General features: G+C 43.4%; 1 protein-coding gene across 1 annotated transcript; it reads right to left on the reverse strand.

The window, feature by feature from the left end:
- Positions 1–2,679: 2,679 nt before the first annotated feature.
- CYP24A1 (cytochrome P450 family 24 subfamily A member 1) lies at positions 2,680–36,652 on the reverse strand. Its single transcript, XM_085619261.1, has 12 exons — positions 36,161–36,652; positions 35,202–35,392; positions 32,329–32,422; positions 27,886–27,982; positions 25,957–26,048; positions 20,640–20,751; positions 14,388–14,533; positions 12,702–12,868; positions 11,787–11,865; positions 8,434–8,631; positions 6,226–6,343; positions 2,680–3,082 (listed from the first exon to the last, which is right to left on the reverse strand). Exons 1-12 carry the CDS (start codon positions 36,389–36,391, stop codon positions 3,036–3,038), a joined length of 1,572 nt encoding a protein of 523 aa, XP_085475387.1. The 5' UTR covers positions 36,392–36,652; the 3' UTR covers positions 2,680–3,035.
- Positions 36,653–72,089: the final 35,437 nt, after the last annotated feature.

Raw genomic sequence — 72,089 nt, forward strand, 5'->3', positions numbered from 1 at the left:
TCTCTTGGCGCCGCCCAGAGGGATATTTTACTTTAGCTTAATGCTTTTGGCTATTTGGAGGTATGCTTCTACCCCCGAAGGAGTGTATGCATTGCAGTGAGCTAGATACTGTATAACATCTCTCTGCCTCTCCCTCTTCTTGTTCCACAGCGCTAATCCATGCACAAATACACTTTTGTATGCCCATCTTCACATTCTTTAATACAGTAAACCCAGACTCATAGGCTTTGCCTATGCTTGTTCCTTGTTCCAGCAGTCCTCTGCCGCCTTCTGGAATGCACAGAAAGAAGCACTCTCTTTCACGAATGTCTACATTTTAAACCAAGTTTACAATTAATCACCCTGTCTACCAATAAGTGCTATTAAAGCAGAGCACATAGCACGCCGCCAGTGGCTGTACTTAGCCTGAGCCTCTGAAGAGTAGTCTATGCCCAGAGCGGTGAGACATTAGCATGGACCTTGGTACATGCTGCTTCCTTGACGCCCTGGGCTCTGTCTTCATGGAAATAGCAGACAAAGCCCTGCAGCTCCAATCTGGAGTGGAAGAAGAGGAAGTAGTGATGTCTGGTATGAAGAGAGGAACAGGTTCCTTAACAGGTGGACAGAGAAGAGAGCTCGGTTATCAAAAAGTGATGAGTATATCATCTTACTGTTGTAAACTACCCGCTGTCCATCTGGATAGAGGCAACATAGGAAGCATTTCAATTGTTCCAGACCAGCCAGGTTTAATTCCTGAAATTGTGATAGCCACATTCTGTTCTTTTCCACCACAATGACAACAATCTGGCAATTTTGTTAAGTGCCCTTTGTCTGTTTACATTGAATTCAGGATGCTTGCCTATTGCACTGTCTCAGTTGCTGTGGTCCACCTTACATCAGTGTTCTATTTGCTGAGGCTTTAAATCTCCATTCCCCATTCCCAACTGGTGAGGCTCTGGTTGCTGTTACTACCCCCCCCCCCCCCCATTTCATGGGTGTCTCTAAGTGCAAACCTTAGCTTCGACTCTCCACTTTCTCCAAGTGATTCACTGAACGTTGGTGTGCCCAGGACATACTTTGGGTGCTCCAACCTCAGCACCAGTAACAGTTGTCAGGCGAGTTTCAGTCAAGAGGCAAGTTTAGGCATCACATTTCTACCCCTGGCATTTGCCCCATGTGTGGTGTGGGTACCGACAGATAGGTCCCTGCTTGGTCCATGGAGTGAACACAGACACTTTGACAACAATCCTCTTGGCACCCTAAAACATCACTTTGGACATTAGGTGCCAGGCCTTTCAATTTCAGATGGTGGGTTTTTAGGTAAATGATCTTTTCCAAGCACCAGAATTATTTCCCATGGTGTAACGTTGCCATAGGGAACTTTAGTACTTGGTTGCAGTGCAATAATTCATAGTCACTATAATTCGTTCTGAGTTATATATAACCCCGAGAATGTGTTGCGATTATATTCTTTTTTTCTGTACAATTTTGAATTTTATCTGAGATTTGGTATATTTACTTGTGTTATACGGTTTCTGAGTTGCACACTCTTAACTATCTCCTGGAATAAGTTTGAACTGCTTGACTTGTTAACCATAGCAAATTACGCTTACAAAGGGAGTAAACTATTTAATTAGAACAGTAACCAAGACCTTTGGGCAGTTGTGGAAAATTACCCATAACCTTGATTTCCTCGGGATCCTGGGGAGCAACTAACAGGGGGTGTGGAAACGGACGGGTGAGAGTTGACTGAATAGAAAAGAAACAGCATGACAGGGGTGCACGCAGGGCCGGTCAGAAAGTGTAAAGCCACCCACGGGGGCTGAAATAAAGACAGAACAAATGAGAAGACAAAGGTATTGCAGGCAGCAATATGTAGCAAATTGCGTCATTTTTAGAATTCTCAAACAATTCCAGAAAGCTACCTTGAAAAGCGTGACAGCTGTAGTTTCCCACCAGTAGTCACGTGCATAACATATACGCTTTAAGAATTTCCGTCTCCTGAACCTTTCGACATATGGAAATGCAATTGGAATTCAAAGTTGATATTAGCCCTAGATCTGCAAGATAGAAACCCCAGCTTCATTATACAATATCCTTAGTAACAAATCATCCATTTGCAAGGATAAAATTAATCCAAACAAGATTCCCTTAATTAGAATTGATAGTTTGCTCTCACTCATTGTTTTAAACAGCTTAATTTCACTTAGATGCACACAAAGATCTTCTATATAGCCCCACCATTTAGCAGCCTGGTTCTACATGTGCATTGTATTGTATTGTAATTGGATTTATATAGTGCTTACTACCCCTGATGAGGTGTCGAAGCGCTTTTTCGGCGAGTAGCACACTACTCAGGAACCCATAAAGGATTAGTGGTGAATTAGTATAGTGAAAATATGAAAGTAATTTAAGTGGTGGATATGTTAGTCAGTTATTTGGATTGAGAAGGATAGTGGAGGGATAGAAGAAGGAAAAAGGTTTGAATTTATTTAGCACTTGCTACCCCTGATGAGGTGTTGAGGCGCTTTTTCGGTGAGTAGATCTCATTAACGCATTTACATTGACTTGAGTGGGCAATGCTGACATTTATTAAGAATAACAAATTGCCATAAGCGGGTCAAAATAAGTTATATGTGAACGTGTGTTGACTGTTCACCAAACTCTATTCTGAGATTCTCAAGGAAAACAGAAGGAAAGTTTTTTTTCACAGTTCTATTGTACTTTTTATTTCGAAACTCGTTATTTCGATAATAGACTAGAATGACAGCTATTTGGCATTACTGTACATCTGGAACAATAAATATGAATCTGAACTTATTTACATATTTACAGTAGCAGCAGCTGCAGGCAAAGAGCTCTGTTTGGCCATAGAGGATTGCCAATGCCCAGGTTGCAAAAAACCAACACACAGTTGATGACTCCACCACAACAGCCTGATGTAAACTTTAGTGGCCTTCATGTCTTGTATTCCGTGTCATCGTAGAGTTGCTTAACCGAGGTGGTTAAGTGGCATTCTTTGCTTGATTTTCACAGACTTGGCACGCGTGCTGCCCTCAAGAAACACACTGACTTGGTGAACTTTGTCCCAGTCTTTCAGGATCTAAGGGGAAAAGACATACACAAGAATGTTAGCGTTTGCACAGATGGAACAGGTATTCACAGGATGGGACTGATGAGAGAATAACGGGCTGCACCTGGTTTACGAATCCGCACTCCACCAGAATGTGGAGAACCACTTTGACAATATATAGCATGGGGAACATGAGAGGGTCTTAGTGACATGCAAATACCAGACTCATGTTTCCACTGAACACTTCTTCCTGGCGTAGATTTTGCTCTGGGTCATCATCCCTCCCTCCCCTCCAGACCTATACACCTGGGCCCTCCGAGGCACCTACAGAATTACTAGGCCTGGGTGAAATTTGCATAATTTCCTTTGCAGAAATGACAAAAAATACCCCCAAAATTACACAAAATTATGCGTTTTTATGTGAAATGCTGGTGTCGACATTTTGCACTATTTCTTAGCATAAAATGCATACATGCAATCACTTGACGCAGGAGGAACGCATTTCGTGTTTAACAAAATCACGCGTGATACAAACAGCAGCCCTTCAAATTTGCTTTATTCAAATTCTTCATGTGCTCCCATGATAGCATTTTTAACCAAACGAAGAATCAGTTACAGGGCGTGGTATGATACCTTGGGGCATATTTACCTTAAAGTGGCGAAGAGTGTCGTTATGCTAAGAAGGCTAAGGAAACGCTTTGGCACTTCAGACACGCAGGGCTGCACCACTTCAATATGGTGCAGCGCTGCATCTCCCCCTGTGCTGGTTCTAACTTTGGCTGCTTAGCACCAACGCACGCACCCTTGGACCATAGTGCTAGGGTGCCTTTGTTGAGGGGAAGATTGTTTATGTGCAGGAAGGTCTCCCTTCTTGCACATAAACAATCTTTAAATGCCGTTTTGTAACTTCTATGTGGGCTGCTTAATGCAGCAGTACAAAAGGGGTGGTGATGGACGGAGCATCAGAACCAATCAAACACTCACACCCAGTCAACAGATCTGGGTTTGATCCATCACCGTTTTCAGCCGTCTTCAGCCAGGCTTGCTTGAATCCAGTGGCAAAGTGAGCAAGGGACTCACGTCTGCAGCACACATAAAAGTTGCAAAACTGCATTTTTTTTTTTAAATGATAGTTTATGTGCAGGAAGGGTCACCTTCCTGCACATAAACAATCATTGGCATTTTGCTGTTTCCATATATGCTGCACAAGGCAGCACACATGGAAACAGCAAAAACTAGGAGAAATAATGCATTTCTCCTCATTTCACCTATTTAAGACCAGGTTTCCCTGGTCTTAATTTTGGTGCTGCTCATATCTACGCCACCCTTGTAAATATGGGGCAGCGTAAAAAATCAATGGGTGTTGCAGGGTATTGGGAGACACGTTTCTGTTCTTAAAGTGCAAACAGCAAGCCTCATATCTTTCTTGGAAGCCACAGTGAACTCGTTTACACTGAATGACTCACAGGGTACAGCCACTCTCCAGGTTCATTTCTTTCCTTGGCAGAACATCGTGCTCAGTCAAAATGAAAGTGCTGCCTGCAGGTTAGGCCGCATTACTCACTAGTCAGAGAGTTCATCTTTATATCCCTGTGTTATGAAATGATGTATCAAATTGCTCTTTCTTTGAACATGTACAAAGGCAACCTCACAAAAAGGTTCTCGCTCACTCTGCCCTACTTGGCTTTAAGAATCAAAGATGGCGCCCTCTGCGTTCTGCTTGACTGATGACGCGTGTTTGTGCAGCAGGCAGCCGGCTACTTCAGAGGTTTTACAGCGCTAATGATCTCAAGGGACACGGATGAGAGGAGAAAAATAGGAAGACGAGATGGCCAGCTCGTTTGTCAAGGGGCCGTCCCTGGAGCCCCTCGAGTCACAGGGAATTAGTTACACAGATGTGGGCTAAGCTGGTGGGCTGAAACAGGGTCTTGTGAGAGGTCAGAGGTTTCACCCTTCCCGCTCCTTGTTCCTTTATTTTTCTGTAACAGCAAACAATATGCAAAAGAAGCTGTGCTACCAAATGCAACCTTTCAGAAGTACCAAAAGTGGAAGACATAATGAAAGTATTCCTAAATATTTTAAACACATGGAAACATGCACACAATCACAAATCGCGCAGCCAGACAGGTAATGGAAAATTGGGCTTTTTGTTCATAAAAATGTACTTCATTGCATCTAAAAATCCTATATGTCCTTCTCCCTTTCAAATGTGATACAAATAAAATTGTTCTTCTGTCATTATCTGAGAGGACATTTGCTAAAGGAGCTGCATTCTCTGCCTTGTCCAAGTGCTACTTCAAGCTGCATCAGTCATTCTTCTCTTCTGTTCTCTTCTGTTCTGTTCTGTTCTGTTCTGTTCTGTTCTCTTCTGTTCTCTTCTCTTCTCTTCCCTTCTCTTCCCTTCTCCTCTCTTCTCTTCTCTTCTATGTTCTCTTCTCTTTTTGCTCCTCAAAAATGTACATGCACCAACACAACAATATCGCCTTATCTGGTGCCATGTGCTACGTTCTCTCTAATCCTATACCCTCTCATGGTGCTTCTCTTCACAAAATCCTGACAATCATCACAAATAGAACATCTATAGACATTTAGATAACTTTGGGGTAACGAATGACGTTATAGACAAATGGAGCTTTAACCTCGTCAATCTTTGATGTCACTCAGAAACCATCAATAAAAACAGCCCATTATTCACAGTTACGCATCTATAATTCCCTATATTAACTCAAATATGACTTGCTATATCAATCTGAGAAGGATGATAGACTGAGTAGCCCCTAGATTGATTCAAACCAGTGACCATGCATCATCAGGGTGTGTACCCATCTCTTGGGAGATCTTACAAACTCTCTCAGACAATGTCCTTTTCTTCCTGTGCTTCTGATACTGCGATCTAATACTGGTAAACCTCTAACTGATGCTGTCCTGACTCCAATGCAGGCAGGACAAACAATAAACTGGACCTCCCACGCCACACCCACACCACACCTCAAGGAACTCCACTGGCTCCCGAATTAACAAATGCAGCCAATTCAAACTGTTTTAAATCCAGAAGACCACATAAATAGCATTAAGAGAGATTGCAATGACAAATTGTGTCTGCTTGGTCTGCCTAATGATTTCTTTTCAGGTATTTTTCTGGTGGGTCTGAACAAGGTTAAAACGTTCCTTACCTCCACTCTCACGCTTATGAAATGCAACAGGAATTTCTCTGCTGGGCACCAAAGTTCCTGAATGTATGGTTTCTACTGGGTCCTCATCAGTTGCCACAATTCTGTATTTCCTCACAATCTAAAAATCAGAGATGAGTATCAAATAAGTGCACGTAAAAGCGTATATAATTATGTGTCAGCCAGTAATATGTTACACTACATTATCAGCATCTGAAAGCACACATCATGGCACTTGTTTTTTCGATAAACAAAAAAACCTCTATACAGTTCATAGTCTTGCAACTAGGATATTCATAGATTTAATGTTTGTTTTTTCTGGAGTTGTGAAAAAGTATGATTCGAAAGTAGTGGGCTTTATGCAATTTTCACTTTTCTCACAATTATTTCTAAAGATTGAGGCAGGCAGATAATACACCTGTTGGGGAGAGTGGATTTTACATTGCCCATAACCTCCATTTCTTTATCAACTTGCTTTATTACACTTCCCCAAAAATATGGTGGTATTTTGCGCCAGGCTTTCATGTCTCTAATGCACAGTTAGTCAGACCTTATTTTAGGTGAAATTTACATCAACATTTAGGATGTGAAATTATGTGGGGGATTCTCTTAATACTTAAAAAGTTCCAAGTTTATTTCCAGAATTTTTAATGGCTAACCTGCTGACTTTCTACTGAGATCATCCATTTTGTCACCATTAAGTTTATGGCAAGAAGAAATCTACCCAATTCGAGGACGTTCCACTGTCTGAAGTGTGAAGTGGGTGAAGTGGGTTTTGAAACTGAATTTATGGCTATAAAATTATTTGAATCCTTCTGTGAATTAGGATTCGGAAATTCCAATCATGAATTCATCTTTTTGCCATAATCAGTGATACCAGCTATGTTTTGCAAATCAGTAACCGGGTAGAATATTTTCCTGCTTCCCCATAACGTGCCGTAAAGACCTTAGACACTATACTATATTTAATTCAAAATTGCAGGGCTATTGTCACCGTCAACGGTGCGTAGTGTGCGTAATACTAGAGGACTACATGTGTGTTTGATGAGCATCCTTTAGTGATAGCTATCTCTTTAGTTGATAAATTCATATTTATTCTGACACTGCCAACAGAGATTGACAGCATTGTGGCTTTTGCTCTGGATTGCTGATGTAAACAGTTGTGCATTTCCAAAGGGTACCCACATCTTCATGTGCCTTGGTTCTGGGCTCAAATCGCTTTAGAAACGGCCACCTGGATGTGATCTGTGACGGGTAGACTGTCAGGAGGAGTGTGTCTTCTCTAAAAATGGTGTGTGTGTATGCGTGTGTGAGAGCGTGTGAGTGTGTGTGCGTGTGTGAGCGTGTGTGTGTTTTTTTGTGTGTGTATGTTGTATACAGAGAGTGATTGCTGCTTGTACTTTGTCCTGGAGAGCCCGTGGGGAGGTGGAGTTCAGAGATCAAGGAGGAAGCACAACAATCGGTCTTTGATGAGCAAGGAAGGAAGAATGGGAGAGGGGGGTGATCAATTATGCAGAATGAGTTGCATTGCTTTGTGTCTTATAACTGGGGGGAGTCTGCATGTTGGCAACTGGTGACAGAGTGTATCTAAGGGCTGGAAGTTTCCAGAGCGTTTGTTCTTGAGAATGTCATAGTGACGATGGGAGAAAGAAACTTTGGGCACATCTTATTACCTATGTGAATAGTTCAGGAAGGCAGTGTAATTGCTCTTACGCCTATTCACGTGTCACCTCATTACAACACTTTACGTTTAATAGACCACCGGATGAGGGTGGGTGCACAGGCCCTTAGTGATGATGTTTCTATAACTTTATTGTTCATATGTAAATGTGAGACATAAAGAATCAAATGCAAAATACAGAATGTTTATAAGATTTCCACTAATGGGTGCATGTATGTTTGCATGGTTAGTTTAGAAAGCTGGCAGATGTACATAAACAGCACCGCTTATATCCAATAGCGACAAGGCTGTCTTCTATAAATAAACTTATCCAAGTATAACCCATACCAAACTATGCACATATTTTCATTACTTCATGTCCTGTACATATCTTATGATTTTAGTTGTTCTACATAATTTCAAGGATGTAGAAATATTCTGTAGTTTTACAACAGATTTTCAGGATATTAATAATCCCAATGTTAGCAAACAACACTCAACTGAAAGTGCGAATTGCATATATACAGTAAAAGCGGCAAGTTCATATTTACCCAGCAAAGGGTTAACTGCAACTGTAGCTCAGCTAGGCGCCGCCCAATGCACATCCTCTTTCCAATACCAAACGGCACGTGAGCAAAAGGGTTAATGTTGCTCTTCTCCTGAAGCCAACGCTCCGGCTTAAAATGGCTCCAGTCATCGAAGCTGTCTTCATTCGAACCCAGTGCATGGCTGTTTATCGTCAGCACAGTCTGCAAAAGGGAATGGTTCATGTAATTAGCGATAGTACTGTCAACACACCACACACTGAATAGCATTAAAATATTGTACTGTCGTTTTAGGTATATATTTATATATATATATATATATATATATCGTGTTTTTTTCTTTAAATAATGACCAAATCACTCGACGCGTTTCGGGGACGACCTCCTTTCTCACGAATGTATATATATATATGTTTATATATTATAATATTATACAGTAATGGTGATACACTGCAAGATACTTTGAAAGATCAAAATGATGGATGGCTCCCTACAGTTCAATATCCCAAATGTCAACATTTGTAAGTACGCAGCTAGAGATACCTTCATTATTATGAAATACGCATATATATCCATACTTCCTGTACTAACCAAGGAAGTTGCAAATTGAATTAATTGGTTGCGTGTTCGTTATGATCTTCCTTCCTTATTAACCCTTCTCAAGCCAGTGCTTAATTTGTGCCTGCTGTTATGGTTGGATGGCACCATCACTCCTACTTGGGGACCGGGATTTATTATTTGTCATCAGAAGTTGGACTTGAGTATGACAAAAAACTAGAAAAGAGAGAAAGAGAATGATAGAGAAACGGGAAAAAGAGAAAAAGCAATAATAAAAAGAACCTGTATGACTGAAAAAGAGACAGGAAGTGTAGGGTGTGCTAGAAAGAGGCCTGGTGAGGTGGAAGAAAGACTAGCCAGTGATGAAATTCGGCAAACCTGGCATTTGGTAGCTCCAGTGGTGGACTCCAAGGAAAAACATGGGGCTCCTGTACTTCTTATTTTTATAGATTTAGCACTGTCTTAAGCCCTAATATTATAGATATATTTTTCAAATATAGTGTGCAGTGGTATTTTAGCATGGGGCACATTAAAAGTATATGCTATTTCACCTGATTGTTATTTGTCAAACAGACTCTCAAAAGGACAGGTATATTAGAAATGTCCAATCATGCTTGGATATGGAGAAAAGCACATTAACAGTTTGGAATATGTAGTAATTGAAACGCAGTAAACATTTTAGTAAATGTTCACAGTATACATTTTTGGAATGCACTAGTCTGTGGCGTTTTTTTAAACTTCATTGTACTATACGTCAGTTCTAGTACCGTTAGAATGATCGTGAATGTACTTCGGTCACACTATTATTTGCCCAATAGGGCACATGTGTAGGGCAGAAGGATGCAACCATAGCCTTTCCATTCTGTTGCTTCTTTTTGTTTTCTTTTGTCTACAAACGAAGTTTTTGTAATTAATACTTTTTGCCTTAAAAATATTGTGCTTTTCTAATAGAGATTCTGGCAGCACACTTCCGCGCTTAGAGAGTCTGAACTCTGCTGTCTTATGATTTACCACCAGGGGCCCCCAAAATAGATCCTAAATGGATTAAACCAAGCCACATTTTCCCGAAAACCACTGGCTATGAAATCAATCTCATTTAGATCATCACATCTAAATGTCTACCACATGGAAATCCTGGACCTACGTTGGACACCCCTGGTTTACAAAAAGTGATCCAAATCGTAAATAAAGATCATCAATATCAGGTCCCAGCTCTGTGAGAATAGGTGTTGATTTGGGATGTAAGCTACACATTCATCTAGGCACATGATGCCATTATGGGATGATATGCAAGGAATGCTCAGATGCTAAAAAGGTGATTTGGAGGAATTGTGGAGCCATACCTTGCTGGTGCCCACCCTACCCGGCTTTCACGCAATAAGCCCACCTCCCCATTTTGCAACCAGCACCATAGGTAATCATACGATGGAGCCATAGATTCACAGAGATTCATGATCTGCAGATTCATCTCACCGGCCCATTGCTCGCTTTCCGCAGTGGCCAATGACTGTGAAACTTTCCATACAACTGACTAACACACCTCTTCGTGGGCCACAACATTCCTCAAGACAGCACCTCCATGCTTCTAAGGTGATGCTCTAATATCTTTCATGTTCTCCTTTATGTTCTTTCCAAGCCACTACGAAATTGTCTCTCAGTGCAAACTATTTCAACTACTTGCCTCCACAAGTTCTCCTTAATATATTTTAGAATACCTCCAAACTATTCTCATGGGGCTCGGCTTGTCAGGCGTAAGTGTGTTCTAGGCTCAAAATGTAACGCAGGCCCCCCTAGAAGCTGCTTCTGCTTTGGCCACGTGCAATAAGCAGCACCATTTCCAAATAGTTAAATAAAAGTACTCAAGGGAAAGAGAAAACCTGGTGGGTCCTGATACGTAGTGGTCTGGTCGCACAAACTGCATCATCACTTAACAAAGACGCAGGATTGGTTGCAATTAAAAATCTATAAATGAATGTTGCTGAGGAAGACTAGCGCCTTGTGAAAGCCCTGCGTGGGGCTCCTCTCTGTTTTGAAAAAAGTAACATATTTTCACCCCTAAATGCTTACTTAATATGTCACTCCAAAATGTTTTCGATTCCACTGTGTAGTGTCTTCGAAACCAAATATATGAAAAGAAAATCTGACAACCAGTATTTCATTTGACATTCCATTGCTTACATTGCTCATCTCTTTATTATCTCACTCTCCTTGTCTTTCTCTCTCTCTCTCTCCCGTCTTCCTCATCTCAAGCCTCCTCTCTGCCCCAACCCTTCGTCCTTGTTCTCAAATATGTTTTCAAGCTGCCTCAGATCTTCACGATCACAAACATCTCTATACCCCCTACACTTCAGGGTTTACCCCACAAAGTAGACTGCATCATGTAGGGCTGTGAAAGTCAATCCCTCATCGCTCTCAACAGTGTGTAATGGGTGACCATCGCTGCTTCCTAAGTAAAACGACCCTTAATCTTGATATGTAGAGCTATATTTGATGCCACTGGTTTTTTAAGGGAAAGCCAATTAGCTCTCACAAGTGTTGCACAGGAAGTGAGGCAGAGGACACCATTCTGCTTTGCCTTCCAATAGCATCTTCTCTGCCTTCATGTATCACTCTATGCCAACCAATCACAGAGTTGTTAATGTGTACACTACACCACAGGGGCAGGTTATCACCAGCCAGAAGGCACACAAAAAAAATCTAAACTTGGTTCAAATCCTAGCCAGACAACCTCTGCCATGTGCTTAGGAACCCTTTGAAAAAGCCAATATTGACAATTAATGTATCAGTAAGAATATACTCACTCCTTTGGGCAGCAGGTATTCTCCCAGTCTGGTCTCTTTATCGAGAGTGCGGGTTGTAAACGGCACTGATGGACTTACCCTGAATGGGAAAAAGAAAATTGTTCCTGTTTAGATGCTGAAATCTCGTCCCAGTGCTTAGGAAGTACTCCTTGGAGGCTACCGCTCTGCCTGTGGCGTTAACCTGTAAATACCCCCACCATGCTGTGTCGGTGTTTTAACTCCAGGTAACACCAGAGATGTTCTATTAATGGGACGATGTAGACAAAATGCATGGGGGCCCAATTAACAGAAATGTTTCCAGTCCTCACCATTATTGCCATGATCTGAATCAGGTGGTATGACACATTTAAAGTGATCTTTACCTTAATGTCTACGAGGATTAACATTTATTAGTTCCCCCTTTCGCAGATACACAATCTTACTGTGCTTCCAGTTTCTGTAGCCAGTGTTGCTTCACCCATGTTATCTCTTGCTTTGGGTATGTTTGTTGCAGTAGCGGTCCGTGGAGGGAGTTTGGTGGGGCAGTGAGGCGGGGCGGGGGAGGGGCAGCGTGGGGAAATGTAAATATGCGATGCAGCGCGTCCAACGAAATTCGTTTTATTTATTTAAATGTGTACTTACCTCCGTTCATCCATATTCCGGTGTTTACATTTCCCCACGCTGCCCCTCCCCCGCCCCGTCTCACTGCCCCACCGAATTCCCTCCACGGACCGCTACTGCGTTCATCCATATTCCGGTGTTTACATTTCCCCACGCTGCCCCTCCCCCGCCCAGCCTCACTGCCCCACCGAACTCCCTCCACGGACCGCTACTGGTTTGTTGTTATTTTCATTATTTTACATTTTAGCTTACTACTGAGGTTGGAGTGCGTTGAAATATACAAATATAAGCAGTTAAACCCCTGATTTCAGTTACCTCATCGATTCTTTTAGGCAGGCTTTCAGGTAGGGCATACTTTTTAGGTCTTCTGCACTTGGAATCTGATCAGGGCACAAGACCCTGTGGATTTCTTCCAGAAGTTTATCTTGCACAAGGGGATTGCGAGAAATGTTGAATATAGCCCAGAGCAAGCTGTTGGCAGTCTGAAACAAGAATCAATATTAACTAAATAACTCTGTGCTCCAACTCGTCAAGACTGCATGAGTGGACAAACGTCCAAATACAATAATGGTTTGTGCTTTCACAGGGAACGTTGCAGTATAATTTTCATTCTCACAAAATAAAACAGGCAGCTATAACATTCAACTCTATTTTCCTGGATGGTTGTTATTTAGTCTTAACTCATACATTGACCCCCTTTTGAAGACTGCTGCCTCTTGATGACTTCCTGAAAAACAGACAAGGCCCTTCATCTAAACACCCTCCCATACCTAGTCAAAAGAACCCAACTCTCAAGAGACTCTCGAGCGCTGTGATGTAAAGATCTATGTCGCGACAGTCCAAGCATCAGATGACAACAATGTGAAATATTGATCATGCGGCCCACCAAACTGCGTTTGGCCTCGTCCAACACCATCGCCGGAAAATAATTTACAACAAGCATTGGCAAAGTTAATAGATCTGAGTTTAATGTGTTATCAAATGCAGTATTAAAATATTAGACACTCAGGGAGTCAGCAAGTGCAGACACAGAAGGGTATAGTTGTAAAGCAGCCCCTCATAGAGTTCAATGCAAGAATTGGAGAGGAGATGAAAAGATATACCAAAGCAGCCAATCACTTCATTTCACAGATGAATACTCCACTGGGCTGAGAAAAGACACGATTTCCAAGGTGTCCAGCCAGTGACTGAAAGAGACTGGTTAAAAAAGGCCAGTGGCCGAAAGGGGTAGACCCAAAAGCCCATTCTATGTGTATTATTAGGAATAGGCCTGGTGCCAGCTAGGCTGTCAAACCCCAGACTTAAAATGTAGTGGTTTAGGAATAAACATGAAGAAAACAGAAACTGTGCTTGATACCCATAGCCTAATAAATACCCTCAGGTGTAAAAGTTGTGCAATACCCTATTGCTGATAAATGTATATACTGACAAATGTCTACAAAAAGAGGATATTTCATTTGGACTTCATGTTAGATAAAGTTAATCCAGATTCTGCCCAGAAAGTCTTTCAAGTGCTTCACCTAGCATAGTAAATCTTGTCACCTGCTGCGAGCCCGTAGATGTAATTAACAAAATCTAAGGACATGTATTGAATAATAACAGTAGTATACAGAATAATAATTGTAAACATTTTCCTATCCATCAAACAACTTAAGTTGATCAGATATTCCATTCCAATATTAAGAATGGAAGAGGTGTGGCGCAGCTGCCAGGGCAACTGAAGCCGTAACCTGGGGTCTCACGGTTCGATCCTCAGTGCCGGCGGCAGTTCAGCACAGCACCATGTGACTCTGGGCAATAGCTCGCTTAATCTTCCCGAGGGCCTCCAGCGCCTTGACACCTTCTGGTAATTATTCGCGCTTTACAAATACTGGACATTTACATATTACCCAATCTATTTCTCATAAACCAGTAAAAACACCTCTAGTTCTCACGGCCCAGTACAAATGATGCCGTTCTGCACTCAGTATATCAGCCATAGTAGCAGTGGTTTGCTCATACCGTTTCCACAGCGCCAATCTGCATCTCTGTAATAGCAGCGTACATCTCCTTCTTGGATAGTTTACTGTCAGCATAAATCGCGCATAGAAAATCATCTGTGGCCTTCGCAGGATCCTTCTTCAGGCGCCGGTCTATGAGACTTTTTGCTATTAAAAAACAAAAAAACAGGAAATTGCACTATTATAAAGACACCGAATCTGAGGTCTGAAACACCTCTGTATTCCCACAGACCATTTCTTACAGCCAAAATAGGGACAACAGCAAATAATTGTATCAAGTGATTTCATGTTTGGAACTGACTGCATCCTCAAATAAAGCAACAAATATAAAGGCCCGATTACGATGTCGGGTGGACTGCAACCGACCAACTGTCAGCTGCGGTCTTCTCAACATCTGACATTGTGGTCCACACGCCGCATCACATCGGGCAGAGGGACCGTCCGCGGCGCTTCTGACGGGTGTCAGAACACACCAGAAACCCCTAATGACGGTGGAGACAAGCTGAGCTTCACTGTTGGGATTATGATGAAAGTTTCCGACAGCCCTTTCATGTCGGCCTTTTCGGGATGGAAAGGCTGTTGGAAAGTGTTTTTAGGGCCCCTAGCAGGGCCCCCTTTCTCCGTGGCCCTCTGCAGTGGACCCTGGTGGGCAACTATGGTGCCCCCCTTAACATCCTTGCACCATACCTGCTACACGGTGACGGGATGTTTAAAAACATTCTACAATGGAAGCTTGTGCTGTGGGCCTATTCCGCCTGGCCCACAAGCTTCCATTGCAGAATGGATGTTTCTGACCACTCTCCAAATCAGGCGGTCGGAACCGCCGACCTATGGTCAGACGGTTCCAAACTGATATGGTGTCCAACATCATAATCAGGGCCAAAATGTTTTTAAGATGATTTAATAAACTTTTAGTTAAAAAAATGCATTTTAATTATCTGCAGCCAATACATTTGGTTTTACTTGGTCTGCCCTCACAATTTAAAGTTTAGTTAGCCGAATCTCAGCATTGGTGAAAGCTTTCCCCACACATAATGGACCGGATGCACAGATATTCATCAAACCAGTTTTTGTGACTGCAGTTATTACAAAATGGACCTAATGGAAAATTCTTAATTATTTATTAAGAATTTTCCATTAGGTACCTGTTGTGAATAGGATTATTAGGAGTGGTACATTGAATGGCAATAATTTCTCCCTTAGAGACCCTACTGTGAGATTACATTACAAAATGGACTTCATAGCCACTCTGGTGATTTAGAATGGGCTGTTGAAATTTGGAGAGTTATATATTAATATGATTGGTTGCTGCCCTACCAGCGCTGGGCACACCTAAGCAAATCCAGAAAGGCATCTGACATCTCACATTCCCCATTCCAGAACGTGCTCAGATTGCTATGATTGCCCCTCAAAAACGCAATTTGCTGGTGGTCTATAAATTATGCTGTTTGACCACAAATTCCCAAGGTTCCTTCAGGTGGCCTCCAGAGGAGGTACAGTTATGACCTGCAGCCTTGGGAGTGTGTGGTCACTCTTCAAAGGCAGACTTGGGTTTTTCTGATGTTCGACCTAGTGATATCCCGCGTTGCACTCCCCCCACAGATCCGTGGCTTGAGGTGATAAAAAGGCATCCAAAGACAGCAGGCCCTAGTGAACGTCTAGCCACAGAAGTGTGATGCACATTGTGCAGTGCTACGCTGTGCATTTTATTGTAGCGGGAGCGGTAATATGCACAGAGCCAAAACATTGTGTCAGTATATAAATCCGGTCCAGAAGGGAAACTACGAAAAACAAGAGTGCATTTTATTTCAATTTTAATTTGAATTTTAGAAGTGGAGGCCTAAAAATGTTTTAAACAACTGAACATTCATTGTATAAGTCATTTAAGTTGTGTTTACATTCCATAAAATGTACATTTTAGTTTGTTGAAAATGTGATCTTCCACCTATCCACAAAAAAAACAAAAAAAAACAGGGAAATGAACGCACAAACTTTATCTCAATATACTGACTCAAAATACAAACCCCAATTTCGATGCATTTTTTTACCACACTATAGGGATGTCAATTACACCTTGTAGGGGTGTGCGAAATTGCATAATTTTTCAATCAACTTTCATACAAATATTTTAAGATTGAACTTTTGCTGAGAAATGTGGCTTGAAAGTAGCCTGTGTGATTTCTCACACGAAGGCATACTTCGTATGAAAAAGGTCATGCTTGAGAGCAGTAGAAGTTGGTTTGAGAACATACTGTTTCCCGACCAGACTTTTTCTGCTAGAACCTGTCTCCTGCAAGTAAAAACTATGCAAAATTGAATACTAAGCATTTTTGTTTAGAAATGTTGCATTACATGAATTTCACCACAAAATTTAACTTTCACAAAAGTATGACTGGAATTCCAGCATAACCAACTTTTTATCCATCTACTCATCTCAAGTGTCTTATGGACACTGCATGGAAATTCAGTGGCTTCTTAATTTGTAATGGTTCGTACTGTTTTGCTACCTTTTTACTTAACTTTTTATTTTTTAACTTAATTTTCTGTAGCTGTTAGTAGAATCTAATCGAAAGAATTTTTTAACATTTACAGTTGTAATACTTGTAACCAGGCTGTTTATTTATGGCCCATGCTGATCCTGCTCCATGTAAGCATCTACATATAGGCATTTAGTTCAAACCTAGTTAGAAGGCAGCTGATAGATGTACAGAGAATAGAGAACAGTTCAGAATTGTTCACATATAAGAGGGCACCAAATAGGAGAACAGGAGTTAGCAGAATGGAAGGATCCGGTCTGGTGTCTATTTACTCTAAGAACTGCATATCTTAGCAGCTATCGATAAGGTGTCCATTATTAAAGAACAGAGTTCAACTGAGCAGAAAACTATTTTCTACTTCAGTGGAATTCGAATTTTAATTTCCTGGTTCACTGATGTCACTCAGGCAACACAGTTTATGAACCAATTGCTCTGTGATCCTCCAACACAGAGTTTAAATGCATCACAGCACTATAATTACATTTCAAGAATAACCGCAGTGAGATAACACACTATAAACACCTTTACAATTTTCTTTGAACCAAAAAACATCACCAACCTCACAAGTCGTGAAACCTACATACACTGTATTAACTGGGTGAGGGTTGTGCACCACCTTTTAACCAACACAGTTCATAAATGGGAGAGGGAGTTTTGCATTCCACTTAGCAAACTGACACACTTTGTAATCTTACACCACTACGTTTGTGATATTGTATTTTATTAACTCCTAAGGCTTTACACGTGTTAGTCCTGCTTTGTTTATAAAAGCACACCTTGTCGATTTGATTAGTGCTTAGGAACTGAAGGCCTCTACACCACAGTGTTTACAAATGACCAAAAGAGAAATGCTCATCTCTCCCCACCTTTCAAGTTCCTACATTAAATATTGCATTGAAATTCAGCTAGCATCAGTCAAAATGTAAACCCCTACTCATGCCCCGCCATGTTTTCTTGAATGAGATTAATATGTGTAAACATCTGCATTTTGTCTCAATTTATATCTGCTAGAGTTCTGTATTGCAGTGTGTGTCACTTTGTAAGATAATAAAGAGAGCTGCATGTGAGGACGAGTCTGTATGTTATGATGATGGTGGCGTTAAAGCCGAATCAGCACAAAACGGGGGGCACTTAGATATTTTGAAAATGCTGCCCCCATCTGCTAAGAATTCAGCTTTAAGTATTGTATAACAGGTTCTTTTTCAAACCTTTTTTAGGCTTGCATTTGATGCTTTTCACAGCTTTGGACCCTAACTTTCTTTTGATCTTCCTCCATGTTTCAGTCCCTCTTCAAAACGATTTGCATTGATTATTTTGTTACTTATAATCAAAGAAAAATCATGATTCAGGCATTTGAAAGATGGGTGATGGGGCTTGCCTTCTTTACACTGATAACTAAGGTAACATGAACAATTGGTCCTTTTTAGGTCGAGCCTGGGCAGCGCATGCGCTGCTCTGCGAGGCATGCTGTATTCGAGTATGGACTTCAGGCTCCACCCATTTTCCGCCCATATTTTTCATTGGCTTGTGTCATTGTCCCTTGAAAATGCTGGCTTCTGATTCATTAATCGGCTTGTTAGTCCCTCCTTAGTACCGCCTTGTCTACATTTGTAACATCCAATGAGGACTGGCCCTTTTACTTCTGTTGTTACACAGTATGTCTTATTTAGTCTGTAAGCACTATTTTTTTAAGGAGTTTCTCCTACTACAGGCATGACATGCTTTCCTGCAACATTCAGAGTGCCATGCGCGCTTTCACTTTCCAAGCAGCCCAGGACAAGGGTTGCCGCTTCTTTGACGTGAAATAGGTCTCGCATTTACAAGAGTTTGAGCTATTGGCATTGTAAATGACAATGCTTTTTATATATGTGTTAATTATCAAATCAGATAAATAAAAGGCACTGTCATTTACAATGCCAATAAATTAAACTCTCACAGATGCGAGACCTATTGCATAGCAAAGGCTTGTTCCTCAATAATAGCATGCCACACCTATTGGTCTCAAGTATAGGAAGGGTACCTAGCCAATGGTCTACCTCTCCACTTTGGTTTTAAGTGATTTTGAAATAGAAGAAAAATATCATATTTGAGCATTTGGTGGTCTGAAAGAAGACCACCAAAGACAACTAAAGATTACAAGATTTTGACCCACTAACAGCTTTAAAAGTCTGCATAGTTCGGTTTATAAACACCATACCACTGAAGCACACTGCGCTTCGAAAATATAACACTGAATTGGGTAATAGCAACATCTGTTATTTACAGTGCGTAGAAATGGCTGAAAGTGTATGAGCTGCAATTTGAGAATTTGGTATTATTATTATCATTAACATTTTTATTATTATTATTATTATTATCATTATTATCATCGTTAGCACCCGAAGGATACCAGCTTTTCCCTATATTACGCCTTGATTGGTCAAACTGCCAGTTCTAGCATTCTGTATGTTAATGAGCTTTCTTTACTTCTCAGATAGTGAGGATGAAGCCTGGATTCCTCAGGGCCTAAATCCGTGTGTCAGTCTCAGCAGTTAGTAAACTCTAACCCATACAGAAGCAAGGACATTTCTGTTTCCATGAGAAGACTAGGGATTGTCCATTGATCCAATAACTGCAAGACATTGTTGACCGGCATCAATGTCAGCATTCTACCTTATCACTGCTGTAGTACTTGCAAACCTATCCGTGGATGCTCCTTTAAGATGTAACTGATGTCATGGAGATGTGGTTGGCCTGAACCTAGGATCCCTGCGCGCTACACTGGAGCTCCGGAAAAAGTTACCAAGAGGGAACAAGCTGAGAGAAGCTGTCCATCGCATCTGACAATCTAGCTTTGATAATCTGTCATCCAGTCCCACCAGATTACTTTAGCCTTTTCGACTCTGAATTCTTTCCTGAATGTGAACACCTAGTCTGAAGATCCAAACCATATGAGGTCATGTTTATGTGGAGCTTGGAGGCTCACCCCTCTGGTGAAACTTCATGTTCAGAAACCAGCTAAAGTCTAAAAGAAACAATGTTCTCTGGAAAGCACCATGTCTATCCAACTTCATGCACTGATTCTTAACCTTTATCGCAGAGCTCCAAGTGAATAGTTCCATACACACCTATCCATTGTACAATATTTTTTTCCATGGAATTGCACTGAACGTTAGAAGGGCCCCATTAACAATTGCTCTCATTGACTTTCATTGGTACAGCTGAACCCATTTTTCTCCAGTTTCACTTAATTGGTTTCCCTGAATTATTTGTGGTCTGTTGTTAATCAATGTTTTGGTTTGGACCTTGAATTCTTAGTTCTTTCACTTTATTACTTCAGTACTATCCCTGTACTCACAACACCTCAAGGGCATATAGTGTTATTTAGAGTTTGGCGGATGCAAGACAGTTGTCAAAAATTGGGAGAAGTCCCATCTGTCCTACATGGTGCATATACACATGGTGTAAACTGATGCACGCAGTAAATAGGGGGAACAGGACATCTACAATGTTTGCAGATGCCCCATATCCACCAACTGTAAAAAGCCTCCCTATATCGTGACCTCAGCCCGAGAGAAAGGATTCTTTTGTTTGCCGCTGAGACACCTTGACTAGGTTATTTTGGTCCATTATTTTTAGAACCTGAGCATAGTCCGCCCACTGAACCCCCCTCCCCCACCTCCCCAGATGCTTCCAGGAGGATTTCATGCACAGATAAAGATGGATTGCATAATTACCTGTTTCAAATATATCATCCCAGGCCTGTGTGTGGTCTTTCCAAATTTTGGTATTGAGACTTTTATGAAGTTCCACTGGTGTCACCATCATCATGCCAAATGTACTCATCATCTGTAAACAAGCAAAGGAAGTCTTGTCATGGCGATTCTGAATTACAAACTTGAATGCTAGCTATGAATCAGTATTTATAGAGGAACACGAGTCCCTATTGAGAACAGATATGGCTATATATAACGATGAAAACGTTTTACTCACATATAATCAAACAAATAATAAACAACTTTCAGCTGTTGGTGTCAGTGAGAAAAAAAGTGTTTGATGCTCAAATTTGACACATACATGAATATGCTCATATTGGTGTATCGGATATACTTTGTTGTCTTATAACTCTATATAGGATCGTAAATACCAGCTAGGGTTCATAAATCACAAAAATTGGCATTTTCTTTGTCCATGCTGCTTGCCTCAACGTTCTTGGTTTGCGAGGTTGCTACTTCCTCAAACTTTATCCTGTGGACTTTCAGGGGGAGATTTAAAAAAAAGACACGCTACGTAGCACAGCCCCCTGCGAAGGTGTGCTGCCTTGCACAACAGTAAGGGAGCAGGAGATCGCCATATCCTCAGAGATATGGCTCTCTCCTCCCCTTTTCCCTTGCACCGCTGCCGATTTCAGCAGCTGTGCACCATGCACACACATTAGCGCCATAGCGCTAGAGTGTGTGCATGAGTCTAGCATAGGTCTTGTGCAGGAAGGGTTCCCTTCTTATACAAAATACGACGCCTAGACATGATGAAATCTTTTCCCACTTTGAATGCATGCTGCACAGTACAGCATGCATGCAAAGTCAGAAAAGCACGGAGAAATGAAAACAATTCTCCTGTTTGCACCTCCCTTGAAGGGGCGTTAACTTTTGGCACAAAACCACGTCTAAAATCTTTGTAAATATGGTTGTGCGTCAAAAGTCATGGGTGGTTGCATAGGAACCCCCATGTCCTACCCATCTAACGCCCCCTCGGTACTAAGTAGCGCAAAACAGTGCTTTCGTGCTGCTTTGCGCTACTTTGAGGGTGCTTTCCAGCGCAAAATAAATAGCAAAAGAAACATTTTGCACTGGTTAGCATCACTTTTTTTTACACTAACCCAGCGCAAAATCTTTGTAAATCTCCCCCTCAGTTTCTGTTATTGGTTACACCTGTGACTAGGAAGGAATTATATCGTCCTATTAAGCTCGGCTCGCAGGGTAAGGACAGGTTATTAGCCATCCTCCATTGCTAGAAGTCATGTTGAAACCGCCAAGCCAGGTGTGAGGTAGGGGCACAGGGACTCTCACTCAGTTAAGGAGATATCTCAATATGTATTCCATGAAGCACTCAATGTGTACATGTCCGAATCCGGTGCATCATTGTTAAGTTTTGGAGATCACAAGTTGAAAGCTGACATCTCTCCTTCTGCACAATTGTGCCTGTTCTACGGTTGTCAAATAAAGACAGAAGGTTACCCATGCAAGGAGGCCATTTTGACTCCCAGGGGAAAACAGAAGGAGTCAGAAAAGTTGAGTTGGAAGTGAAACAGCGTAGTTGTGAATCTGAGCTCCGAAAAACATGCACATCTATGAAACAGGTTGCAAACTAAAATCCTTCACATTAGTGGAATAATGGCATGATTGTTGAAGTGGTCAGCTGCCAGCACTCCTAATCGAATTTGCATTAGTAAGTCTGCGAACACTGGAATAACCTCCCTCTAGGCTTTTCCTATATTAATCACCACTTTAATGTGAATCTATGTCCTGATCACACACTCAATTACTTTTGCTAGCTTTATTGGAGGACACTCTGCGTGCCTTGGCCAAAATTCAAGTAGCGTGTAGCAAATCCAAGCTCGAATTGGCCACCGGCCTCTAATTTTAGAAGTCACATGGTGGCTTTTTACACTGGGAAATAGTTTTGCTGACAAAAATGTAGTTATTGGATAGTCATGGGTGGTTACTAAAAACAGCAATTGACTGCCAATTTGGAAAGCCAATAGCCAAACTAGGCATCAATGAAAGTGCTTATTTGCCAGACCCTGACATTTGGTTTCCTTTTCAGAGGAAGCAAGAAGCGAAAGAAGAGATGTGTGCATGATTGAGTGTTGTTAATATTCATGTGTTCTACTGACGCTTTCCTGCCAAGAACGACCATCCCGCATATTAATAGTCTTATGAAACCACAGTGAGTGCCCTTCTTTGCAGCATGAACCTTCCTGTCACCCACACCACTTTCATTGTTAATTCTGCCATGCAAAAAGTATTATTTTTTTCTACCGGGCGTGACTTTACTGAGAGAGACAGATGTTTGGGTTAAGACATTGTGCATCTGTGGTCAAGCCGGTATTGAGCAGGGAGTTGGGGGGAAGTCAATACAGAGACACCAGAAGGCTGAGACTGGTATCATATTCTACAGTCACTCATGCCATGTGCCTCATCTGTTTATGACAAAAGCAAAAGGCCTGATTTATTTATTTTGAAAAGCATTTGTTAAAGCCAATTGGCCAATTTAGAAAAGTGAAATATTATGTGGTGTGGGTGAGTGCCCTGACCATACACTGTTATCACAATGCCTCAAAGATGATCCTTGGATTCACACCAATAATCCTTAGCTCAGCCCTGGTAGTGTGGCAAACAGCGGTCAGGCACAACTGGAGAAAAAATGTGTTAAGCATCTTACTGTACCATAAGGGTTCATAAGTAATTCACAAGTCTCGAGAAAATTCCAACACCAATTTACAAAAATAGAGTGTTATTTTTATATAAATTTAGACACCAAAACAAACTTTTTAGCGTACATTTATCCGGAGTAATGGACTTTAAAAGCATTAGAGAATAAAGGCATTAAAAAGTGCAGATATTTAACATTGGAATCAATAGGAAAATCTGCTAGTGGCAATCGGTCACTTAAGGATCAAGGTACGTTGTCCCTTGCATGGTAGAGGTCTTTGGGTTCCCAGGGCCCAACAGTCAGTTCAATTTACCTGGCCCGTGGAGTCCAGATGCAGAGGTTGTCCTGGCTATCAGTGGTCTTTATACTGGGGTTGCGCCCAAGCTGCTTTTACTAAAGGGACGACGCCACCAGAAAGGGGATGCAAACCCAGTAGAGTGGGGTAGTTGCTGACAATTCCCAGAATGCACTTCACGATTTACTTTTGGTGACTCCCCAGATGGCCCAATGGCCAGTGATTCTTTGTATGCAGAACTGCGTTTTACAAGAACTTTACAAGTGACTAGTCCCACCAATCCAGGTGAGTCTGGGGTGCTTTTGGCTTCTACAGGGGTCCCTCTGCCAGGGAGTGCTGAGTTTTGGCCAAGGTCGAAAGTCAATCACACAGTACCAAGCAGTGTTGCCACACATCCAGGGTATCCTTCCCTTTGTTTGTGCTAGCCTTGTTGTGGTAAAATGTTATGTTATGTTAAATGTATTTTATATAGCTCAAAATCACCTTCAGGTCTCAAAGCGCTTTTAGAGAGAGTGACCAGAATCACTGACAGCAGCTGGAAACACAGGCAGCTGGCACATGGTCTTCTTGGTGGCTTTCTTTGAAGTAAACCAATCAGAACTGAGGTTCTGATGTCAGGGGGTCCCTTAAATCTTGGATTATGGGGAGTTAGGGGTGTGGAAACTAGTAGTCAATGGGCAGCTAATCCCTTGCAGCTAATCCGCCCCTGAGGTGACCATATCCGGTGGTGTAGCTCACCTTTTCTATCCAGAGCCTTCTATTTCTGCCCTCCTGAAGATGGCAGGATTTAACTTTAGGAGTACAAAGCAGGCTGCTCACCCTGGGGGTGTGGCCAGCCTTCCTAGAGGTGTACACCTCGTGCATACCTAAGTTCCCACCTTGACAGGATTGAAGCACGCCTGTGGCAAGGGGAGGGTGGTATTCTCCACAGGGGGACAGCCCAGATGTATATCAGAGGTGATGCAGCCTTTGAAGCTCACTGCTCTGATGTGCCACTCCATTAGCCCACTTAGGAGGGGGGAGGTGTGACGTCCTTCCTACCCAAGCCTTTGTTCTGACTACAGGGAGTGCTCACGCTGCCTGGCAGGAGGTCAGAGACCTGTCTTGGTGGCTGCTGGGGAGGGAAAACTCAGGCCTGCCAACCAAAGCACATTTCAGCTAGGGTAACCAGGTGGCCAACAACTAATTAGCCTCTTCCCTTGACACCAGATTTGTGTCATGAGAGAGAAAGCGTGTTGTTTGACACCAAACTCAGCATATTTAGGTAGTAACATAATGGAGCTGGAAACCTGGTGTGCCTGGGTGCAAGTGCCATGTTATCCTTTGGACCACCTATCACTTATAATGTACTTTATTGGTAAACCTATTATAGAGACATATAAGCTTGCATTGACATGTTTACACTCTTAATATACTGCACCCTGCCTTCTGGGAACAAGAGACCTTCTTTAGACGTGATTGACATACACTTAAGAGCAGAGCGGTCACCCTGTCATATGGTGAGAACAAAGACAAAATGGAGCAGTGAGTACGGTTCCTGCAGTCTGCAAAGGCAGGCCTGCTATCATCTGTTTACTTAGGCTACTCAGGGTGGCACAATCAGTGCTGCAGGCCCTTAGTATCCCTGTACCACCCATGCCCTGGGTTCCACTTACCAAGGACATACAAGTGGGGTATGGTCTCTGTCAATTGGTGATGCCAATTACACAGGTCACTTTGAGGGAGAGAGAACTGGAGCCTAGCTAGCAGGGTTCAGTGCAGTGTCAAAGTCGGAACCCAGCATCTAGCAGTCTAAATGAGGGCAGAACGTGGTGGTGGGGGGGGGGCATCTGCAAAAATTGACATTTAGATGTGATTAAGAAGCAATGTTGATATTCATGTTGCCATTGTACAGGAACATGCTGCTTTAAGAGCTGAGCTGTAAACTTATAACGTTCAAAAGGTTTGTGCAGGCGTGTGCTTTTCTAACTGGCTTTGGTGCTACACCTCTTTAGAATTTTGAGGAAAATCAGTGACAGGGTGTCTCAAACGACCAAAGATCTTAGTGAACAACAATTTGGGATAATTTATATTTTTTAAGGCACTACCGAGATGCTATATGCCAAGGGTCTATACAGCTTTCTAAATCTGACTGTAAAATCAAATGAAACATGATTTCAATGACACCATGAATTTTCACAATACACTTTGAGGTCTATTTTTACCAGTTATGAAAATTGTAAACAAATTGTAATTATAGAATCAAGCTTGCAATATTTCATATGAAAAGATTTAAAGAACAACAAGCGGCACACTAGTGCATAGGAAACATTTTGTAGCCTTACAGTTTTTATGGCTTGAATGAAGTTCATTGCTTCATCTCCAATATTCGGCTCCAAAAGTCCAAATCTTTTATCATACAGCACCAAGCAGATACCTGGACAAACATATGAGTGTTATTGCTGCAAACACAGTGTACAGGAAAGCAGTTTTATTTTTGTACAAACGACATATATACATTTCAAGCAAACACCTATTAAAACTCTCATTGGACAGAATAGATTACTCATTTGCTAGAAATAAATAATGGCGCACATATATGATCGCTATGGTTATTGTTGCAAACAAGAGTACACTTAGATATGTAGTAAATATCTTCCCAGTATATCTGGTCTAATTCTTAGGGCTTTCATGTTGGAATATAAGTCTAGAATTTGAAATTTCTGGTCAAAACCACAGATGTTTCACTTCCTGAGGAATAGAGTTTGATGGGACAGGAGATAGGAGAGTTTGGAATTTCTGATATTTCTCTTACAATTGTGCATAACATGAACTGTGTGCGAGGGTTATCCCTCAGAAGGAACAGGTGGATATTGGAAACTTTCAACTTAATCCACATGAGTATGACCTATGCTGTGACATTTCCCGGTGAGGGTTCAAGCCTCTTTGCATGCACGTCATCTTTGTCGGCTTTAGCAGCATGACATGTTGTTGATTGATGAAGCTGTCACTGTAGAGATGGCAGATTGTCGCCCCTGGATTGGATTTTCATATGAATATATTTCACTCACATTTATATAGTGCTTTCTATCCCTAGCAAGGGGGTGGTTATCATAATTTAGTTTTACATGGTTTCTTGAACTTGGTTCTATTGAGCCCATATTTACTAACATATACGGGCTGATTCCGATTTCGGCCAGAAGGGCTCCGAACGATGGTCGGAGCCCTTCTGACCGAATCGGAACGCGTCGGCCGGATTCCTTTCCGACCGAGCCATTTCGTTTGGCTCAGTCGGAAAGGAATCCAACTTAGATTTCCGGATGGCTGACGACAGGCTCGGAGAGCCCGTCCGCCGTCCGGAACTCCCCCGACCACCTCTTTACGACCGAGGGAGTACGATGGCGGTTTTTCACTGCCTTTTCGTGTCGGTCTTTCCGGCACGAAAAGGCAGTCAGAAACTGTCTTTGGGGGCCCCCAGAAAGGCCCCCATGGGTGCGAGGTTGCCGACTGGCGACCTGGGGGCACCTATGGTGCCCCTCTGTGGATCCCTGCACCCGGTGGCAGGCACCTTGGGGTGCCGGCCACAGCGTGCAGGGATGAACTGCACCCCTGCTTTTCACAATGCAAGCATGCATTCCTCTCAGAATGCATGCTTCCATTGTGAAGTATACGAGTTCGACCGAACCCTGTTTGGTCGCATCGTACTTGCAGGGCCGTAACCGACGCCACAGGCCGGTCGGTTACAGGCTCCTGACCGATGTCGGACGGACCTGAGTCAGGACCTTTGTGTCATGGTTGCACCACATTTTGGGGCAGTCACAACACAAAATGCTAGTGAGTTTTATAAAGCCACAGAAGGGCTAACTTGCAGCACCGTATGTGGCATTGTGAAAAAAATGAAAACAATGTTGCTCTTTGTGCTGTGTTGTGTTGTGTTACACTGCATCGGCTGGGCATTACATGGCTGGAGCGTGGCCAATCCTATGTACTCACCTATGCATTTTGCCATAAGCCCAGATTTAAATGGTGTGCCTAACTGAGAAAGGGGTGTCTAAGAGAAATATCTTAATTTCTCCTGGTATCTTAATTTCTCCTGGTTACTTACTCTTTGCATCCTGCAGCACAAATGGAAACAGGTATGTGCCTCTGAGGAGGTTTGTGTGCAGGAAGGTATCCTTACAAAACAGGTCTGCAATGCCAGAATCAGTGGTTTCTTCACAGGATGTTACCCATACCTCTTCCTAAGTAGAGTATTTTAAAAAATTATATCTTACTTTCAAATGACCATTTGTTCAGTTCACAATACAGATCTTTAATCCTTCCTTTTTCATCTGAAAGAGCATCCATCCTTTGTATAAAATCTACAAGAACCTGGAAGAAAAAAAGAGATTTTTTCATAAACATCTTCTATACAAATGGTATTATTGTCACTTTTAGTATAATATGTAGGATGCTGTAGCTTATGGAGAGTGATACTGGTGTAATTAGTACAATGATGGGCGAGCACATCAGCTTTGAAGCCTTCACAGGTCCTTCTACTGAAGAAACTTACCACCTCCTTTAGAGTTTCTGAAGGAAACTTTAAATACAGAGTAGAATGTTCCAGCGGTATTTCTTCCACAATACCTCCCATTGTGGGTTAGGAATTTCAGCCAGTGGAAAGACAGCGATACAGAAAAATATTTAGCTGCTAAATACAACTGCTTGCCCTATCCTCCAAGCTTTTTTTTCTCTCCCCGGCTCTTGTAGGCTTGTATTGGTCAATTGTGCATCACTTAGAATCAGATTGTGAGTGTGGCAGATTGCGTATAGGTAATTTGCCCCACCAGGTCAATATTGATTCTTTGGGGAGGGGTATTTACTGCATATATTATATACCAGATAATCCAGATTTTACTCTGGAAAATAAGGGACTGCATGTGGGATTGGTGTTTGCAATAATGAACTCTCCATGTATATGATTTAACTGCATGCTTCTTCCAGGGTACATTTCAACAGGTTGAACCTGCAGAAATGTGTCTGAGGTAACTTGTGTAAGGTGCATACTGATAATCCTGTAGTTCCAATCTCTGCACAAGAAAAATTTGTGTGCATGGTATTTAAAAGTAGAAATGCAAAGTTAGCATGCCCTTACAGTGACTAGCCCCAAAAGCTATTTTCACTGCAGGAAAGCTACCTAACTGTAGATGAACACCAGAAGCAATATTAAATATTAATTCTGTTTTCTCAGGCTACAGACCAGCTAGAAAAAGTATGACTTTATTTCTTTAATATTTATTGAAATCCAACCTAATAGTGGAGTTAGATTTTTGAAAAATATTAAGGAAAATGTACTTTTAGAAATATTGTTTTCCTTGCTTTAAGCTCCTGGAGGCTAATTTACATTAGCATCCAACTGTCAGCCAGCTGGGGAATGGCCAAGATAAGGTGTGAAAACTGCCCCAGAGAATAGACAATGTCTTCGGGCGGAGAGGTGCTTTTGTTCCACTGGCAGAAGACCAGCTGGGCTGTGCCCAAGAACTACATTTACTTCAAAGGGTCCTCCCCTGTTACAAACAAATGTCAGAAGACACCTAGGCAGCTCCATTCTTTTGTACTCCAAGTCAGACAGGCCCCAAACATATTGTGGAAAAACTACCCCCAGAACTGGTCTGCAGTGACCACTGAGGAGGGGACTGCTCATAACCCTGGCCACACCTCTCGGTAGGCACACAGGGTCTGTACAAGGGAAGAAGTGTTCCTTCATCTGGTATTCAGTACGTGAGGGTACTGTGTGGGATTGTTTGCAGTAGGACACAGAGGAACTGCTGTAAAGGTGGCTATGGCTACCTCTGGGAACTTTTGCCCTGTTGGTTAGTGTGGGAGCAGGAGTCCCCTCTACCCACCAGCTAGTTTCAGGCATAAATGTGGCACTCCAAACCACCTTCTTCAGAAGACTACTGGACCTGAAAAAGAACAGAAGAAGTACTGCACCTGCAGATTGAGATCTGTGAGGAGACCTGAAGGGTTGGATCTGCCCCCATGTGCACAAAGGACAAAGAAGTGGACCCAGTGGTCAGCTGACCTCCTATGTAAGATACATGACCACAGCAAGCTGTAAGAGGCTTTTCCTGAAGTGTCTACCTGACCAGTACCTACTAGACCTGACCTGGTCCCTGCTGGAGGCATCGGCTGGAGTCAGCCTTGACCTTCAAGTGCAGTTCCTGAGGTACTTGGATAACTGGCTGAGACTAACTGGACTTTTCCTACCACTCCTGAAAACCTGGGACTTAGAAAATGTTTGGAATTCATGACCTCTAGAGGACTGGGAAAAATAGGCAAGTCAATCCACCCAAGACGCAACATCGCTGGGCCTAAGAGACAGGTTCCACCAGCTTGGTGCTTCTACCCAGCTGCAAATCTTATTCAGTGGGACCTCAGCGAGAAAGTATCTGATCTAATGGAGCTCTCGTGGAACACAGCCCATGGACTTGCCTAACTGGAGGATTTAGAGTTCTGAAAAAGAGACTAAACTCAAAGTTAAGAATCTCGATTGGGCGAAAGCACCAAAGTATCGTACCAGGTAGAGGACTTCCCTGAGTGCAACATTTTAATTTTCCCTCTCAAAGCTTTTCCCAACAAAACCAACCACTTCATCGAGACCTTGTGGAACAATTCTAAGATTTTTCCTGCTACCTTGCTGAAGTATTTTGACTACCAGGAAAAAAGTCCCAAGGTAAAACCATCGACCGGCTGGAACCTGGTCTGTGTATCCAACTCACACTCCATCACAGCTGGCTTGAAATTAAGACTAGATCCCGGTCTACCATTACCATAGTTGCATTGTGCTTTTTGGTGCTGTTTTACTTCAATCTTTTTTTAAAAAATCTCCAGTTCCCCTTATTGGATTTTGTCCTTTTGGTGTCATTTTGATCATTTAATTAATCAATAGTTTTATAAATCGGTGTGATATTTGTATTGTGTTATGTTTTTGACTTTATTACTGTTTTGGTATTTCTAAATACTTTACATGTTTTCCCTAAGTTCAACCTGATCTATGCTATAGCTACCAAAGGTTGAGCTCATGTATAAATTACTGAAACCTTTCTCTGGACCTAACAAGACTGTACCTTTATTACTTTTGGTTTACCTCAATTTGCCCCAACTAATAAACCACTTTCTCACATTTCGGAAAGAAGCATTTGTCTCAAAAGCTAAAATATCACACAGTGTTTGTATTCATTGTGACACGATGTACACCATGCAGAATATTGTCTCTGACTAAAATTTCAAGAAACACCTTTTTGAGTAATATTTCTGACAAAGAAGTAAACAAATCTGATATATCTGATGCAGTCTATGAATTACATTTTTGTGCTCTGAAGCTGCCATGAGGATGTGAGTAAAGTGCAACGGAAGCACACTGCACATAAAGACATGCTGTCAATGTCATAGTCATTATTGCATCCTGAATAACTGGGCATTTTGCCCTAAAGAGTTTTAATGGGAAAACTGGGCAACACTTGAAGCGTTCTGCACTTCATCCTACTGTTAAAACTGTTTGTGTTTGGATGGCTCAAATCAATCAGACAGAAATGGTGTATAAGAACACTAGTCATAAACATGCTACCTTCCATAATTTCCCCTGTGCTTCTAAATGGGTGTGCCATTCTTGCAATAGAAAGGGGTGGGAGGAGTAGAAATGTTGCTGGCATAATTAGGGGAAAAAATGGTGCATTGCATCCCTGAAATTGAAATAGTATGTTGGGTTTATGGCCATATCATTGTAATGGATGTGTGGTGGCTCTTGGTATGTCGGTCTATTGAGGTGATGGGCTGCTTAGTTGTATGGCCTGAGAGACTCTGAAGGTTTAATGTGCTCTTTATTACCCTGATCATCGGTGAAGAACTGTATCAAGAGTATCTTTATGACCCCGGTGCACAAATTCCATCATGAAAAAGCCCCCACGTATGTCTGCAATGATGTTCGGAGGTGGGGGGGGTCTTTCATCTTAAATTCTGCAGTGGTCATCTGTTGCACCCACTGCCCATTCTGAAACCCCTCTTCTCTACAAGCCAAGAGAGTGCCTTGTCTTCTATGAACTAGAGAAATACTCCCTACCAATGTAAAATGTCTTTAATATCTATGGGTTTAGTGATGATACATTGATATTTCTCTTTCAATTACACGTTGCAGGTTAGACGGCACACAGGTTTACAGAGACCCTCCTTATACCCAGACTGCAATTGCATACTTTAATATCCGACATCAGCACAACTTAAACAGAACCATGTTTGCCTCCAAAAATGGTCTTGGAAGTATTTATCCAAGAGAAACACGTGTCAGCAGGTCTATTAAAAAAATTGGATACATTTCAATGTTGCATGGAACATTTGTTTCAACATGTGATTTTTTAAAAGGACAGTGTTTTTATTGTTTACCATGTTAGCTTTTCCTTTTCATCCCTTGGTAGTAGCTTGGTCTTTAGTAAGTTTGATATATGTCCCTCATTACCCTTTCCACTAGCAGATTTCATATGTTGCATACATATCAATTTCCCTTATAGACACATACTGTAATTTATTTTTGTATTAAATACACCCCTGATGGTAAATTCTGAACTCAATTTAACTCTGCTCAAACTTTTAAATTATTTTACATCCATTAAATGTTGTACTTTTGGCCGATGTGTCTTCCATAACATGCCCTGTGCTACAAGTTTGTCGTCAATAAATACCTCGTTGATTTTTGTGTCCAGTTTCATAACTTCGGTGGGCTTCATTAATTTCTTCTGAAATGCACTTCTTACTCTCTGCCACTCTTTTCCTTCCCTAGACATTGTGATAAGGGCAAGTGTTAACACATAATATCACATTTAATTTAGTAGAGTAAGTGTAGTTGCAACAACATAGCTGCATGCTCGGTTTTGCCTTTCCTAATGAAGCAAAGTCTAAGTTTCGCCAATTCAGTAACACAGCAGTACTGCTGAGGGCTATACTGGATGTTAAATGCCCTGTACTTAATTTATAGGATCAAGCTGCAGATGAGGAAAGAGGACGAGTGAGAGAGCCTTAATGAGTGGTAAAGCCCAAGATGGAAAATCTATAAAGCCATTAGAACAATGCACCAACCAAGGGTACAACTATATGAATTCAATCTAGAGAAACAATAAGATAAACTTTGGATAACAGGAGTCAGTGGGTTTTCTCGGTGGGTTTTCTCCCAGGGAAGTTAACTAACTCCAATTGGGTCAGAATCAATCCAAGGCAGTGCAGTTTCCTCCCACTGACTGAGGATCACTTCCAAGAAAAAGGAATGTCTCTCAGGCATTCAGACCATCCAAGTGAGTCTACCTCAGTCAGAGGTCCAAGTGGGCAGGAGCAGAGGAGCACGACGTGCCCATCCCTTTTTGATTTATGAAAAAACACTCCCCTACTATCTGTAAAAAGACAACCGTCCCTAGAGAGTTCATTGAGATAGTTTAAATGCTTCAGCTGGAGTGTCATACAGTGAGTCTCGTGTGCTGTGAAACCAAAGCCGGGCAGACTAAACAAGCCTTCCTGCCAGGGTGCCTGCTTGCCTGAAAGAAATGCAAATGTGAACAACAATTTAATTCTGCAAATGTAAAGGGTAATATGCAAATGTAAGGATGCTTGGGAGCTGGTACTGGCTTTAATTGATCAAATCATTTGAAGCTTTGTGATGACAAAGATTTATTATTTCTGAGTGGAAGTGCAAAAAGGTAACAACTGAGCTGTGAAGTGTGTGTTTTTAGTTGTAATTGTATTTATAGAGTGCTTACTACCCCCGATGAGGTGTTGAAGGGAGAGTTATGCAAAAAAAATGCATTACCTACAGTTTGGGTATTACTAATATCGATATTTTTGAAGCACCATTCTATCTTAAACCTTTTTGCGCATTTTGTAGCAGTCTATCTTATACTGCGTGGAATGCAAGTTTAAAATAATGACACATATTCACAGTTCTTTCTGTCACAGGCTATGACCTTGTAGCACTAAAAATACACAAGTCACTATTCTCCACTGTGCCAACCAAGATTTAATTATGTGGCTCTCTGGTTACACATAAACACCTGCAGTCAGGCGCGCAACACCCATTGGGCTCACTGGGCTTCAGCCCCCCCCCCGTCATGTATGTCAGCCCGGCTGAGACAGCCTCGCGGGCCGGCGTCCGTCTAATTGCAGCCGGACCCGAGTACTTCACAGGTCTTTAAAAGACCATTTACTCATTAATGAGGCTTTTGTTGCGTTTTCGCCCCTTCTTACAGCCACTCTGCCTATGGCTGGAAGACTTAGCCCCCCCCCCCCCACCCGAAATCTTTTTCAGCCCCCCCCCCGAAATTTGGCTCTAGTTGCCTGCCTGCCTGCAATGCATTAACAAATAGAGGTTTGATAATGTACTAAAGTGCATTTCCCACTGAATAACATTTTTTTATTAATTTTTCATTTAAGCTGTGCGGTATTTTAAATGTAGCTTCCTGACGGTGAAAGATCAAAAAATCGTACAGAATATTTTGGGTTCTTCAGCCACACCTTTGATCTGGCCCCCACGCACACTGATCCCCTCCCCACCCCCATTGAATGCAGCATCACATTTTCCATACTTTGTTTAATGCACTTTGACCCTGATCTCAATAAATGTGATAATCTAGAAGTGAATGAGATTAACTCGTATCGAGAGAGACCTTCTACATTTACTCCTAGTGTGAGTGAGATACGCTCACGAATCACTGATTAATGGCAATTCATTGATTTGTCGAGCTGCAACGCTGTGTGTTATGTAAGATGTCAGTGCCAGGGCTTTAAGTGGGATGGAAAAAACTGGCGGGTCTCTCAAAGGGGCGTTGCCGATGTGATTTTGGGCGTGGCTTAAAAACACAAACTGAAAATCTATGCTTAGCAGAGGCGCAACTAGAGCCAAATTTCGGGGGGGGGGGGCTGAGCAAAAATTTCGTGGGGGGGGCTGAACTTTAAGCAATAGGCAGAGTGGAGCTGCAGGGGCTCTTAGAAGGGGTGAAACAACAGCGAGGCCTCATTAACATGCAAATGGTCTTTTAAAGACCTGTGAAGTGCTCGGGTGCGGCTGCTTTTTTGCCCGGGAAGGTGTCTCATCCCGGGCTGCCACACACGACGGGGGGGGGGGGGGGGGGGGGGGGCTGAAGCCCTGTGAGTCCAATGGGTGTTGCGCGCCTGATGCTTAGCATAGTGTGCCAACGGTCTGGTACTTTGCTTCTTCTGAGATTACATCAGGATATATTATCCAGCAAGTAGCATTACACTTACAACAAGCCAGTACTATTGACTTTGTCAATGGTTGTTAGATGCGTAACAGAAATAAACAGCAACCATGGCTTCGTAGTATAGCATATTGAAAATGCTTCAGTTCTGAAATGGTGAGTCTGTGAAAGAACTAAAACGAGCCTCTTTGAAGTGCAGCGGTTCTGCTGCAGAGTTGAGATTTTTTTCCCTGAGGGAGAGGGCAAAAAAGGAGAGCTCGATAGAGACCCGTCTCGGCACCTGCCTTTTAGAACTACCAGTGCTGAGCACCGGCAAGACCCGGCCCACTTAATGCCCCGCAGATTGTACTTACAGTATCAGGAGCCCGTATGCCTCGTCTCTGTAATCTCTGTAGGCTTTCCATGGCTTGATTTCCAGCCGCTGCGGGTAGCTGCTCTCTGCCCTGTACAGCGCTTCGAGGAGGCAAGGCGACCCGATGTGGACAGAATCGAAGGACCCTAGCTTCAGCCGGAATATCTTTCCAAACTGCTTGTGGTATCCGGCCTGCAGGAGGGAAAATAAAAAACACACGGTGTCAGAACACACCTTATTCTCGAGGACTGCGGTCACGTGGTCAGCATTGTACACATTCTTAAGCAGTTCTCTGAGACACCCTATGGGTGACGACACAATCTCTAGAATATGTCGGGCATAATCTGCAAATTGAGGGAGATTTCATAAAGTTTTACGCTTGAAATGTCATATCCTGTGCTTTTTTCGGGTCTCACAAAGCGCAGTGCGCTGTGCGCGTGCTACTTACATTATTTTGCAATTGCTCTAATAAAGATCTTCAAACCCTTACGAGAAGACGAAGCGCTTTCGCTGGATGGCCACAACACAAATTGGTAAGTCCCTGGCATTGATAAGGACCCTGATTTTCTGCCCAAGTCGCACGACTGGACTGGCCAGAGATGTACACTCATGCAGTTTCCCCATCTCGCCGTTTCTCTCCAAGAAAGGACACGTGGTTCGCATTAACTCAATGAAACCATGTGTCCGAGGATAGACACAAAGGCGGTTCTTGGAAATATTTCTTTGAATAAACAGAAGAAATAGAGTCTTTTAAACTACTCTCATGTCTACAACATTGTGAATAAAATGCATGTTATAGAAAATACCCTGCAAACACACATTAGCAAGATAAACAAGGCTAGCATAACTTGAAAACTTAATTCCGGTTGTATAAAATAAAAGACTCTTTTTAAATTGATGTTGTTATTTCAAAAAATGAATTTGAATGTTTTTGAAGGTATAAAGGTCGCCCACGTTTACCAGAATTTCGTGTTGCCTCTTAAGGCCGCCTTTGCATAAGATGTCCAGCAGGTTCCCCAGCAGTGGTAGCTTGGTGGGTCCGGGGACTGCAGAGAGCGAGCGTGCAGAGGGGGCCACCTGCTTGGGGTGGAAGGGGCATCCGACAGAAGCTGGCAGTATTGTTTCCTGCATGTCGACCAGCCTCTTTTTCAGGAACATCCATATCAAATCTCTTTTCACCCGAAAGCTCATGTTTATAAAAAACACTTAAGGCAGGTAGTAGCGGCGGCACTAAAAAAGCAGACACAATTTCTTGCTTTGTAAAAAAAAAATGCAGCATTTGTCACGATATTTATACTTTCTAGCAACTAGATGGGTTCGTTGGGTTTGTATCTGCGGCCAATCAGAATCCATCCTGAGCTGGTGTGGGGCCAGTGTTGACTTGGGGAAAATACAAGTAACGCACGCCACAAGTTCATGAAAGGGAGGCGTTCGTGCCAAAAATTCAGGAATGCGAGACAGTTCAAGAAGGAAAGCAATGCTGCAACCAATGACACCTTAGCTTTTGATTGGCTCCAGGCGGCTCTCGCTCTTGATTGGTCAGGCTTGTTCATGCCCACCTTGCCTGTTATTCCTGCTGTGTACGTAATGTAAGAAGGCTAATGATTTATTTTTTTTCTCACGTTTTTTTCCTTCTGACTTTTGCCGTTTGTATAATGCCTTCCTGTCGCTGTCATCGGGTGCAGTGCTTATGACGAGGTACAATGTATTGCTGAACCTGAGCACAAGTTCGTTGTTTCTCTGACGCGCTCTTTCTCTCTCCTTTACACTCTCGTTCTCCCGCCCTCTCTATCATATCTCAGACTCTTTGTGGGTCTCTGTTCCACTTTTTATCGCCCTCTCATGCAGGGGTGCAACTGCAGACCCAAACTTCGGAGGCGGGGTGGGGGCGGAGGGGGAAGGGATCTAAGAAGCAGGGCCGGCTTTAGCGCTGGCAGCGCCCTGTGCGGCAGGCTTTTTGGGCGCCCCACTTCCTTCAATAACCTCACTCTACACAGATTTGCTCTCTACCACCCTCCAACAGGGCCCCTCATCGCTACATAGCTCCTGTCTCACATGCGTTTCATTTGATTTACAGTGCTACTCATACATACCAAAGTAGAGAGCGTCAGAGCACTTTACATCAAACACACACATTCTACAGAAACAATGCGAATGGGCGTTATGGTAAATGTTACAAAAGACAATGGGAATTATATTGTGTAGGACTCGCATGACGTCGGAACCAGTAGGCAGTATATTTTAAGTATTTGGTCTTGAAAAGCACACACTCAGGATTTAAAATGTACCACAGTAGCTGGGTCGGGCTTTAGTAATAAGAATACATGTCAACCCAAACAAACGATTTTTAGCTACATTAGTATAATGAAAGAATAGGGAAAAAATTTGATTCTAACCGATATCACGCAGTGTACATGCATCTGCATTCTTGGACGACAGATCAAAGATCTCTGTGCTATACTAGAATGGAAACTTATGAGCAGCAAGTAACAAAATAATCTCTCCGACACATGCAGTGACCCACTGAGCTATGCAAGTAAAATACAGTTCTGTGATCCGCAGGGCACCCATTCTTTCCAGCAGGCACATTAACCCTCTGCGCCACTTTATGGTGAGCAAAAGCAAGTGAAAAGTCTGCTGGCTCAAACTTTGTGTGACAATAGCATCTTACATTTATTAGTAATATCTGTGCTTTCAGTCAATTTTTATGAGGGCAAGTTTGTATTCTACTGTTTGAGGATAGTAAAAATAAACTTCAGGAAGCATATTGTATTGGTGCTGTGGGAGGTCACATTTTATCAAATATTTTCTAAAGCAAGGGAGCCAAAAACTTGATGTCTCCTTTACACGTCATCCATCAAGTCAAAATGCGTTTAACTTTTTTGTACAGTTATGTAATTGCAGTCTGACTTTTTGTAGCTTAATGCACAGCTTGCATAATATCTGAAAACTGCGCCAACTAAAACATAACTTTCAAGAACGCTTTTCTCGTGCTTCCATTTTGGAATTATTGAAATGGAATTCAAAAAGATGGTGTTGATGTCACGTAAACACTCTGATTGGATTTTAGACAATTCATGCGACCAAACTGACCTTTAATGCAGTGTCGAGAGCGGATCTACCTTTGCGTGCCACTGCTAATTTTATCATGTAAAGGGGCACAGCTCCAATTACGCAGGTGCTCTGTGATCTTGAAAGGGCACAGCAATTGCGGAACGCCAGCTGGCACTAAGGCTACATCATCCATGATGGTGTGAACACTTGTGTCCGTCTTTTATTTCGTCGAGGATCAACGTTGTGGAAATCAAAGAGCCGGGGTTTTGGCGCCCCCTCCTCTTGGCACCCGGTGCAGTGGCACCAGTCGCACCGCCCTAAAGCCGGCACTGCTAAGAAGACTCAAGGCTAGTCACGACCCTTACGACGGTCTTTTTTGGCGCTCTCCTCCTTTATAACCTCCTTCTCCATGAATTCCCTTACTACCACTCTCCAACAGTGCACGCACCTCATCTTTCCATAGATTCTCTGCCGTACATTTTTTTTTTTATAGTGCTACTAATAGTTCTCTCACACTCATTGATCTGCATGGTAAACGTTCTTTGCCGCAGGCACATTAACCCTCCCTGCTACTTTACAATGAGCCAAAGCTGCCCCAAGACAAAATTCAGAACTCTTGTCAGTAGGAACATTAATCACCAGAGTTATCTTGACATTTTTATTGTTGCCTGAAAAGTGCCTGATGCACAAGGAAGCTCATGTGCTTTTGACCCAAAATTATTTTTAAACACAGCAACCCCACCAAAGTCAATGCCAGGTGCGGCTGCACTGGTCGCACCACCCTAAAGCCAGTCCTGCTCCCCGCAATGGGGCAGGACAAGCGTTTCAAGAATTGGGGTCAGAGCTAACCACCTCAGACATCATAGGAGGAAAAAGAGCTATGTAAATGATGGGGTGTGATACTTCCCCCAAGTTCCAGAAAGCACAACAAGTTAACAGAGTTCTTGTAGATGATTTAAGGGAGAGTAGATTGCTCCCCTGAGGATTTTTTGAAACTTTTGGGGTCAAATTTTCTAAAACACAGCAGACCCTTATACATTCATGAAATATTACAGTACTTTCATGGTGCACCAGGGAAGCCTAGCCTTTCCTAGGAATAGATCTCGTTTTTTTTCAAATGTCACAAGTCAGAATTTGCTTCCACAATAGCAGGGTCATCTTTTTTTTCATGGGTGAGCCCTTAAGCCAAGGAGTACATGTAATATGACAGTGCCAGAAATTTGCCATGGTTACTTCAACCACAGACATGGGTACCTCTAAAAATTCCCTCCGGTATACAAGCGTCAGCATTTTGCCACGGGAACCCCCTATAAAATGGATGCAGGAATTCTTATGACAAGAGTTACCTCAAATATCAGTTCCAGCATTTTGCTATGGATCCTTTCCTTTCTTTGTCTTTATTTCGGTCTCTTGGACCATAAAAGAATTACAATATATTAAAATTGTTATAGATGGTAAAAACAATGAATTACAAACAATTGACCAGAATATAAAACAATCATTCAGTTGATAATAACTTAATACATTGGTTACGACTGTACCACATTGCTGTTAAAAATTTTGCAACTGCAAATACAATTGGGGCCGACAAATCTCTTTTTAAAATCCTGTATGCGGGAAGATACCGCCTAAAACCCAAGTTCTTAAGCAGTGGAACAAGCCAATAATTCCTTGCTCTTCTGTATGCTGGGCAGAAGAATATTATGTGCAAGTCACACTCCCTCGGGTGGGCACAATCTGGACATTGTAATGTAGTCTCGGTACTTGTCCAGCGAGCAGTATGCACTTTAAGAGGGAGGGTACTATACCGCCACTGCATAAAAAGCTTTCTAGTACGCGGGGGGCCTATGTTATCATATACAAGCTCTAGATGGTATGAGTCTTTTGACCCCAAAAATTTTCCCGTTAAAGACTTCTCCTCAGTATTAACAATGTGAGCGCATAAGTGATACTTGTGATAGGCTTTGGAGAGACTTTCGTGAGGTTCTGGGGCAGGTGTTTTCAGGGTCCGACCATAGATTCTGTCTACCTAATGCCTCACAAGTTTGTTTGATATATCTCAGCCAAGGGATCCGTGCGGGATTACAAAGCCGCAAGATCTCCTGAAGCTCAGGTCTGTAGTTACATAGTTCAGGTGTGGACCAAAGTTTTCTCCAGTACATTAGGGGCTTAAGGCCCAACTCTTCTGTAATTGGTCTAAGGCCTAGATCGAGTCTAAGGGGTAGGAGGGGGGTGCTAGACGGGAGGCCTGTCAGTTGCCTAACAAAGTTATTCTCAGTGACCTGCATGCTCTTGGTGGCAGTATGCCCCCATAATTCGGCTCCATAGGTCACTGCCCCTTTTGTCTGTGTTCTATAGATTTGCAAGCGAGGGGAGAACGGCTGGAAAGTCAGTCCTCGGGTCATCCTTGATAATCCTCCTATCATTTGGGTCAGTTTTAAGTTCGCCCTGATACGGTGGGAGTCCCAGGTCATAGATTGGTTTAATGTTACCCCCAAATATTCAAATGTGTGGACCCTCTCCAGCCTGGAAGACCCAAGGGTAGGATTAGCGCGTGTTGTCTGTGGTGGGTTGAAGATCATATACTTGGTTTTAGAAGCATTGATCTCCAAGCCTCGGATCGCGCAAAAAATCGCGAATCCATCAAGGATCCGTTGTATACCCATGGGGGACTTGGAAAGCAACAGGGTATCATCCGCAAAAAGAATAGCGGGTACCCTCGTGCCTCCAAGCCTGGGAGCATCAGTATCTTCTAGGGCGTTCAGATGACTGATCACCCCGTTGACGAAGAGGCAGAAAAGAGTTGGTGCCAGCACACAGCCCTGTCTAACCCCCCTGTCAATGGGGAAACGGTCTGTATCCACCCTATATGCTAAGAAATAAGTATATCATGTCAGTGCATTTGGCCAAGTGTGGTGGTACATGTTCTGTGTCCCAGTCGCTGGGTATGACTGAGCTAGGGACTTTCTCAGTGAGACAGATCAAGTCCCAACAACCAATGATGGCGACTTGATAAAAGCATGTCAGGGCCTGCACTTTGCCATAGTAACACCTCCTACCCATTTTCTATTAGTGCCCTTGTCCATAAGGCAAGAATAACCTCCAATATTCCAGACCAGCAGCACACTTGCACGCATAACACATATACACTCACACACAAACACATTCTCTCAAACACACATTCTCAATATATTTCTTGAACTCTTCATTCATTTGAATTCTCATACTCACTCATAGACACACTACCACACACACTTCCATTAGTCAACTGCTTTTATTTTGTTAGAAAAGCTTGCCCTGCTGCTTCTGCTATACCTGCCTTGCCTTTTAGTGAAGCTTGATAAAAACATATTCTCTATACGCTATTCAAAAATAATAATATGTTTGTGACAAGTATGATGTGAATGAAAAGTGCATGTCCTTAAAATAGCTGTGTGGATCAAGCAGTTACAGTATTGGAAATTAATGAATCCTCGTTCTAACATACAATGTCCGAACATCTAACTGATCTCATGAAATGGGTGCCTTTTTTTGGCAACCACAGATTTTATCCAGTAACAGTTTGTATTTTGGGGTTTTTGAGACCTAACAATGTAAAAAAAAACTATGTCTCGGAATGAAGCATGGTGGTGAATGGAAAGCCAGGAATGGCTGAAGGTGTCACACGATTCTCAATCCAGCACCATATCCAAAGCCTCAGCCTTAGCCTCGTTCCTTGTGCCATCCCATATTCTCAGTCCACTCTCCACTCTTGCACCAGCCCCATTGTTGCAGATGGAATTAAGTAGGCATCTAGTAATACAGAAAGAGCAGGTATTCTGTAGGTGCCTTTGTAGAAATATGTGCATATTCATGAGAGTTGTGTAATTTTTAAATGTGCAGAGTAAGAGGTATGCTCATGTAAGTGCTGGGTGATGATGAATAGTGTGAGTGAGTGCAGCGTGAGTGGTGTAAGTGCAGCTGTCAAAGTGAATTTAAAAAAGTAAGGGAACTGTGATGCTGTGCACAATGGTGATAGCGTTGGTAAGCGTGAGAGCGGGGTCAAAGGCGTAGCTCAAAAAACAAAATATTGTGTAACATATCAGGCTTTCATCTTCAGGTATGTACCAGACTGAATCCTGGTTGTAGCAGTGGAGAATACAGAGGGGCTAATACAGGTCCCTGCGGCACAGGGGCCTGTGTTGCACCTCTTTAACAAGCATTGGCATAGCCAATAGGTCTCGCCTTTGGGACCTTATAAGTGTTTAGCCATGCAACAGTTGCATAACTAAATACTTATAAGGTCCCAAAAGCGAGACCTATGCTATGCCAAGCGGCCGTGCGGCCGCAAAAGTGAAAAAGATCGCGATCACGATCAAACATCAAAGCGGCCATGCGGCCGCAAAAGTGAAAGTAATCGTGGTAAAGCGCGGCGTGCGCGCCCGCGCACATGAACTGTAGCTCTAGGCTGGCCTGGTACCACTTTTTGGAGCCCTCTCAATAAGTCTCGCCAGACCAGCGCATGCGCTGGGTCAGGCGAGACCTAAAAAGCACACACTTCACAGCTCAGCTGGTAAATTCTTTCCAATATGAAAAAATAAATAAAGCTGTGGCATCAGGAAGTGTCAAGTGATTTCATTAATCAAAGCCAATACCGGCTTCAGAGCTTCCTTTACGTTTGTCGATTAACCCATTGTGCACATTTACATTTCTTTCAGGTAAGCTGACACCCTGGGAAAAAGTTTTGTTGAGCTGTCTGCCCACCTTTGGTTTCACAGCAGAGGAGAATCCCTGCCTTACACTTCAGCTGTAGCATGTCAGCTCTTGTAATTAACGGTCCCAAGACAGTTATCTTTTCACAGAAAGTAGGGGGACGGTTTTCCTTAAATTGAAAAGTATGGGCACAATGTGCCCCTCCGATCCCGCCCTCTTCGACCACTGTGCGGGTGTAGGGTGAAAAATGTGCTGATGTGAGTGTCAGCAGAGCTGCATGAATGCAATGTGAGAGAAGGGCCCAAGTGAGTGTCAATTGAGAAGAGTGTGTGCAGAGTGAGAGGAATGAGTGCAGGGTGGTGTGAGTGGTGTGCCTGTGTGTGGTGCAGAGTAAGCGACGAGAGTGAAGGGTGATCTGTGAGAGGGACTGGTGTGTTCATGGTGAGAAGAGTTATTGGAGAGTGAGTGGTGTGTCCCTTTGAGTTCTGGCAGACTATTATCTCTGTGTGCAGGCACGATGAACAGAGTGCCTGTATAATTGCCGGCTGAGAGGTGTGTCTGTGTGAGTGCAGGGTGAGAGGAGTAAGTGCAGGGAGAGAGGTGTGACTCCAGGGTGAGTGCTGTGATTGTTTGCGTGGTGTGAGTGCATGGTGAGTGCTTTGCCCACGTAAGTGAAGGGTGAGCTGTGTAAGTGACAGGAGTGCCTATGTGAATGCACAATGACCTTTGTGACACTGTGAAAGTAGGGTAAGAGGGGTGACTGCAGGGTGAGTTATGTGACATATGAGTTTGGGTGCGGGTGAAAGTAGAGTGGGAGGAATTAATGCATGGTGAGTGATGTGCTGGTTTGAGTGAGATTGCAGAGTGAGCTGTGAGAGTGACAGGTGAGTGAAGTGTCACATAAGTGCAGGGTGTGTAGTGTGCTCATGTAAGTGCAGGGTGAAAAGTGTGACTGCAGTGTGATCACTGCGAGTGCAGGGTGTGCTCATGTGATCACAGGGTAAGTGGAGGCAGAATGGTGTGACTTCATGGCGAGGGGCATGAGTGCAGTGTGGTCGCTGTGAGTACAGGGTGAGGGGTGTGCTCGTCTGAGCACAGGGTAAGAGGAGGATGAACGGTATAAGTGCAGAGTTACAGCGTGAATGCAGTGTGATCACTGTGAGTGTAAGGTGAGTGGTGAAAGTGACAAGTGAGTGGAGCGTCATGTCCGTTGTCCTTGCAGGGTCAGCAAGGGTGAGCCCTTTTAGCCATTTGAGTGTTGCACACCAGCTCTCATGTCTTTCAATGCTTGGATAATGTTTGATGTTGTTCGCCTCCTCCCGGTTTCTCTCTTTCACATTCTCACTATTCTCTCTCATTCGTTCTTTCAGCTGCTTTACCACTATTCCTCTTTTCTCTCTCTCTCCATATTTAATAGTTGTTTTGTGTTTTCACCTATAGTAAGTAGACTTCCTCTGACAGGCTTTATATGAATTGGCCTGTTGGTCCTTTCTCTTGAACAGCTGTCAATCTGTCCCATGTCAGAAGATGACTTTCAGCAAGTCCTATTTTTTCAGCCAACAGTACTAAACATGCAGAAGGTGGTAGGGTCATAATTAAATTAGAAACAAGAAAACACAAGTCCAAGCATGCTTAGAACTAATGAAGGAAAAACCAGGAATACATAAGAGCCACCAAATTAATATAGGTGATGTGCAACCTCATCAAGTTAACAAAAATGAATTCTGTTACAACCTAAGTTGTGCTACAGCTTTTTGTGTAATTCAATACTGGAAGTAAATACCTGACACCATCGTCACCATGTATTTTGTAGAGTACTGTGAGAAATGGGTTATTTAGGACAGGACAACCCTGCCACCTCAGTAAACCCTCTCTGGTTAGGTCAAAATACAGTTCTCAGTGCACCATGACCTGAGCTCAATTTCAGGCTCACTGCAATTGAGTGGGTATTGGATGCACCAAGGGGTTATCCTGGTCTAAGGGTTTACCTTGTGACTTAGGGTCCCGTTTATATCTTCGTGCAGAAGGTACTCAAACGCAATGACAACAGAGTTTGCTAATCGCCTAGACTACGGTCCACCCACCGGTTCAAATTTGGGCAGACCATAGTTTGGGAAAACTCCATCTCCAACATGGTTAAACACCCTGATGGAGAATGAAACGTCGGATGTTTGACTATATGTCCGCTCACCTAATTTAGATTAGTGGCCATATAGCCATTTTTCAATCCACATGAAAAACTTTGTGGGAAGCTCTCATAGCAATGGGGGGTATTTCTAATTTATTTTTGTGAAGAACATTCTGCTTTGGGATTTTGTTGAACATTTTTAAAAATGCACGTTAGGCCTATTCATGTTTGACAGAGCTGCCTGGCAAAATTACAATTCATTGGCAGGAACCACATCACAGCGTTTCCTGTCAATGCTTTAAATGTCCACTGGGCCATTGGACATTTTATAATTTGACAGGCAGCACCTCCGTCAGGGCAACAGAGTAATCTATTACGTGCCCCAGGTGAAGGATGTGCAGGCTTTTGGACACCAGATCTCTCTTCAGCCAAATATCTTGCAGAGTCTTGTATGCTAAAGTCAGCTGGGCTCTCTTGGAGTCAATAGTCCTTCTGTTTTTTGTGCCCCTGATAGGTAAATAGGAGGCCACCTATTTCACTTTTGGAGAGGAGTTTCAGTCCATGGGTGCCAGCAGGATTCAGGGCTCCTTGAGTCCTTCTGTGAACCATCTTCTACCAACTAGAGCTAGAAGTCACAAATCAGGATTCTTCTTCTTGCAGGACCTTCTTCTTCAGATGAAGTCTTCCCAGGTCTAGGAATGTTCTGAGGAGGTGGTGATGGAGGTGCAGATGTAGACTGTGCCCAAGTCAGTGACTTCAAGCATTACACCACCCAATCCTAACATTTTCTTACAGTCCCTCACCTCCATTTGCCTCGCATCCTTTTTATCTTACTGCAAAATTACCAGGGAGCTGTGTTTCACTAGGTTGGGAGCCAGCTCCCACTACCTGGCCTGTCTTCAGATTCTTGGCCACTATCCTACCCCACTGGTTCAAAAAGGTTTTTCCCTCCTACAGTGGCAGGAGCCTAACTGTGGGGTCCTGAGGATGAAGCCCTCCATGACATCTGTATGTCAAAAGAGGTAGTGCTAAAGCCACCCTTTGTTTACCAACTGTTCCTGACCCTCCCACATAGCTAATCCTTCCTAAGTGTTCAGCAGTGAACCCCCCTTGGCCTTTGATGGCCCACATTATCAAGTTTTACAGCCAAGGACGCCTATTCCAGCTCTGGAAGTGTAATGAGTGGCAGAACTAGTGATGGAGCAGGGGAAAATACAAACATTTTTGTACCCCTTCAAAGTCAATGACCTCATAACCCTAATTTACTAATTGTTTGAATGAATGTACCAATCAATCAATGCACATTTATTTACACACTACACGCGGGAAAACTAACTGGCCTATGCAAAAATCTAATTTACTTACAGATGTGCACTTAAACTAATATAGCTAGGGTCACTGTTCCAGTCTGCTGCTATCCGCCACGCAGCCTACCTGCTCTCTGTGAGGACGCCCACACCTGCACACTACAGCGTCTCCCTGCCGCCGCCGTATCTCCCACCTACACGGCCGCTGTGCGCAGGGAGACTACTGCTCCCAGCAACCCTTGCGGGAGGAACCCGCCCACGCAAGCAGAGCGCGCTGAAGGCGCATAAAGCCAGCGAGAGCCCCGGCAGAGCGGGGGTCACTGTTCCAGTCTGCTGCTATCCGCCACGCAGCCTACCTGCTCTCTGTGAGGACGCCCACACCTGCACACTACAGCGTCTCCCTGCCGCCGCCGCATCTCCCACCTACACGGCCGCTGTGCGCAGGGAGACTACTGCTCCCAGCAACCCTTGCGGGAGGAACCCGCCCACGCAAGCAGAGCGCGCTGGAGGCGCATAAAGCCAGCGAGAGCCCCGGCAGAGCGGGGGTCACTGTTCCAGTCTGCTGCTATCCGCCACGCAGCCTACCTGCTCTCTGTGAGGACGCCCACACCTGCACACTACAGCGTCTCCCTGCCGCCGCCGTATCTCCCACCTACACGGCCGCTGTGCGCAGGGAGACTACTGCTCCCAGCAACCCTTGCGGGAGGAACCCGCCCACGCAAGCAGAGCGCGCTGAAGGCGCATAAAGCCAGCGAGAGCCCCGGCAGAGCGGGGGTCACTGTTCCAGTCTGCTGCTATCCGCCACGCAGCCTACCTGCTCTCTGTGAGGACGCCCACACCTGCACACTACAGCGTCTCCCTGCCGCCGCCGTATCTCCCACCTACACGGCCGCTGTGCGCAGGGAGACTACTGCTCCCAGCAACCCTTGCGGGAGGAACCCGCCCACGCAAGCAGAGCGCGCTGAAGGCGCATAAAGCCAGCGAGAGCCCCGGCAGAGCGGGGGTCACTGTTCCAGTCTGCTGCTATCCGCCACGCAGCCTACCTGCTCTCTGTGAGGACGCCCACACCTGCACACTACAGCGTCTCCCTGCCGCCGCCGTATCTCCCACCTACACGGCCGCTGTGCGCAGGGAGACTACTGCTACCAGCAACCCTTGCGGGAGGAACCCGCCCACGCAAGCAGAGCGCGCTGAAGGCGCATAAAGCCAGCGAGAGCCCCGGCAGAGCGGGGGTCACTGTTCCAGTCTGCTGCTATCCGCCACGCAGCCTACCTGCTCTCTGTGAGGACGCCCACACCTGCACACTACAGCGTCTCCCTGCCGCCGCCGTATCTCCCACCTACACGGCCGCTGTGCGCAGGGAGACTACTGCTCCCAGCAACCCTTGCGGGAGGAACCCGCCCACGCAAGCAGAGCGCGCTGAAGGCGCATAAAGCCAGCGAGAGCCCCCGCAACGCGGGATTGCGCGCGGGTCGGCGCCGGGCTAAGCCCGGGCAAAGGGCGGGCCCTCTGAGGCCCTCAGAGGTCAACAGTGGTCGGGCGGGCCACACATCTAAGCTGCCTTCACGGGGATTACCAGGTGAGAGAAACGATAAAATGCCTATCAGTGGGAGGTGCCCTGTAAATCAAACCGGCAAATCGATAATGGCACATCCTATCATTCCTTCATCATTAGAAAGCATGCTGGATAATGCCTTTAATATGGTCGCAAATGAAATCGCGAGCACCGAGAGACGGATGTCATTGGGCCTCTTACGTACACACCCGGAGCCCGGGGACTCCAGTACAGAACACACCTTACCCCTATCTCCAACTGTGATAGTTACCAAGCCCAACACGTGTCATCCACCTACTATCACCCCCGAGGAGGAAGGTGACACTATCATCCTTGATTCTCAGCTTGACGTTACTGAATATGTCCCTATTCCCCAGGCACCTTCGAAAACTAAACCCACTGGAGGGACAAGGAAAAAAGGCCCAATAAAACAGTCAACTAACAAAAGGAAACCAGCCACATGCAACAAGGATCAACCCACACCACAGAGCATGTGGACTAGAGGGAAACAAAAAACAACAGAGGGTAGTAATGCCAGGACTGAACAAGCACACTTGGCTGAAGGACCGTTGAATACTACCCCCCCCAGAGATGGTATAAACTGTATTTGCACACAGACTGATCCAGTGAGTGAAAGTTCCACACTTAACAAGTCAAATGCTAATTTTATGGAAACCATTGTGGACACCATTTTTAAACAGCTAGAATCTCAAATGATCAAACAGTTTAATAATGTTTTTAAAAGACTAGATCGTATTGAAACTATGATCAAAAACGAAGATGCAAAAAGGAAGGGGGCTATTAGTCTTGACTTAACAAGGGGTGAGCGCTTCATTAAAGATCTAGAAGCTGCAAATAGGGGCACTCTGATTGAAAGACAAAATGCTCCTAATAAAACGACCACCCCTAGTACCATACCCAGAGGTGTTAACAAAGCTACAGAATCAACACCACATATTAGTCAGGTCAGCAATATGACAAATGATGCTTCCACTTTGTCATCTTTAGGGAGGAAGGCAGAACCAATATGCCATACCAGTCAGGCTAGTAATATGCCAAATGATGCCCCCACTCTGTTATCCACTGGGAGGAAGGCTTCTGCTCCCATTGGATTAGATAAGGGCCATACATTTACTATTAGGCCAACAACGCATCCTGGGCCTGTCCTTCATCTGCCCCCCGACGCCTGCCCCTATGTAATAATTTTGGCAGGCGTACCACAGTTAAGAGAGGGGCAGAGCGAGTCATGGATGCAACTAAACAACAAATGCACAGACTGGCTATGTAAACACAAAGGAGTAGGCCCCAACATCATGAGAGAAATTCTAACCACTAGACGGGTGAGTTGGGTTGGGCCATCACCCAAGAATATTGAAGGGGACTGTATTGTCATCAACTTCAGAAATCCTTCTATAGTTAAATATATCCTTGGCAGTACTAACATGCGCTTCCCCCTTCCGAGTGACATAATTTCTCTGCAATTGGGCTATTTTTATAGACCGCATCATAGATTACCTAGCCCTTCTTTATCACCTCTTCCCTTACACAATAGATATAGTGCATTGTCTGACTTGGGTACTCTGGACTGACCATCAACTATCTCCTTTGACCCACTGGGTAGAAATCAATCTAATATACTTGACCCAGCAGGGGATCTATCCTTGGATCCAACTAAAATGACTGCTAATGCTTCTAAGGCGGCCATGGACAGGTGTTATGTCTCCCCCTCGGTAACATCTATCAATAACTTGACAATCCTGAGCTGGAATATAGCAGGTTTAAATACTAAAGTAACAAATGGGGATTGGGTGGACTGGGTCTCTAAAATTGATATCCTGATGTTTCAGGAAACCTGGTGCACCACTCCTTTGTTTTTTGATGGATACTGCTGTTTTAACCAAACCGCACTAATTCCTGCGTTAGGTAGACCAAGTGGGGGACTATCCATATGGGTTAAAATAGGCGCAGATATTAAAATTGAACCATTGGCAACACACGACAGGAACTTCCAGGCTCTGCTCCACATCAGTAGCGTTAGAATATGTTTAATAAAAATTTTTATAACAATGATTTTAAAACACATCCCAATATGAATTTTATTAGGTTGTTTAATTTTATCGACGATATTTTAGAGGGACAAAAATTCGGGAAACTTGATGGGATATGTGTAGGAGGAGATTTTAATGCACACATTCACCGACAAACCCCTCCTTGCAAAAGAGGCAAAGAATTATCTAACCATTTGGCCACAAGGGACTTAATTAATGTTATGGAAAAGGCCAACACTATGGAAAATAAATGTCCCGTGGCCACTTATGTCGGGCATGGGAGTGCATCCACAATTGATTATGTATTCGTGACCTCCGCACTTGTGGACCTTTTATTAGAGGCCAAAGTAGTTAGGTCTGTACACAGTGACCATCACCCGATTCTATCCACTCTGAAACTCCCCCTTAAGAGGGTGAACCGGATAGAAATAGGGGCAAAAAACCTAGTCGCATCGACAGACAAACTTAGGGTGGTCTGGAAGGTGATTGACAACAAGGGGGTGTTAGCCCGAGTCATCAAATCCGAACCAAGATTAGTACTCACCTGTTTATCTTTTGAGTGCCCAGATCATGCGATCATTGAAGCATTCACGGAGCTGTGTAGGACCATAAAAAAGGAGATATCTAAGCCAGTTAAAATCAACTTTGATACTAACCCTAGATGGTTCGATAACTCCTGTTCTAGAGCAAACAGAGATTTGAGAGCTGCCCTAAAAGTCGATCCACCCAACCAAATATTGGTGAGGTCCCTGAGGATCAGTTATAAACGTACTCTAAGAAGACGATCTGAAGAGCTATTAAAAACTCATTGGGAATCACTCGTACGTACTGCAGCAACAAAGGATGCTGCTGGGTTTTGGAAAGAGGTTAAAAACCTGAAAACGTTTGGTTCCAATATTACCCCCACAAATTGCAGTATATCAGGGGACGTATGGGTGAAGCACTTCACTAACATTTATTTGTCATCGACTCCTCCCACTGAAAATCGTCAACCTTTTAAGCTTCCAAACATTTTAATAACAGAAGTGGAGGATGCAATTTCTCAGAGCACAGGAAATAAGGCGCCTGGGCCTGATGGAGTATCCATCGATTTAATAAAATCAGAGCCCGACCTATGGTCCCCATTACTGTGTAATGTTTTTAACAACTTGTCCATTACCTCATTGCCCGATACCTGGTCAAATAGTACAATTGTCCCTATTTTTAAAAAAGGCGATAGACTCGACCCTGGCTGTTATCGCCCAATATCACTGATTGATAATACATTGAAGATTTTGGGCAGGGTCATTTTTAATAAGATCAGCACTTGGGCCGAGGAAAACAAAATCTTACACCCTTGCCAGCTAGGCTTTAGAAATAACGTAGGGACGGTTGAGCAGTGCTTGAACCTAAACCTAGTTTTAGATAAATATATTAGAGCAAAAAAATCCCCACTTTATCTAGGTTTTATGGATTTAAGCTCTGCTTTCGACTTTGTCAACCGATCTCGCCTATGGACTGCTTTGCTGAGCTATGGTTTAGATGAATCTCTGGTCCAATTTCTGGCTTATCTACACAGAGATTTAAAGGCCCGTGTTCGCATCAATAATGATGGTGAGGTTTCGGACGAGATTTTAATTGGTAGGGGTGTAAGACAGGGTTGCATCCTGGCTCCCCTACTTTTTATCTTATATATAAATGAATTAAGTTCATCAATAGATAAACTAACCACTGATGTCCCGCTCGTCAATGGCTATCCTTTACCCGTACTTCTTTATGCCGACGATGCGGTACTCATAGGCCGTACACCTAATGCACTTCGCACTTTAATTTCAGGCTTTGTTTCTTTTATGGCCGACCTGGACTTATGTACAAATTTAAAAAAATCTTATATAATGTCCTGTGGGCCAAAGAAACATAAAATTCGACATATAATGGCAGGGAATAATATCCTAGACAGCACTTGCACCTTCCCTTATTTGGGCCTGTTGTTTTCTGATTTTGGATCCTGGCAACCACATGTTGCCAGAGGGAGGAACAAACTGGGTAAAGCCATTAATTCTTTAATTACTTTACGCCAACCAAGGCACGCCGAGGTCACCTTATCTTTACTACAAATCTATAAAACCCAGTGCGTCCCTACAGGAACGTACGGCGCCGAGGTGTGGGGATACTCGAGCTGCACCAATCTTCAGGTAGAAGAAAATAAGTTCTGTAGGAAGGTACTGGGGGGAGTCTTCTCGGCTCCGTCATACGTATGCCATAGAGAATTGAACCTCCCCTACATAGAGGATTTTATAAAATCAAGACCCGCTCTATTCTGGTTAAAAATCTGGCGTAACCAAGCTGCCTCATTGACCCGCGATATAATCTCAGATTGTTTAAAATGTGAGCGGGTAAATTACATCCCTTGGCTTAAAGCGGTACAGGCGAGCCTAGAAAGCGTAGAAATGGGGCATCTTTTCTCAGCACCTGACACAATAAACTCATCACACAAGCTTATAGTGAAAAGGGCCTTATTCGACTTATATCGAATAAATAGAGAAAATATTGAATTTAGAAAGCCAGCCATCCTTGGGTACCTACACATACAAGAACATTGTACTAGGCCATCTACCAAACCCCAAGGTTATTTGTGTAAGGTATTGGGCAGATGGAATAGGAGTCTGTTGTTTAGATTTAGGGACGGGAGCGTGGTAAATTTACTTTGTTTCCCCCTAGGTTATTCCCATAACTTAAGAGACTTACCCTGTCCATGTAACCAAGGTGGCAAGCAAAGTTTGATGCATTTTACACTGTTTTGTGGCTTTTATAAAAAATATACTAAATATTTTCTCATCCCTTATTTTAAAGTCAATGCCCTGACAGACTTTAAAGAGGCCTTTAGAACTTTGCGGACACTAAGCAATGAGGATGTAATTTATAGAGTCAGTCATTTTCTCCAAACTGCTGTCCGCTCCCGTGCCTCAATGAATACGATTTGAATTATGTCCATTATTTTAGATTTCTGTATAACGGCTTGTATATTATTTGTATGTTGCATTCCTGCTCTTTAGGTGTACGACAATACGTGTTGAACATATATTTTAACTTTTTAAATTATTCATTGGGATGATCTTTTTATAAATTTTAAAGATGTATTTATTGAGCTTCTGATGTGAACAAACTGGACCTGGCCTGTTAGCTTTAGAAGTATCCTTTGCACATTTACACTTTGACTTTGCACTTTTGTATGAGAATATATGAAATAATTTTTATGTACTTTTATGGATGTTTCTAACATATCCGAATAAAGATCATTTGAATTGAATTGAATTGAATAATATAGCTTTGTACTACGTGTAGAAAATAGAAGTAAAATGCATATATTTGTTGTGTAGCTAAATATTGTAGCAAAGAATGCAGATGGTAAGTAAAATGGCTTTAAATGTTGCTTACGCTAGGTAACACCTAACACAGGTCATTAGAACGGTGGGTGGTAAACAGAACGGCTTATTTTCTATGTCTAATTTCTGCTATGTTGTTTTCACATTAGTTCCGTTCGGGCCTGCTAGGCCTCGCTGAGAAAATGGCCGCTGCCGAGAAAGGATGTTCACGTGTGATCCAAATGGCCCCTGCGCATGAGCAGAATGGAAGCTACAGTCACGAGTGTCGCCTATGCCTGGAGTGAGAGATGTCAAGGTCGCACTGGCCTAGGACACAAGTGGAAGCCAAGTCTTTCTGTACAAAAGCCTGGGAACAGATGAAGAACTCGGACTGCTGAAGATGATTCCATTTATTAATAAAAGAAGTGGTTACAATTGCTGGAACCTGACAAGTCACGAGGACATGAATTAATATGCAATTTACGGAACCGGTTTAGGCTAGGAGGACAATGAGGTGACCATCACCACCCCTCCAATGGACCAATGAAAATTAATCACAGCCCCTAAAAAGTTTAAATTCTGGGTATAGTAAGTTAGTGAAAGGGTATAAAAATGTGTGCCTATGATGACGTTGTGGCACTTGCTTTTTCCTATTCAACACAACACGCTGTCTGTTGAGACGATTTATCTCCCTGATGCTGAAAAGACTTTGACAGATTCTGAACTTCGAACTTTGATGGGAGAAAGGAACGAGACCGTCGCGGGACTCAATCCTGGGAGGGAATACGTCCAAGGAGGTTAGAGGGACAGTCAGTCAGTTTGGGAACCTATCCTATGATCTGCGGTTCATGTTCTGGTGAATCATTCTCGTCATCGCCCTAAGGCCAAGGATAATGAGTATTTTTCTGTTTCTTTTGAATCTTTACTTGAAACGCTTATGAAATTAATGATTATAAATTGTTTAATAACATTTTACTTATTCAATTTATTCAAAGAATTTAGATAAAATTTCATGCTAACTCAAACTGAGTCTGTGGTCATTAAAATTAAAGTTATGAGCTATAAAGGTTAAAGGTTTAAGTGTGATTGAGCTGGACTTAATCGCTTTCAACTGATTCCTACTAGTTGGACCATAGACCCAAAATAACGGAGTACCTTGATGTTTAAACTGGAAAACTCCACTTGTATATAATGTATATAGATATTATATAGAGAATTAATAGTAATAAGGTACCCCATGTTGTCTTGCAACTCGTCAGCTTGTCACTTATCCGGAAAACTGAGTGAATGTATGTTTTCGGTGTTATGGGCCCCACCGATGAATAAGTGGTGTGTGAGTTTTCCTGGGTTGAGTGACGTTTGTAAAGGGTTTGTTTGAGTCGCGCTGCATCACTAGTTTCAAACCAGTCTGGCAGGCCCAGGTAGCCTAAAGTACAGTTTTGCTAAGTTTATTTTCTGCTTAATTTATTAAAGAAATGACTTCACCATCAAGTAAGATTAAAACAACTAAACAGAAAATACATGTGAAGCATTTTTCTAGACCTTTCTAAAGCAGAGGTGGAAAATAAAGACTGTAAACCCACCTAGGCTTAAAAAGTATATCCTGACCTACTTAATGAAATAGCTTTGAGGTTTTATTTCACTTTGAAGTTATACTAAGTTGAATATGTTGTTTTTATAGATTAACACCTTGCCATGTGGGCCTACAAAGCACCTGTTAAGTGTGACTTTTTAATATAAAAAATAGGCTTTTCCTTCATAGCAAAGACATTTTCCCTGCCATGTGTCACTGTCGTACATTTAAACTGCAGCCTCATCAGAGCACAGTGGTGCTCCTGGCAGAAACATATTTTTCATACATGTAAGTGGTCTAAATACGCACTGTAGCCCACATATGACATTTAACTTTTCATGCCATCGGTGCACTTAAGGTACAATTTACAATAGACTCTTAGGGAAGTTAAATATGCCAAATAGGGAGTGCCAATATACAACACATGATTTACTATGAAGGCATATGCACTCAGCTAATGTTTAGCAGTCAGAGTCTTAAAGCCAGCACATATAGGTTCCAGAAAATGGTCAAAAACCTTGAGTGACCATTCAGGAAAAGGCAGATTTGCTAGAAGTACATTATAAAATAATAAATATGTTAACATTTACAGGCATTACAAACAAAATACATAGAGCAGAAATGAAATTACTTGCATACAACAGAAACTAAACACTTTATTCATGAAAACAAAAAACAATCTCCTTCTAAATAGTATGTGAAGTACAAGGAGTTGGTTGCGGTGTTTTGCCAAAGGGCTCTGTGCTAGTATCTGCTTCACATGCTGTCCACATTGCAACATATACATCGTAACATATATTATATCTCAATACGTCAAGTATAGTATGAGTAAAACAAAATAACTCATGTTACTAAAAGCATTGAATGACACTTAGAAATGGAAAAATTGTCAAATATCAACATGCAGTGTCCAATGTACAAACAAGTGTTATATAAGGTGTCAGTAATGTGGTCACAACAGGTTCTCTTTTCCTACAAAGCAACCTAGACATTGTGATGCAAGTAAGAAACACTTGAAATAAATACAATGAATACTGAAAATTAGATACAGTAGCACACATTCATTATTATGCAGTCTGCAATCCCTGGATAAAAGCCAAGCATGAACTTCCTTGATACAGTTTAGGTGTAGCATTTCTAGTAACCTGTAATAAGAGCATGACATAGCTGGTTAACTATGATAACATATTGCAATTGAGTTGTGATGTCATAAAGCCTGCTGCCAGCAGCCAAGGAGAAAGGTAGATCACAGAACATGACAGCTGCAGTTTAAGCAAGGAAAACTGGCTTTTTGGTCTGATCTTTTTTCTCAAATGAACAGTGGTCAACAGAAAACAGAACTTTATGGCAACATGTTTAATTTTAGTATATTACAGGAAAGCTAGAAACTCTCTACATGTTTCTATGCATTCTGACCTGCAGCATTTTTTAAATTCTGGCTCACTTTAAACAAATACTATTTTTTTTACAACAAATTGCAAAAATGCCTTTTGGTGTGCTTAATTTGACACTACAGATTCTGTTTTTATTCTTAATGTCTTCTACCATACTATCTCTTACATATGAAAGAGCAAGACCCCAGGGTCCAGATTTGCTTTGATTTGGCATAATGCAACCCAGCAAGATAACTTGCTGCGCTGCATCAAATGGAGAGAGAAGGAGAGAGCCATATTTACTAATAGATGGCTCATTCTTCCTCTCTCTCTGTGTGCTATTGCATTATTTCCTGCCTAGTACCAATGCAGGCACCCTTGCACCATGATGCAAGGGTGCCTGCGTTACAGGCAAGATTGTTCTTGTGTAGGAAAGGAAACCTTCCTGCACAAAAAAACATTCCATAGAGGCATATTCCTCTTTCTACGCATGCTGCAGAATACAGCGTATGCAGAAAGAGGAAAAACAAGGTGAAATAAAGATATTTCTCCTCGTTACACTTCTGTTGGGGTGGCTTACCATTTTGCCGCAAACCCAGGTCTACTAGTGTTAGAAAATATGGGAATACACCAAAATTCATGGATGGATGTGTGGGAGAACCAACGCTCAACCCAAGAAAAACCGTTCCAATGCAGAGCAATGCATGGCAGTGACTTGCACTGCCTTACATTACTCCAGATTTACTGAGCCAAGTAGAACCATGCAGGTAGCTTTGCATGGTGTGGTAAATCTGACTTAAGATCTTGCGTTGACTTGTGTGACGCCTCAGTGATAGAAACCCTTAGTAAACCAGGGCCCCTGGATTTAAGCAGTTTGTTCAAAGGGTGATAATGTGATTGTGTGTTATAAGTATTAAAATACAACCAAATATTTCAAATCACCTCATAGTTCCATGTTCTTTTAAAGGAACTAGATGTTTGGTCGTACCTTGTTATGGCCATGGAACTCTTCTATGTCTTTCAATATCCTCATAATGTATAGTAGGATGTACTTTATCCCACATATATATATATGACACGAACCAACTTAATAAATAAATCCGTCAAGTGTCACCAAGTGAGCAATAAATTCACTGAGTCTCCTATTGACATAACCTTGTCACCACTCATGTACAAAGGTAGGAAATGGAGGTAATATTAACTTAGAGCCCAATGTACAAAGCATTTTTCTGGTCTCAAATGGCCTGATTGACAGAATGGGGCCATGTGCGACCGAGGAAATGCTTTTTAAAATGTGCCAAATACAAAATGCAATTCAGTAACTTGTTACCGAATCGCATTTTGCATTTGCGATTCAGTATTTGGAAGGGGCATGTTTAGGACGTGCCTTTAAAATACCACACCGGTATGATATGTATTTCTATTTTGCGACCGAATTCCGGTCGCAAAATACTAATACTTTACCACCAGTTTAAAACTGGTGGTAACCCATTCGCAAAGGGAATGGGTCCCTGAGGACCCATTACCCTTTGAGAATGTAAAAAAAATATTTTTAAGAGCTGGCATCGGTCTCACGGACCACTGCCTAAAATGAAACTGCAAAGTTTGATTTTTTCTTTTCAAGTGCAGCCTGAATGCAGGTTGAATTTAAAATAAAAAAATCGCTTTATCAAAAAGCAATTACAGACATGGTGGTCTGCTGACCTCAGCATGCCAACCTCCCTGTGACGGCTGCGATACCTTATAGGTCGCAAATTGCAACCCGCCTCATTAATATGCATGAAGTAGGTCTGTTTGCAACCCATTAAGAATCGCCAATGAAACTCAAAAGAGTTTCATACATTAGGAAAACCGATTTCCTATTTACGATTCAGAGAGAATGGCAAGTAAGAAATTGGTATTCCTAATTTGAGTACGTCTAGCCCCAAGTACCTTAACTGTTGTATTTCCTGTTTTTTGATGTTATGTGTTCTAAGCACTATTCACCCCCCACCAACATTATCACACCTTAACTAAAATTTCTTACCAGTGAATTTCATTGTGTTTGTGACTCCAAACCCATTTCTGTACCATTACTGGGATCTGAATATAATGAGGATCAATTGATCGAGTGGGATTGATTTTAATGGCCACATGCATTACTAAAAACTAATGGTCACTTGGAGCCATAAACATCAGTGGTCCCAGGCAATCAACGGAACCCAATGGACCTGGGCAGTGACAAGTGTCAATGGTCCCAGGCATTAATTGTATTGTATTGTATTGTATTGTATAAATATTTATATAGCGCAGCTATCACCCCACGGGTATCCTGGCGCTTAGAGACCCTGATGACCTAGAGCAAGACAGAGCGACTAGACCACTGATCAGGAATGTTGCTGGCTGTTTCTGGCAAATAACCAGGTCTTAAGGTTCCTCCTAAACATCAGCAGCGAGTCAGCTCGCCTGAGGCTTAGGGGAGTCTCATTCCAAAGACGAGCTGCTGCCGTACCAAAAGCTCTACCTCCCAGCTTTGTCAGTTTCACTCTGGCAACAGACGCCAGACCTTGGCTGGTGGACCGGAGGAGTCTTTTGGGCACGTACCATGTAAACCGCTCTCGTAGGGGAATCGGGCCTGTATCGTGTAATGCTCTGTAAACAAGGCATAGAGATTTGAAGCGAACTCTATCCTTGATAGGCAGCCAGTGTAGGTCCCTCAGTGCCAGCGTCGCGGATGAGCTGCGCTGTCTCTTGATGTCCAGTTTGGCTGCCATAGACTGGACTCTTTGCAACCCCTGCAAAATGTATTTGGGTGCACCCAGATACAGGGAGTTGCAGTAGTCCAGTCTACTCATAATGATGCTGCGGACCACTAGTGGTCTCACCTCGCTTGATAGTAGAGGGAGGATTTGACGAAGGGCTCTCAGTAGTGCAAAACATATGCCAATGGTTTTATTGGCCTGGGTTCGCATCTGAAGGTCTTCGTCCACCATAACCCCCAGGTTGCAAACTGTTTTAGCTACCACTATGGGAGCGTCCTCTGGTCCAAACCTAAATTCGCCCATTAGCTGTCTAGACAGTTTCGCTGCGCCACAATACAGCAACTCTGTTTTCCCAGTATTGAGCTGAAGGGAGTTAGCCCCCAGCCAGTCTGAGACCTGCCCCATGCACGCCTGAAAGGAACTCATGGACAATGCGTGCTTGCCTTCGATGGAGAGTAACAGTTAAATATCATCGGCGTAGTTGACAACATCGATCCCACAAGATTTTATGATAGGGATCAGGGGGCTAAGGTAGACATTAAAAAGAATCGGACTGATTGCCGAGCCCTGGGGTACTCCATAGCATACTGGGGACCAGGGGGAGACAAATGGCATCATGCTGACCGCCTGCTGTCGGCCTGACAGATATGATTGAAGCCACTTCAGGGCACAGCCCCTCACTCCAATGCTCTCTAATCTTGCCAGCAATACCGCATGACTAACCGTGTCGAATGCGGCCGACATGTCCAGTAAGACCAACACTGAAGAAGTCCCACTGTCGGCACGCATTCGCAACTTGTCCATTACTGTGATCAAGGCGGTCTCCGTCCCATGCCCTGGCCGGAATCCAAACTGGTCCCTGTCCAGAAGAAGATTCTCTTCCAAATAGCATGACAGGGACTTGCTGACCAGCTTTTCCAAGATCTTAATGGGAAAAGGCAACAGAGATATGGGGCGGAAACTAGCTGGCAGCGTAGGATATAGGGACGGATTCTTCAACAGAGGAGTCACTATCGCTTGTTTCCAGTCATCTGGTATCACTCCTCCATTCAAGGATTGGCAGCATATTTGCCGCAAGGCCGGGAGAGGTCGGGGCCATGCTCCTTCCAGATTTTGTGAGGGAGAGGGTCATGGGGTGATCCCGATGATACCTCCTGCGCTAGGCTAGTGAAAAGATCCTCAGTGAGGGGTTGGAAATGTTCCAATGAGGTGACATTGCTGTCTTCCTCATTAGTTAACGATGTTCCATTAGAGCCAAGATCAAAACCCCCCACAATTTTAGCCACTTTATCGATGAAAAAAGTGGCAATCTCATTGCAAAGATTTTGTGATGCCTGAATTCTATTGGCCGTGCACCCGGGATTGCTAAGGTCTTTCACGATTTTAAAAAGAACCTTAGTGCCATTGGGCGCCTGTAGGATGGAGCTGGCATAAAACTGTGTCTTGGCTCCCCTGGTAGCCTGATTGTATTGGGCTTGAGCTAGTTTTGAGGCTATTTTGTCACTTTCAGAGTAAGATCTACGCCATCTTCGTTCAGCCTGCCGGCGGGCGAAGCGGAGCATTCTCAGCTCCTCACTGAACCACGGGGCAGAGGGAGTTGCCTTGATTTTAAGTCTTTTCCTAGGGATACAGCCATCAAGAGTATTGTTAATAGAGTTGATGTAGCTGTTATAATTCTCCTTTACTGACACCTCCGGATCGTAACGGATCTGCTTGGGAAATAGAGGGGCTAGGCCCTCTTTTAGAAGTTTTGCCCAGTCTCTACTCCACCGAAAGGTGGTTTGTTTTTTTCCAATCGGTGTAGCTCTGGGTATAGAAATCCTAAAGTGTATCAAGAAGTGGTCTGTCCAGCCTAACAGGGATATGTCGAGCACCTCAAGCTCAGACTGCTTGGCAAAGACCAAATCAAGCGTGTGTCCTCCCTGATGGGTTGGCTCTTGGATGTGCTGAAATAGGCCACAGTTTTCATAGGTTTGACTTAGAGCTTGTAAATGATTCACAAGGCTCCACGTCATCCAGAGATTAAAATCACCAAGTAGTAGCAGTCTAGAATGTGTCAATGCTAAAGCAGCGATGGTGTCGAGTAGGGCCTGTTGTTGATAGTCTGGGCCCGGGGTCTGTAGCAGACCAGGCCGGTCAACACTCTCCCTTTAGATTCCTGTAGGGTAAAACCCAGAAGTTCATACCCAGCTATCTCATTTACCTGCAGCGGGGCACAGTCCCATTTATCTTTATATATTATCCCTACCCCTCCTCCTCTCCCCGTTAAACGGGGTTTATGAAGGATTTTGTAGCCTGGTGGACAGGCAAACCCAATCTCCACTGAGGAGTCGGGGATTATCCAGGTCTCGGTAATAAATAAAAGTCTAGGTCCAAATCTTCCAGCAGGTTAAAGATCTCCTGATGGTGCTTTATCAGGGACCTGCTGTTAATCAGGCCACATGTCAAGTCACATAGAGAACCCCCCTGACCACCTTTACCAATATTGAGTAGGCTGTCCCTCGAGTAGCAGATCCTGCCTGTAAAACCAGCGTGGAGGGCGCTAGGCGCGACCGAGGCGCGGACTGGCGCAGACGGGCTTGCATTTCCCCTTCTTAAGTAGGGCCAGCCACTAGAACGCTAACAAAGATGGCGCTCGGTGGGTGGCGCGTTCCTGGAGCGTTCCGTGATCGTCTCGCCAAAGCGGTGAGGTGTACAATTTTTTTATGGTGCAAGTAAGTGGGCAATGTAGACAATTTATTTTATTTTGTTTTAAAAAATGGCAGTTCTCAACAGTTAAAACCAGTGCAGATATGCCAGAAATAATGAGGCCAGGCGCCGCGCTAATACCTACCCTCCGTCTACGAAGGGCGCGTTGCAACAGTGCGAACAAGCCAAGTAAAATTCCCGATCAGGGTGCCCTGCGCTCTACACACTCCGTTTGACTTACAGGGCGTCTCTAATGATAGCCTTAATGAAAACCAATGACACCAAATCAAAGGAGCCAAGCAACAATGGGACTGACGGGTGGAGCGTCAACAAGCATTAATCTCCAGAGGCAATAAGAATCATCAAATGCGCCATTCCTTTATGAGGCTCAGGGACTTTTGCTGTACCGTCCTGGCCTTACTGAAAGAACTGAGGTTTCCAGCTTGTGCCTCCTCCCACCTGCCTTGCCCAAGAGTGTGGGAGTAGAATTGCCGTTTTAATTTTGCCCAAGGGACTGGAGAGTGTTTTTGTCTGTCTCTTTGCACAAGGGTGGGGGAAGAATGTGACAGTTTTGATCTTCTAGGCACTACCCAAGTCATGGGAAAGTTATTTGTGACCCTCTCTCACCTTTCTCAAGTGCAGAGCAGGGCCAGCTTTAGCGCTGGTGGCGCCCTGTGCGACAATCCTTTTTGGCACCCCCACATCCCATGACCGCCTTCTTGGATTCTCTCACTACCACCAGGCAAAAGTGTCCCTCATCTCTCCAAGCATAAGGTATTGCTAAGTGCAGCACCTCCCCCTGAGATCAGCACCCAGTGCGGTCCCACCGGTCGTACTGCCCTAAAGTCGGCCCTGGTGCAGAGGGTAAAAGTTGCCCTAAGCAAAGTACCTGGAGCAGCTGTCCAGACGACTTGTTCACAATTGGATAAAAGGAGTAGGGTCAGGCGCGCAACGCCCATTGCCCCCCCCCCCCTCCCCCCCCCCCTCGTGTGTGGCAGCCCGGGATGAGACAGCTTCCCGGGCACACACAGAGCCGCACCCGAGTACTTCACAGGTCTTTAAAAGACCATTTGCTTGTTAATGAGGCTTTGCTGTTTTTTCACCCCTATTAGAGCCCCTGCATCTCCACTCTGCCTATTGTTCAAAGAATTAGGCGCCCCCCGAATTTTTTTTTGCCCGAAATTTGGCTCTAGTTGCGCCTCTGAGTAGGGTCTTTTACGTCCACTAATGCTGTTTAAGGACAAATAGAAGTTTGCATCCATAACGGGATTGGCCGCCCAATTGTGATTGGGGTTTTAGTGATCTTAAAATTATTTACTGCTTAATCAAGATATTTTGTTACCAAAGTCTAAAATATGGAGACTGTTAAAGCCAGCACGTCAAACTATATTAAAATCTCAGATTGATTTCCAGTTCTTGTACGCACAGCACAGCCTAAAACAATTGGCCAATCTGGGCCAGTCTACTTTAAGGTAATTTTAGGCAGGTATTTAAGGTGTCTAGAAAGGGGGCACACGAGGTTGCCCGTAGTATGGATACATGCATGCGCACTCCTGGGGCAGTTTATTTCCAAAATGTCACTTTGCAGAGTGCAGCAAAAAACTTTCCATTGGCCACACTGACCTGAACTCGATGCGCCTTCAGCGGCACCTGATATCACCATCGCCCGTTGAACTCGGGGATACTGCCAGCATGAACCACACGAGGGGTTACCTTGGGATATCGAGAGAGTTCCTGACAGGCCAATGTCTCTGGAAACCTAATAGGCTACGTAAGGTTTGCGTAACGAATGAGTGCAAAGTAGCAGAGAGAACGATTATTTTTGTTAGTTGTTTTGAGACAAATATATTTCCGATGCTACATTAGTTATTATTGATATGACTGGTTTACTCAAAATGATTATTATATGCACTTATAGTTTAGTTGCTGTTTTTTGTATGTTACTTGTTTTACGTGTACATATGTTGAACACTGAAAAAAAAAGAACGCGTTTGTTTAGGTATCCCTGACAACAAGCGAAAGTGTTTGGCAAACGAGGCGGTTGCGGCCAATCTTCAAAGGTCAGGTAGTCGCTCGTTGTAATGATTTACTAGCTGCAGGGCAGCCTCCGTGAGCAGACAAGGCGTGGAGGTAGGGCGTGTGTGTGTTGGACGCGGTCCAGCGGGTGGGTTCATCCACGGGACTGTACGCAGTGTTATCAGAGGTGGAAGGCGCCCGTACAATCGGCACGTGACGCACTGCAGGCTGAACTCCCACTGAGGGAGCAAATAACATGACTCACAGAACCGGGCTCCGCAAACCACAATAAAAGCGAAAACAACATGCCGCATACCAGAAACCACAGCTGGAGTTCATGGGGTTCGGCAGCTAGTGAAACGGAGCTCATTCCTGCATATGTTTATGACAGAGCGCAGCTCATACTGAGGCAGCTTTACAAGCCCCTTGCGTCGCTTTTTCCATGTTAAAAGTGATGCAAAAGTGGCGCAAGGGGCTCGTAAATCTGCCCCACAGTGCGCAAGAAACACGCGAAAAGGAATTGTCGTGGCTGAAGAGAAAGGGCCAGTTTAGGGGTATAGCCAGTGCTCGAAATGGAAAATCACAAGTGCAGGTGTTCTGTACTAGAGTAGATGCTTGTTTCTGAGAAGTGCCGGTACTCTCCAATTAAAAGTATTACGTTTTTCTTGAGAAGTAACGGTACTCGGTACCGGCCCGTCTAAAGCACTTTATTGCGCAGAAGGTGCAGTGCCATCGGTCCCACCACTACAACCCAAACATGACTGTTTTCTATACTCCTGAAACTAGGGAAAGGAGGCCGATTTTCCTTGTTTGCACTAGGGCTTGTACCGCCAATGCAACACTAGCTGCAGTTTGACCGGAAGTAGTGCTGCTTGACAAAATGGATGGGAATTTATCAAAATTACATTCAAGAGTTATTTACATCAACCAAATTCAGAAATGACTGTCCAGTGGGCCTCATTTAATGAATGTCTTCTACTTAAAAGCATGCACTATAAGCCAGCTGTCATATATGGGGCACCAGGTGTCTTATGAATTCTGCATGAAGGTCAGGTACCTCACTTCCACCAAACCTCATAGGCATTTTAAATAAGTTTTGCAGACTTTAACAACACATGACATGAAATGACAACATTCAAGCATACCGCGCCTGTCCAAGCGCTCTTGCAGTCCGTGCCACGTCACTTCTTTCTAGTATGAGGCTCTCTGACTCACATCATAGGTGTTCCTTTAATAACCGAGCTGAATCCTGCCAGTGTCTAATGGCCTCTCCCATAATTTCCCTCCAGCTTTTTGAAAAAAATAAATATATATTGCATTTGCATACTCAATGGGCCCTGCTCCAGATTTCTCTCTTGAGACCTCTGTCAATAGAGGAATCCACAGCAATATGGGTTCCATCATGTTATCCAAGCACTGTGGAGGACAAGGGGCTGAACCAATAAGCAGACTTGGTTCACATTGGACAGCACACTCTGAGAACTGCTGTCACAAAGATGTGTATTACACTTCTCAAAAGTTAAGAGATATGGAGTAAATGTGTGTCGGCTGTCAACGATGCTTTGTACGCACACAGTGAGAAAATTCCTACATATTTAAGGCTCTATTACAACTCTCTCAAATCTCTGCAATTCCAGACTGTTATTTGATTGGCTAATCGTTGGAGATAGTCTTTTATTCTCTGAATTCTTAATACATTCAGCCCTTGCAAAGGAGCAGTACTTTAACTCTTTGCAACACCCTAGAGCGGAATGGTTCTGCAAACATTTCTGTTATGTATACTGAGAGCATTCCCTTTTTTTGTGCTACCTCGCTCAGTGATACCTTTGTTAACTTTGGTATTACCTACTTTGTATGTTAGAATACCATTTTCCCACTTGTACCTTCTAAGTTTCTGTTTTTTGGTTCTCTAAACTATCCAAGAAGTCCATCTGCTGATCTGAGATCAGTCTTAAAACAAAAAGCACCACCAACCCGAGGCTGTGCAACAACTCGATTGCCACATGAATATGTTCCTACAACATCCTTTGTTTCTATGCTTTAAAAAACATATCAGCTAAATGACCTACTCCATACCCCTGGAACACTTGATTCCCATGAGATATTCGGTGCTTGGTAAAATATGAGCAACAGGATTGCACTATATTGTGAAAAGTAAGGTAGGTTGGCAGTCACACATCCACCCTAACCTCATTGTCGCCTCCTTTGGATATTTCTTCTGATATGTTTCCTTTTGACCTTGAAATTGCTTTCGTTCATCAAGAATTTATAATAGCTTAGATTTATGATTGTTTCTAGACTTTGATTATATTTTCACAAAAAATGTTTAGCCTTGACACCCTTGATGTAAACCTCACAATGTCTGTATTATCACCCACAGCCAAAAATACCTTGACCTCTCCATTGAAAAAATTCTTTCTGCTTGGGGAGAAACGCCAAGTATCTTTGGAACAGATTTCGTTTTATGAAACAACAAAGCTCCCTCCAATCGCCTCAATTTGATTAACTGTAACTCCTTTAAAAATTCAGCCAATCTTACATCTTTCTTCACTAGAGAAGCACAAACACCATTACATTTATCTGACATTTTATCTGCCTTATGCTGGTTTAAAGCAAAAAACTACAACATTTTATAAACTCATGACCCATAGACAGGCTTCGAGATGGGGTGCACCACTGATAGATTTAAAACAGGTGACTAGGAAAGTAGTTTCTTAATTTTTAAGTCTAAAATTATATTCTAGTACCACCTTTTCATTCAATGTTTGAACTTTCTCCTAACAATTGCATAAACAATTGGCAATTTTTCGTTTTTTTCAAACTCTGAGCTGAGTGAGTAAGCATTCTTCACAAAATCCTCTTTACATTTCATGTAGTGCTTGAGCATGAATCCAACTTTCATCGCAATTGCACTGTCTTTTCACTGCCAGTGCTGTTTTAGAATTGCCAAAAAGACTAATGATGCCGTGATCTCCTAAATTCACATTGATCAGGTCAAACAAACCTCCTACCTCAAGGGCTTCTTTGCCAGGCTCCATTATGTTTGTCAGCTGGTCTGTGGGATCCAACAACTCTTCTGGGCTGGACTTCATAAACTTGTCAACCCTTCCTAAATACCAATACTGTGCTACAAAGGGCGGACTTTAATAATGGGGTCATACTCCATGATTTTATTTGGGTAGTTTAGCATCATGCATTCGGCCTCAGGTTCAGGTTTTACTCTCTGGTCTACAGCTTTTGTGAGAGAGATGCCCACATGTTTACACAAACGCTCTCAAGTATTCTTTGTTTCTCACATAGGATACTGCAAATAATATGAGTAAATTATTTTTCCCCTTGAGCATATAACAGAAAGCAAAAAACTCGCCTTGCTATGTTTTCCAGTGAACTTCACTTTTTAACATTCCTCACTCTCCACCTTGGTAACAATCTCTTCAGTACTACGCTCATGAGACAAGAGGGATTTAGTGGACACTACAGTCTATAAAATAATCCTGCATTGACTTTTAAAGTCGGAATTGTGTGTTTCTTGTTTATCACCCTCTTCACGCTACAGACATTCTTTTGATTTAGGGGCAAGACGTCTGTTATTGCATACCCTCGTTGGAAGATGATCTCAGTAGCTTGAATGCCATTTATACACCAAACTCGCTATATGGTTAAACTCACCTAAAGGAAGATTCCAGGAACTTCACTGTAGACTTGGTCTTTGCTGAGGATAGCTGTTTCACGAGCAGTTTTCCTTATATAAGTCTTCTATTTCTTTTGTTCATATCGGTAATCATGTTGTGCAGGTCCTAGGGAGCCTTTTGTTAAAAAAAATCACTGGTTCATATGCATGTGTACGCAAGACTATGCACAGATCCATTTTTTGCCTCCATCATATTTTGTATCACATACTAATAAAACTGTCTTGTAGTGGAGGGCAGATGTATGCAAGGGTATGGAGAGACCTTTGCACATTTCTCAAATCTGCATCAGGCCACCACTGGTCCACATCTTACTGTTCAACATTATAAAAGGTAGTTTTAAATATAACAGACAATGGTACATCAATTATGTTTATATTGCTATTGTTGAACCAGGCTCCCTCAGCAGGGTCACCCCCACCCAAACGTTTTGCCTTCCCCCTTCCTGTTATCTAAACCAGTTATTGATGGCTAACCAGTGCTAAAGTGTTTGTGCTCTCTCCTTTAAAGATGGTAAAATTGGCTTACACCCAATTGACACATTTAATTTACTTATAAGTCCCTAATAAATTGGAACTACTGGTACCTATGGCCTGTAAATTAAATGCTACTAGTGGGCCTGCAGCACTTATTGTGTTACACACTTAAGTAGCCCTTTAAAACATGTCCCAGGCCTGCCATTGCAGCCTGTTTGTGCAGTTTTAAACTGCCAGTTAGAAATGGCAAAATAAACCTCTTGCCAAGCCTAAACCTTCCGTTTCAATACCTATAATTCACCCCAAGTGTAGGCCCTAAACAGCTCATAGATCAGGGTTTGTTGTATTTAAAAAGTTGGGCATGCAATTTTAAGTTGTAAATGTCCTAGTGGTGAAATTCCTCAATTAATTTTTCACTATTGTAATGCCTACCTCTCCCATAGGATAATGTTGGGTTACCTTATTACTTTAATAAGTGATAATGTTTGTTTGAGAGCAGGAAGAAATGTCATGTTCGGTGTCTGAGGAATTGTAATTTATAAACCCTTTTTAATGGTAAAGTCATATTTCAAGTAACAATTCTGAAAATGACACTTTTAGAAAGTTGGAATATTCTTGCCCTAACCTTTCAGTGCCCCGGGCCTGTTTCCTGTGTTGAAGAACCAGGAACCTTAATGGGCCTGGCGGCGCAGGGCACGCCTTAATCTTCGAGTTCACCTGCTTTGTCCGACAGAGACACGGGACACTCCGTTAGGCGTAAAAGGTCAGGTTTATTAGCTGCAGCTAAGTACAGTGGTCCCAGAAGTACACTCGGTATGTTCTTAGGAGACTGCCACTTTACTCCGTGGCGCACAATCTTTTATCGCACACAGATTCTCAATGAACACTCCCAATGTATACATGGTTAACCAATGGGAAGAGTTTGAAAACAAGGTATTAAGCAACCCAAATAAGCCTCCCTTTCAACTCTGTTTGTCACCCTTCCCCACAAGTTAATCAGTGGTAGTGTCTACAATTCGTCTTGCAGGTGGCAGAACACATTTGTATGCCTCAAAGGACAGTTGTGAACGAGAGAATACAAGCAGAGAATAGCGAAGGACAGAAGATAAGATAAAGTCAAGAAAAGAATGGTGTGAACCAACAGATAGTCAAACACTATGTTCGCCGTGCAGCCTGAGTGAGGGCAACACAAAATGGCGACGGGACACAAAATGGCGGCTGAATACGAGTGAAATGAGAAACTGAATTACCTCAGGGTAACATGATTAGGTGTAGTTGGGAGTTGGCCTTTGTGTAATCCTCCCAGACAGTATCACAATAGAGGGTCTGGGTGTTGGCAGGATGGCAGGATGGGCCATCTTAACTTGATGGGGGGGGCGGATCTGTCACCTGTTACACTTGCATTTGAATGAAACTGTCTCAACTCACACACAAAGGACATCACACTGGCCTATTGTGACTGCAGACAGACTTAGAACAGGGCTGGGAGACAAGAAATTCCAGACACTTCTGTAAGGGAAATACCCCAGAAATGACTCCTACTTAAAAGTTGGCAACAGGTGTAATAAGGGAATGCTCCGACCCACTCTTCAGTACTCTCCTGGATCTATGGATATACAGAAGAAGGAATGCTGTGCTTCCAGAGGACTGTCCTAAGGCCTCCCCTGCTGTCTGAGAAGGAAGACCGGAACTGCTCTCTTCTTGCCAGGCTACCTGAGTTACTCCAAGGGGTCGTTAGCTAGCTTCTTGTTCTGAGATACAGGGACACAACACGCTCCATAGGCCCCCCTGAAGTACTGGACATACTTGGAGCTGAAACTGTACCTGTCTGAGCCCTGCTGGCCTTTGTTGTAGTGAATTCCTGAACCACAAGGGGTTCCTCCCAGGTCCTGGACCCTTGGTATGGCATCATTTCCTCTTCTCCTGGAAGAAAAGGAGAGACCCTGAAGTTTTGGGCTCTTTGTAACCATGAAAAGGCTCATTTGTGCAAAGATCTTGCTGCCTGGGCCGACCGCCAGCGCGATACTCAGATGAAACCGACTTTTCCCACTACCGTTGAATGCAGTAATGACTGGCAACGCGAGATCTGCACTTCGCTCTACATTATCGACAGCCCGCGGTGACCACCAATGTGAAGCTCCAGCAATGACCGTCTGCAATGCCCGACAGCATCTTTGCAGTACAGTATCCACCATCCGTGATACTCGGCCTGCTCTTTGGGCTACAATGATGACTATTCGAAACATCTCCCTGCTCCTCCTGGCCTCCTCCATCGCAAACCAGACTCTTCTCGCTGGACTTTAAAAGGTAACTTTTTAGTCAAACTAATCTGGTCCCTGTATCCAGCCTGTGCTTCATCATAGCTGTCCTGAACTTGTGACTTTCACCTGGTCTTGCAAGACTAGATAACCACGAGTGGCGCTTTGTGCTTTAAATCTTTGAAACTGCCTATCTTCAGTTCTACTGATTGGATTTTTGTTGTTTTGGCGTCAAATAATTTATTACATTTTACTCTATTTTTCTGAATTGGTGTGCAACTTTTCTTATGTAGTGTTTTCACTTCATTACTGTTTACGTGCTGCATAAATACTTTACACATTGCCTCTAAGTTAGGCCTGACTGCTTTTGTGCCAAGCTACCAGAGGGTTAAGCAGCGGTTAATTTAGTGACTTTTGTGGTTCACTCAGACGAGGATTGTGACTTGCTTTAGAAGGGCTCACACCCACATCACCAACAACCCGATTTCTCACAGCTATAGCCATATTAGAAGGACTACCTCTTGCAATGCTCCTGCCAGATAGATGCGGATTACTGGGCAGTGGTTGAGAGAACTGTTGGGGGGTTATGCGCATCCCTGGAGCGGCCTACCCTGAATCAGAGGATATACAATTATCAGTATACACATCTTTATTAAATTCCTTTATATTATATCTTTTAACTGCCTTCTAGACACAGTATGTTAAACTTTTGAAATTTTTGGCAATAATCCGAACCCGCACAATTTTGTGAACTGTGACATACCGCTATCTCCACCAGCATAATGCTCAGTTTTCTATATAGCCTTGCTATGATGGGTAGTCCTGTTACCATAAGTAAAGCACGTCTCAGATAACTCAGTGGAATGGGACCCGGGGGGACCGCGGCGCGAGCCGGGTGTCCCCCTGGGAAGGTTCGCGCGATGGTACAGACCACGCAGCGAATCACGAGTTAGGTAGGGGGCGGGGCTTAGGTTTTCACCGTTGGAAAGGCGTTTAGGCGGGAAACGAGCGCTGAGGCAGAGAGACGGTCGTTTTTTGTGCCGTTTTTTGCCTCATTATTTATTGAATTTGTATTTAACTAAAGAAGCTGGTCATGGCTGACGACCCAGCTGTTCAGAATGCGCTCCGTGTTCTGTATGAGGCAGGCCAGGTGGACTTACTGGCCCCTGGTGTTCCTGACTTAATGTCTTCAGCTGTGAGGCGCCCGAAGAGAGTGGCGGCGAAAGGTGTGAGCGACGCAGTGGCAGCTTGTCTTCCTGTCAAAGGACGCGTGCAGGAGATGGCCACCAGAGGTGAACTCGCTCCTTTTTCAGCTAAGGATCCACGCGGCAGGCCTGCTCGTTTGAGCTCCCATTCCCGGCTCCTGACAGCGCGCTGCGCCTCTGCACCAGCAGTCACGGTGAGGGAGTCCGGGGAGGTCTCTGTGACTCGGGTGGGACGAGCTCGTCGTCGAGTCAGCGCCAGGGGAGGCGCGGTTTCTAGAAGCCTGCCTGCATCATCACGCAGAGGTATAGGTGAGAAGGGGAGGGGAATGTCTAGTGAGGGTGCTGACATTATGTTTATTGAGTCCCCTTCTCCTGCAAAACGGGCCTCTTTGAGGGGCGCAGAGTATTTTTTGAACAGACCCGGTTACTTTTCTGGGCATAATATTGACATTGCTCCTCCTGTTTTGTCATTGGGACGCTCTGCAGCTTTGGTGGACTATCCTAGCGATAGTGGTGGGGAGGAGGAGGTTTGTCTAGACAGGTCATCTTTTTCTATCCCTTCTGAGGCTTGTGGGGGACGCCTAGCGAAGGGAACTTATTTCGGTAAGCGTTTTTCAGTTTCTGGGGTGTCCCCTTTACCTAGGGGCCCCCCTGGGTCCAAAGGTGTGTATGCTCTCACATCAGCAGTTGGCTTGGGGAAAGTTACTCCTTCTTGTCTCCCTTTGGGTGAAGATGTGTCAGA

The sequence above is a fragment of the Triturus cristatus genome, chromosome 7 (genome assembly GCF_964204655.1).
Source record: "Triturus cristatus chromosome 7, aTriCri1.1, whole genome shotgun sequence".
In the NCBI taxonomy this organism is placed as follows: Eukaryota; Metazoa; Chordata; class Amphibia; order Caudata; family Salamandridae; genus Triturus; species Triturus cristatus.

What these genes read in the sequence shown, in the direction of transcription:
- CYP24A1 (XM_085619261.1), bottom strand. Translation starts at nt 36,391, where the DNA reads ATGAGCTTTCGGGTGAAAAGAGATTTGATATGGATGTTCCTGAAAAAG. An exon ending in TGGACACAAAAATCAACGAG is followed by an intron (nt 27,983 to 32,328) that starts GTATTTATTGAC and finishes TTTTTCTTCCAG; the next exon opens with GTTCTTGTAGATTTTATACA. An exon ending in GAACAAATGGTCATTTGAAA is followed by an intron (nt 26,049 to 27,885) that starts GTAAGATATAAT and finishes ATGTTTGTCCAG; the next exon opens with GTATCTGCTTGGTGCTGTAT.